Source organism: Vidua macroura, chromosome 3 (assembly GCF_024509145.1).
Source record: "Vidua macroura isolate BioBank_ID:100142 chromosome 3, ASM2450914v1, whole genome shotgun sequence".
NCBI lineage: Eukaryota > Metazoa > Chordata > Aves > Passeriformes > Viduidae > Vidua > Vidua macroura.
The window spans coordinates 81,636,837-81,708,925 of NC_071573.1; the positions used below are offsets into that span (position 1 = coordinate 81,636,837).

At 40.8% G+C, this 72,089-nt stretch overlaps 1 protein-coding gene across 2 annotated transcripts; it reads left to right on the forward strand.

Moving 5' to 3' along the window:
• The first annotated feature begins 5,506 nt into the window (after nt 1-5,506).
• TENT5A (terminal nucleotidyltransferase 5A) lies at nt 5,507-12,819 on the forward strand. 2 transcript variants are annotated; one of them, XM_053974055.1, is made up of 3 exons: nt 5,507-5,542; nt 6,373-6,880; nt 7,902-12,819. In XM_053974055.1, the coding sequence occupies exons 2-3, from the start codon at nt 6,458-6,460 to the stop codon at nt 8,679-8,681; spliced, it is 1,203 nt and encodes a 400-aa protein (XP_053830030.1). In that variant the 5' UTR covers nt 5,507-5,542; nt 6,373-6,457; the 3' UTR covers nt 8,682-12,819. The 2 variants fall into 2 exon arrangements, with proteins under 2 accessions (XP_053830030.1, XP_053830029.1); XM_053974054.1 differs by lacking the exon at nt 5,507-5,542 and adding an exon at nt 6,066-6,162.
• The last annotated feature ends 59,270 nt before the right edge of the window (nt 12,820-72,089 follow it).

Sequence of the window (72,089 nt, forward strand, 5' to 3'; positions counted from 1 at the left end):
TGTTGAATAATACTATTTCATTTAACACACTCTCAGCAGCATTGCAAAAAGTAACTGGCAGGCCCATCAGAAAATTCTGATCATTTGGCCTTCTTCAAACTGCACCTTTTCAAAACATCACAGTATTTAGTCCAAACATTGACTTTTTTCCCAGGATGAGTAAAACATCTTTCCAGTAAAATCTGGCAACAGGAAAATAAAACTAATAAAAGAGAAGTACTTTGAAAGCACAAAGATTTCTTTTATCTTTGCAAGATCATTTTCTAATATCTCTGATTTTCATTTTATTCAAAGAACCTTTGTATTGACTACTCCAGCAGTTGATAATTCTAGTACTGATTCCTAGTATTGATTATTCTATCATAAAATGTCAAACAGGGAAATAAATTTTGGAAATAAATCATTGTGAACTATAGAATATCAAGGTATCAGAACACTACTTTGTGCATGCATGCAGGAGAAAAACAAAGCCCTTGGAAAAAAAAATTAAATCAGATTTGAATACTTCTGTGAGAAAAAAAAATCCCAAAAAGCCAAACCAAAACAAAAACCCCCAAAAAACTAAACAACACCAATAACCAAAAAACTACCCCAACAAAAAAAAACAGGATGCTCCACCCCTAAAAAAAAAACCATAAAAAAACAAAAACAAAAACAAACAAACAAACAAAAAAAAAACCAAAAACAAAAAAAAACAAAAAACCCCAAAAAAACCCACAAGAAAACCCCTACAAGAACAGACTTTCAGCTGTGCTTCCACACCCATGCTCAAACTTTGCCCAGACTAGTTCTGAAGAATAATATGAATCAAACAAAATTTGGAGTGGATTGCAAGTGTGTCTGGTATAGACAAGACCTTAAGAGTTTATTTTGAAGATACTTTATTCTGTGCTATTTTCAATAACAATACTAGTCCTTTTGGTACTCAAAGGTATTTCCACCAAGTGTCCATTTACTGTTTTCATTAAACTGATTTTTGGATTGTGTATGTCTGGTGCAAGTGTGATGCTGGGCTCTGTTCGAATCTGATGACTTTGTGCTAGTTCCCAGGATTTCCCACCCAAGCCAAGTTCTCTGAACTTTTGTCCTGTTGGCTGATGGCTCCTTGAGCTCTGCCCACTCTCTGGTCTGGGGCAGCAAGCAGCAGAGAAGAGCCGTGGCACACTTAGCACTCCAAGTAGAGGGGAGTGGGATGGAACCAGCAGCTGCCCGGAGCACCTGCCAGCAGCTGCACATGGAGTGATGGGGAGGGAGGGAAAAGGGTACAGCAGCCTGCATTCTCCAGAAATTTGCTATCTGGAGCTGAGTTGATATATTCACGTGCTATCTGGGTGGAGAACAACTATGAATATTCTTCAGTCCTATAGCTGCTGTTTCCAGCGAGATAATTGTGTAGCAACACACTGAATAACATAAAGAACTTTTCCGGTGATTGCTGCCCAGCAATGTCTCTCCATCTCAAGAGAGAGCAAAATTTAGGTCAAGATCTCAATTGTAGTGTTTTAGTTGCCATTGGCCTCTGTATGAGGTAGGGTAAGCCAGCTGTGCTAAGGCACTTCTGAGCAGAGACTGAAAGAGCTGCTGTGCCAGGCCTGGGTGGGAAGCTGTATCCCTGTGCAACCGCCAGCATTCCCACTGCAGCCAGGGCTGCCGAGGGGCCCCAGGGCTCCCCTTGCACAGCCTGTTCACCCACACTCGACACACTGCACATTCAGCCACCTGGAAACTGTGGCTCTCGATGTCCATCTTGACACAGACTACTGTTTTTTTATTATTCTGAACATCTGTTTGCATTTTTGAAGTTGTCAAAAGGACGTAAGGAAAATCATCATGATGGTACCTGCTGTTTGTCTCTCCAATAAGAATAACTGCTCTTAATAGAAGGATTAGAAAAAAATAAAAGAAAGGAAGAATGACATTACCAAACTTTTCATTACACAATTGTGATAAAATTGTGTTGTATCTTTTTTTCTGAACTCCTTCTGAGGCTGTTTTTTTGACTTCTAGACTTCTTTGTTCGTGTCAAACCAATCCAGGCTGCTGCTTTTAATGCACAGTAATGATAGCAGCAGTGATGTTTGTCATTTTTTTAATAAAAAACAAACAGCTCTGTCTGAGTCAACACTAGTTTTTGGACTGAAGTAGTGTTTCTGCTCAGAAGTGAATCCCCTGACTGTCTGTAGGTAACACATGTTGGCAGAGCAGCTGTCACACAAACTCAATTCCTCTTTGAAAAAACTAAACTGGAAGTTTTGCTCTTGCTGGGCACCAAATGGGAGCCAATTCCTTGACTAGGCATAGATGAAGAATCACAGTTTCTGGCTCTTTTTTTTCTGCCAGAAAGAGCATGTTCCTGTTTTAGGCACCACGTCTTGGGCAGAAGGGAGGCAGAACAACATTACAGTCACAGTTGATGTAGTTCAGTCAATAAATTACTTAAATTCCTAAATTCAGCAGAGCTCACCTGGAGAGTACACTCTCTGCTACGTGGCCAAGCTGAATGAAGAGCTCACACTGAGGACTTTATTAGGCAAATACACACAAATACATACACAAGAAACACATTTATTGCTATTAATTTTCATTTGTTCTAGAGCAGGACTGAGAGTACGGGTGAGAATGAAGGGACTAATTGAAAAATTTTGTGCGAACATACAGAAAGACGTGAGTCACATCACACATCTTGCGTTCCTACTAATTGCTTGGGCAGCACAAACAACCTGAGTGAGTAATACAATCAAAATTCTGTCAAAGAATTACTGCTCACATTGACAATTTAAAAACCCCTACCATTTCTTTCCAAAAGTAAGTTTGTCATTAAAGGGACAGAGCGTGTTCATGAGCTGAATAAATGTTTTTATTAGCAGCAGCGTTATCACTATCAGTCATAATTAGAATAATCTCTGTAACTCATACAAATATTTCTGAATTTCTCATTATGTAATTCACCATAATTCAATTTCTTGCTACAATTCTTAATGATTTCCACTGATTTAAAGTGATGTAGGCTTTCATATTCAAGTAGGACAGAGGAGAAAAAAATCCAAAATGTATATATACCCTAGGTAAAGTACTGCACTGATGGAGTTCTAGTTCTCTTCTGTTTACACAGTTTATTTAAAAATATATATAAAATACCCTTTATCTAGTGTCCATTAATTAGGGGAAGAGAAGCGAAAAGGATTGCACATCAGTGAAAATAATTCCTAATCTATTCAAAGAGTGTAATGATTACCATCCTTTGCACATTTCTGAACTGAAAAAAACATAAATGCAGTGATTCTGACTGGAAATTATTTCCTCTCTTCTTTCAGGTGAGTGGGAGGTGATTTGCAGGTGCTTACACTGAGAAAGGGAGGTTGAGGTGAGGACAGGGCTTGGTTAACTCTTTTCCTTTAGCAAAACCCAGCAGTATAAAGGTCTTCCTTCTGAGACGCATTCACCTTGCCATTAGTAAATCAGTGTTTTCCACTATGAACTTATGTCCATTTTTCTTTACAAGTGGGTAAGTGATAGCAACTTTAAAGAGGTCAAAAGTCACACTTCATGGGGAAATGAAACAAGATCCAGATAAAATAGCATTGAATCCTACTGACCAGTGTAAATGCACTGGTACATTCTGCAGTATTCAAAATACTGTTAAAATTTCATTGCAACATGCTGAGAAACACAAATTAAATGAAATGTTGGTTACTCCCAGACAGGAAATTGTCTCAGTTTCTTGGAGCTGGCCTTGCTTAATATGGGATGAGCCTCCAAGTCTGATCTTTGTCCTTGCTCTAGAAATCAGTAATCCAGCTGATTACTGATAATGATAATTTGCTTATAAATAAGGTGGTAGTTACCCCTTTTGAAAGATTAAATCATGTGCCCTAGTGAACTGTGGTTCACCCGAGTAATGCCAGTCTGGGAATGGGGTTATGTTTTAACCTCTCCGAGCTGCCTAACTACACAGGGAGGGCAGTGACACCTCAGTGCTGCAGTCCCCGAGGTGGGACCGCTGTGAGCCCCTGCCCTCGGCTGTCACTGCCCTGCGGGGAGACGAGCAGTGCCTGTCACTGTCCTCTCGGGATGCGTGGTCAGTGTGAGGAGATGCTGCTCCTGCACCCAGCGGCAGTAGCCAGGGGCCCAGATTCCCAGCAGCCAGTTGCAGGCTCCCCTGCCAGCAGGCCGCTTAGTCTGAATATTTATTTTATATAAAGGAATAAGCTGGCAAACCCTATTCAATATGCTGGCAGACGTACAACGTTCTGCTTCGGCTGTTAAGCCGCAGTCCCTTGTACACGTTCGTATTTTAAAAGCTTTCTACTTCCTTTTTTTTTTTTTTTTTTTTTTTCCTATAACACACTGACACAGCAATACAAACACTTTTATCGCCCCCTGAGTGGCGCGGGGAGGGGGCGGCGGTGCCGCATGAAGAGGCACGAATGGAGGCACCCCCGCCGTGTCCGCTCCGGCGTGAGGAGCGGGCGCGCGCAGCTGAAGCCATCGGGAACGCGGGCAATGGATCAAAGGCCGAGCCGCCCCCGGGCCCCCCGCCCCGCCGGAGCCGGCAGGGGGAGCCCTTGCCCCGCGCTGCGCCGGCCGGGAGCGCCCCGACGGGGCGGGCGCAGCGCGGCGGGACCCCCGCCCGGGCTGTGGGCTGGGATGGGGAGTGCCGGGCTCGGGGGCTTCCCGAGCAGCCCCACACCTCTGACCCCATGCCGGGGCGGGGGAAGACGGGGGGCGCGCTAAAAATGGCGGAGGGGACGGTACACCCCGTCGGGCTGTGTCGCCCACCCCCCATTTTCGGCGAAGCGCTCGGTTGAGGGAGCTGCGCGTCACGTAGTCGCGCACCCCCATTAGCCCCTCCTGCCGCGCGTCACAAAGCTGCGAGCGGTGACGCAACACCGTCCATGACATCCCCCAACCCGTGTCCCCCAGCACTGCATCCTTCCGCGCAACCCGCTGTCTACATCGCGCTGGCGTGCGCGGGGTGCGCACCGGGGCGGTGGCGGTCCCGGGTGCTGCTGCGTGCATCGGGTGTCAGCGCTTAGTCTGTTTTAAATAGTGTGTGTATGTTTTAAATAGGATCTGTCTTGAAATAGTATCGATATACATATAGCATCTAAATGTATTTTAAATAATAAACTATATGTATGCGTATGTACGTAACAGGTGAAAAGCAGATGCATTCATCGTTATTTAAAAGAAAATGCAAATAAAATATATGGGTATGTTTATATAATATGCTTGTCTTCCACGTCATTTTTACGGCTCCGCGGTTATCCCAGTTGTACTCTATAAGCAGGATGCTCCTCTGGAAGGCACCGGCTCCTCCGTGGTCTTCGAGACGTCTTTTTCCTCCCCTCGCCGGCGAGGAGGGCGGGCGGGCACGGGGGAAGGGGCCGGGCCGGGGCCGGGAAGGCACAGCGTGATGCCGCTGCGCTGCCGCAGGCGGCTCTGGACATCTCGCTCGGGGGAGCCGAGCAGCGCGCACCACACGGCCCGGGATCCTCGGCATCTGCTTGGAGAGGGGCTCTTGCCAAATTCCGTCGCTCTGGTATGAAGTTTGGCTGAGCCTGGGATGACCGGGAATGTCGGGGGGGGGGGGGGGGGGGGGCGGGCGGGGGGTAAAAAGGCAGAGGAAAAAAAAGCCGGGAATGAATGGCAGCGCGGAGCTGGGCGCTCCTGAGCGCGCATCTAGGCACGGCAGGAGCGGGAGGGGCCGCGCCCGTTCGGGGCAGGGAGCGCTGCTGCACTTGTTGCCTCCCCGGAGCCGTGCGAGGGAGGCCGCGCTGCGCTGCGCGGCTCTCCCAGCCCGAGGCGGTGCGGGACGGCCGCTCTGGGCGCTCCGCCGGCGCGGAGGGGCGGGCGGGAGGGCGGCCCGCGGGTGCGCGGGGTGTGGGCGGGCCGGGGGCACCGCCGAGGCCGGCCATGCAGATAGAGGGGGCGGGACGCGGGCGCCGTGACTCGGAGCCCCGGAAGCGCGGAGAAGCCCCGTATAAAAACTACTGGGGACCTTTCCCGGCCAGAACTACGAAAGCTCCGGAGACGGCGGCAGCCTGCGGCGGCAGCGAGCGGGGCGGCCTCTTGGGCGGTGCGGGGCGGCCTCTCCGTCGGCGCGGGGCGGCCTCTGCCCCGGCGGGAGCGCGGAGAGCGGCGCAAGCAGCGGCGCTGCAGGTCGGGCGCCTTCCCTTATCCTGCAGCACCACCTGGCTCCGGGGGGCTTTTTCTCCCCCCACCCCCCGTTTTATTTATTTATTTATTTTTAAATCTAATCAGTAGGTGTGTCCTCCTGCTTCCCCCACTGAAAGGGACGGCCACAGGGGAACGGAGCTCGGGCGCCGGGTGCACGCAGCTGCTGACCGCTGGCTTTTCCTCTTTTGCCAGGCGCGGAGAGAGAGAGGCCCCGGGGGGCCGGCGGGGAGCCGGAGCGGTGCCTGGATCCAGCCCGGGGAGGCGGCGGCCGCTCACCATGGCAGACGATGAGAAGGCCGGCGGGAGTTCCGCGGACGGCGGCGAGAGCGCGCACTGCAACGTGCTGAGCTGGGAGCAAGTGCAGCGTCTGGACCGCATCCTCAGCGAAACCATCCCCATCCACGGCCGCGGTAACTTCCCCACGCTGGCCATGCAGCCTCGCCAGATCGTCAAGGTGGTGCGGAGCCGGCTGGAAGAGAAGGGCATCGGCCTGCGGGACGTGCGGCTGAACGGCTCGGCCGCCAGCCACGTCCTCCACCAGGACAGCGGCCTGGGCTACAAGGACTTGGACCTCATCTTCTGCGCCGACCTCAAAGGAGAAGCCGAATTTCAGACTGTGAAGGACGTGGTCTTGGACTGCCTCTTGGATTTCTTACCCGAGGGGGTGAATAAGGAGAAGATCACTCCTCTCACACTCAAGGTAAACCTGCCCTGTTCCCAGACGCCTGGAGCGGGCAGGTGTGAGCGCCTGCCTGCGGGGAGTGGGCACCTTCCCCCTGGGGATGGAGTGGTGCGCTCCGGGACGCAGCTCCCCCCCACACCTCCGCGACCCATGGGAACCCCGAGCGATTTATTCACCCCACGCTTAAAACCGAGGAGGAGTTTACAGTGGAGCGCCCTGACCGGGGCTCTTCAGGATTAATTAGCTTTTTGTCCCTCCCGGTTGATTTGCTGGGAGCGTTGTTTTACCTCGGGCGTGTGCCAGGCGTTGCACGCCTCTCTCCCAGCCCGGCTCGGCGGCAGCTCGGTGTGCCGGCCCCGGTTCCCGGGTGCACGGGGAGCGTAGATGGATTTAACATCTGCAAGAAGGAAACCCCGTCTGCAAGGCATTCTTCCAGCTGTGCTAAGTGCCCCAGCGGGGAGGCATATTCCCTCCTCTAGAAGACACTTTGCTTGAGTTGATTAGGCTGAATCCAAATCTTTTCAGATTTTTAGAGGGATTTATTTTTTTAATGTGGGACCGATTTATGGAACTTGCACTGGTAGGATTGAGGGGAATGAACATTTGTTAACTTGTTCTTTGGGAAGTAGAGGGAGAAGTGAAAACCAATAAATAAGATTTCTTTTTAGATTGTAGTAGTGACTTTCTGCATATGGGTGCATATTTGCAAAGATGCAAAGGCATATTTGGCAGATGCACCATGGACTTAGTCTGTAGATGTATTTAGAAGTGACTGAACAAAGTAGTGTTGCTATATGCTTCCCTTGCATGACAGTCCCTGCAGAACACCCTCCCCTGTCATACCCTTGCAGTGACAGCATTTTGAGCTCTCACATTAAGCACTTACTCTGTGGTTTGTATCTGCAGGCTCCATGAAATCTTTTATGAAATGCAGATATTGGGGGGGGGGGGTGTGCTTGGGAGGGGTGAGCAGACACAGTGAAGGAGAAATTTCTTGGATCTTTGTCTTGATTTGCTCATTTTGTCTTTCTGATTATAGGAGGCTTATGTGCAGAAAATGGTAAAAGTATGCAATGATTCAGACCGATGGAGTCTTATCTCCCTGTCCAACAACAGTGGCAAAAATGTGGAGCTGAAATTTGTGGACTCTCTGAGGCGGCAGTTTGAATTCAGTGTCGATTCCTTTCAAATCAAGCTGGACTCCCTGCTGCTTTTTTATGAGTGCTCAGAGAATCCGATGACTGAAACTTTTCACCCAACTATCATTGGTGAGAGCGTTTATGGGGATTTCCAGGAAGCCTTTGATCACCTCTGCAACAAGATAATTGCCACCAGAAACCCAGAAGAAATCAGAGGAGGTGGTCTTCTGAAGTACTGCAACCTTTTGGTAAGGGGCTTTAGGGCAGCCTCTGAATCTGAGATTAAATCCCTGCAGAGATACATGTGTTCGAGGTTTTTCATTGACTTCTCGGACATCGGCGAACAGCAGAGAAAGCTGGAGTCCTACTTGCAGAACCACTTTGTGGGATTAGAAGACCGCAAGTATGACTATCTCATGACCCTTCACGGTGTGGTGAATGAGAGCACAGTGTGCCTGATGGGACATGAGAGGAGACAGACTCTGAATCTCATCACCATGCTGGCCATCCGGGTCCTAGCTGAGCAAAATATCATCCCCAACGTGGCCAATGTCACCTGCTATTACCAGCCAGCCCCATACGTAGCAGATGCTAACTTCAGCAATTACTATATTGCCCAGGTTCAGACGGTGTTCCCTTGCCAGCAGCACACATACTCTACTTGGCTGCCCTGTAATTAAGAACTGAAATTAGTAGACCCCATGGAGAGAACTTTTTCTAAGATGTAGGAAGGGGTGACGGGTCCCTCTGAAATGGGGTGTTTTGTGCAATGATGATCTGCTCTAGTTTTTAAGCTTGGGACAAGCTTGTGATTCTTCTAATAATTAATGGGAGCATGATCAAGAGAGAACCCCAAAATAATTGGATCCTACCCCAGAGCACAAGAGGCCTGTCATTAAAAGCAACCAGCTTCCCCTGAAATAAGTGAGGGAGGAATGCTTGATGACAATATGGGTTGGCAATATCTGCTCCCATAGCTTTGGCATAGAGAAGGTGGGAAAGCCTTATTTTCTTTTATTTTTATTCTTATTCTAGAATGGGATCTGCAAAAGGGAGAATATGAAAGAAACAAAACAGACAAAAAAAAAAAACAACAAAAGAAAAAAAACTTCACAAAAAACAGTTCTACATATATTCAGGAGTTAAAAGTTAGAGGCATAAAGCAGAGATAAGCTGAATAAAGTTGTATATTGGAATTACTGCATTTGGGGCTTGCAGCAAGTGCCGTCTATGGATTGACCATGTAGAATGTATAGCTTGCTTGACTAGAATGCTTTACCAGAAACAGCTTGCTCCAAATGAACAGTAGTAGATTGGTACAGTTATAGAAACAGAAACACGTACGATGACAAAGTCCATTATTTCCAGCTGTGTGCATGCCTCACATTTTAGAAATGTGGGAATGCTGGAAAACCAGCTGTGGCAAGAAGTATATACTTAAGGACCAAAGATTTCACAAAAAAGTTATCCAAGCAAAGAAGATACAGTAGAGTATATATATATATATATATATATATAAATATATATATATGTAAAAGGAGATGTTCCTATATTTGTACACACCAATAGGAATCAAAAGTGCCTGATGCCTTCATAAAATTTGAAGTGAGAAAAAAAAAATATAGTTTTGTGGTTTAACCATGCATTCTGTTTTATCAGGGACACAAGGATAAAAAAAAAAAAGCAAACCAACCCATAAGCTTGTGAATAAGTGGTGGAGGAAATGCCCTATTTTTTTTCTTGGCAAATACCTGTATAGAGTTAATGTTTTGTCGGTGTGCTATTATCCTAGGTACGTGTGTGTATGTGTGTATATATGTTTGTGTGTGTATATATGTACATGTTATTGGTGTATATCTATATATATACACACACAATATATATTAATGTGGTCTAGGAAAATGTAGCAATTAAGGAATGTTTAAATAAAGTACTACTTGTTTTCCAGTTTGCAACAGGATCTCATAGGACAGTGGGCACCTTGCAGTGAAATTTTAACCCACACCTGAGAAATTTGGAGTAAATGAACCAGTCAGGATTAAGGTGGGATTCAGATAATGTCTTTGGTTGCAAGAACAAGGATTACAGTAATTCAGTGGGTTGCTTGTGAGCCATAATAATTCCACAGATGGAGAAACATATGACTAGCTGATTTTTTTAACTGTTTTGTACTGTAATGCCATTTTGACATTTAACCCACTAATGTTGTGACTGCATACCTCCATGATATGTAATTTCAGTGGAACGTGGATCAAAGATAGGTTTATTTAAACCCCCTGACAGCTAAAGAATATTGTATTAGTTGGTAATTTGAACACTAATTGTTAATATTTAAAGGAGTATTTTTAATAGAATGCATTATGCATTCCAGGACCACTAGAATTTAGCAAATGTGAAATGAGCCCTTTTTAAGAGTGTTGCACGATTGCTGAAAATTATATTTTATATATATATTATATATATATATATATATTTTTATGCAAATATTAAACATCTTTGATCTGGTTGTCACACTGCATTTACAATTTTAGTACTGTACTTTATTTAAATGGAATCACTTTACATTGGAACAATAGCTATTCACTTTCATTTCCTCTCCCGAAAGACCAGCAGGGGGGAAAAAACCAACCTCCTCCGCTGCTGTTTTCACTTCAGTGCCATCTCTGAAGGTGTTAAATTCTTTGTTGTGCTTTGAAAACCTAATGACTAAGTGACACTTGACTCTGATATTTTGCTTTTTCTTTCTGAGGGGGGAGAAAAAAAAAGGGAATTCAGGCTTTTGAAGGAAATCCGTCTGTGCCCTGCCCGGTCACAGGCACAGTCTGGCTCTGACGTCGGAGTCAGGGGCAGAGAGAGGGAGAGGACTCGTGTCCTGGCAGTGTATTTTCCCTATGGAGTGAGTAAGGTACATCTATTTTTGTCGCGCTTTGTACTTTTCACTCTGCAGGCACTTTAATAGGAGCCCGATTTGTTTACTAAAGCACCTTCCCTGCGAGTCCTTCAGGAAACTTAAAAGCTGGTCCCTTGCCATTGCTAGAACTGACGTGCAGACCTTGTCCCCACCTTCCCTTCCTTTGGTGCTGGCTTCTTGTCCCAGCGTGGTTCCCTCCAGCCCCCGGGAGCTCCGGGCTGGGCGCTCCTGGCCCACTGGCTCCCTGTACCTCCTGCTCCTGGTTTGCTAGCGGAAGCGAGGGGAGGGCTGGGGAAATAGGATCAGCTGGTAATGTGGTATGTCTTCTCTCCCACAACTATTTGTGGCAAATAAATGACTCATCCTCTCCTTAAAAGGGTTTGAGAACCTATAGCTGTGCCACAACCACAGAATGCTGATAATACATGATGCAGTGCTGTTTTTGCTTTGAAGGACCCTTTCTTTTTGCCATTGCTTGAAAGAAAGTTTTGAATTACTTCCTCTCAGCTCAAATCTAATTGTGAGTTGGTTTTTTTTTTTTTTGATTGACAGCAGCTAGTTACCTTGTAGTGCATACAGCAGGGCTCTGAGCTAAACTGCACCTTTTGGCATTTGCATTTTGATACATATATAATATGTTTTTATATATATTATATAGGTATTCCAGATCTGTTTTGCATATGTTAATGATGAAGTGGTGGAACTGGTGGAGCTTTGTTTTATTTGTGACTGGTGGCTTAAAATGTGCCTGATGTTAGAGGTGGGAAGAAGGCATGAGTTCAGGCCAAGAGTAAAATAAGAACCCTTTTTCAAAGCTGGGTTATTTCTGTGGTTTGCACACCTTTCCCTCCATAAAGTCTGACTTCTTTTTAACTGTTTTTTTCCCTCCTCTTCAGGACACTGGTACTTTTAAAGTTAATAACCGTGTTCTTGCTTTGTAGACTTGATCTGTCCCATCCAATCAGCTGTAAGGTTAGAGCTTGTGCTACAGAAGACAGTGTCCCTTTTAAAGAGCTGAACTGATTAAAGACATTGACCTGATTACAGTAAAACTGTTTGTGCCACCGCTGAATTTCCTGCTAACCAACAGGGCACTAAACTTGGTTAAATGTAACCATCCTGAAACAACCAAGAGCTTTTAAAATGGGATTTTTCTTCTTTTTTTTTTTTTTTTTTCCTTAGACATAACTGTCCTCTCAAATGCAAGAACATTTCTCCTAAAAATAGAAGGGCAATTAGAAGACCAAAAAGATGGTATTTTTCTAGTTTCTCGTATTGCACTTAAAATATTTTTTATCTTGCACAAAGGCCTTCACACAAATCCTCTAAAAACAGCTCTTACTAAATGCTTGGTTTGCATCACATCAGAAGCTCCTACCGGTTCAAAAAATGCGCTTTTTTTAAATTGAGATAATTAAGTGCGTTAGATAAAACTGCACAGAAAAGGAAAAATTGTATTTGCATATTCAGCTCCTATTTGAATATATTCTTTTGTATGGTTTTCTTTATGCAGAGAATTTCCCTTGCAAGAAGGAAAATCAGTGTACTGTTTTGCTGTTGTAATAGTGGTTTGCTAACAAAATAAATAGTAAAAAAAAAAAAAATGGCCTGCAAATTTCAAGACATCTTGGCTAAAGGCACTGCAGGCTCCTGCAGTCTGTAGGAGTCTGTGCAGATTTGCTTTCCCTCAAATTTCCTTACAACTGTTGCCTTCTGCAAGGCATCCTGTTGCAGCAAACTGCTCCTTGGATTGCTCTTTTGGAACATTTTGACTATAGGCTTTGTCACAGACAGAAAAAGAGCTGATGGAAAACAGACTCTAGAGGGAACAGATTGTGAATTTTGTTTACAGCATCCAATATTTGGATTTTTTTTGTAAATAAAAAGAAGTTATTTTTTTCTATTGATTTGTGTCTGCTGTCTTCCATGTCTGAAATAGCTCTGGCCTGCTCCTACTGAATACCAAGTTGGCTTTCATTAGAAGAGGACAAGGGCAGCACTTTTCTGAGAAGAGTAGCATTCGGCTGCTTTCCGATTGGAGCACAGAACATTTTGAAAAGCCCTGCCTTGTGCCAGCTGAGTTTGGCTGGCTGTGCTCAGCTGCAGAGGAACCTCCCCAGCCACTGCCAAAAATAAGCACTCCAGCACCAGTTGGGCTGTGCAAATGGTCTGAAACACGAAAAGGAAACAGTGCCATGGCAACCCCCCTGCCCTCACTGGGGCAGCCCTCACTGCCCTCCCAGTGTAGGTCACGGGACAGGGCCTTTGTGACAGCTGTGATGGGTGCACCACAAACCACCATGCTGGCAGGAATGTGGGGGTCCTGGTGTCCTTGAGGTACATTTGGTAGGGGCTGACATCCCCACCTTACAATTTTGGTTGGTCCTGGGGCAATGTGGTGTGCTGCTGCCTGCGTGTAAAGGTGGTGCCAGGTGTTAGCGGGTGGGGTGCTGCAGGTTGTGAAGCTTGGGGTGCTGCTGGAGAGAAGGGATGCACATGCCTGATTAATTCAGCTGCTGAATCAGTCCGCTTCTTCCTGCAGATTCAATGTTTACTCTTCTTCCCTGCCCTACAGTGCTGCCCTTGTCAGCAGAAGTATTTTCTGTTTTCTATGTTTACAGGAGAGATGCCTCAGTAATGAATGCTAATTTCCTCAAAAAGCACTTCAAGGGGATATAAAGTATTAATTTACAATGCTCATGGCAATACTTTTTCAGCCATGGTGCCTCAGACTGACCCAAATGTGAAAAATTTTGGCTAAGAATCTGCAGTATGTAGCTCTTACTAGTCTCATTCATATACTGCGCTGGTCTTGGAAGTCTCAGACTGGCTCAGTGGGAGTGTGAATATGCTTATTGTAATGATGAGTGAACCTGTATTCCTCTGTAAAAAAAAAACAAACAACCAATCAATCTGGTGGGATTGCTCGTTTTTCCAGGCACAGGAGCAGCCCCCTTGCTGAATGCCAGGTGCATTCTGCATAGTACCTCTTTTGAGATCAGCCTGGCCAGGAGGGGGGATGCACTCAGCATCCCTGCCCCATACAGCATCATCTTTCCTCCCATGTCATTGGCAGTAAAAGGAGGAGCCTTTCCTCCTGTTAACTTGCTCAGTTAGGGAATATTTCCGGCAGTTTGACAAAGGCAACTATCCAAAGACACAAATGAAAACTGGGGGATTGGAAATCATCTAAATCTAAGTGCCTTTGCTTGTATCTCAAAATCCAAGCCCAGATGAATGCTCTTACACTTGGGAGTGAGTTAATTCCCATTTCTCTGCTTAAATTTGGGGGGATTTTTTGGAGAGCAAGTTGAGTGTCTGGGGCGTTGTGAGTCCTCTTTCCCCAGCTGAGGAGGAGTGTGATGTGGATGCAGCCAGCTGAATGCTCACCTTAGGATGTTGTGATTTTCTGGAGGGAGGAAGCGGTCAGGACTGAAGAAGAGGGAGGGCAAAAGCGAAGTGGGACAGTGGAAATCACCTGAACAACAGCACCGTGGAAAGCTGGAGGACGCAATGATAGATTACATAGTAGGAAAGGAGAAATAGCTCAAGTCTTTAACTTGTGCTCACCCTGCTAAAATAAGTCAGATCAGAGAAGCTGTCACTTATCAAGATAAGTTACAGTCTGCGGTTTTCCTTGGCTGCAGCAGCACATATTTATTTTATTGCCATAAAAAAAATTACGCAGGAACCTCTTTACTCAGGAATGAAACTGAGTTTCTAGGTTTTATAGAATTATTAGGTTGGAAAGACCTTTAAGATCATCAACCTAAACCTCCCCTGGTGCAACTTGAGGCCATTTGCTCTTGCCTCTGCAGAGAGTTTTGTAGAAGTTCCATGCACCTTTTTCCCAAGTGTTTGTGTGGATCTAGTCATGCCCTCCTGAAGCTGTCACCAAGCAACCTCCTCCCTTTTTTTTTTATGTTTTTAGTGAAATTCAGTGCAGGTGGCTATATGAACTTAGATAAAGCACAGCTATATGCTGTTGCATTGGAGCTGGTGTACTTTTGCAGCAATGTCCTGAATATCCATAGATGTGTGTCAGAAGCAGCTCTGCAGTGGGGCTCTAGTCTGCATGCAAGGATCAAGAGCACAAAATCAAAATCTATACTCTATAGATGAGTCTGCATGCAAGGATCAAGAGCACAAAATCTATAATATTCACCGTTCAAAAGCCTGATTATTTCTCATGAACAGACTCATCTCCTACATACTTACATAGCCTCAGACTGTCCAGAGAATGTGCTTTGTGGATGCAAAATTTCACTATTTCATGTGGCTGTTGCACCAGGATATGAAATGACAATACTTGCCAGAAAACTTTCTTTTTTGCATTGTTTGGGAAAAAAAGCTACGTCCTAAATACCCACCTAAATATTGGGTGCACAACATAGGTAGTCCTCATGGTGAAAACATTCCTTAGATTTCCATAATGGCTTTGAGGGCATAAATTGCTGCTTTTCAAGAGGACATTGCTCTTAAACATACTTTTCCTTCTGTTGGACTTAGGGGTGAAAATGTTTTATGAGTGAACAACTCTCCTTAGTTTAATTTTCTTCTTGAAAATTGAGACATCCAGAACAGCTTGCCATTTTAAAAAATGAAACTTTCTTGTATTTAACCTACACAGGGTCTCTTCTCTGGAGTTCCTCCCTTGGGGGCTGTAGGACAGTGTCACTTCTAAAGTCACAGCTAAGGACAGTAGACAATGAATGTGCTTTTGAGACGTCCAGCTCATCCTCGTCGGTGTGTGTATGTGGTCACCTCTCTGCAGTTTGAATGAAGGTGATGAGGGGTACCTGGAGCAGGAAGACAGGCATTCCTGAGGGAGATCTACATGGCTCTGTGATAGTTTTCCTCTCAGGGAATGTGTTCCTCAGTGGATGTGTGCTTGAGGATTCACGTGTCTGCAGTAACTCCATGGCCATCGTTTTAACCGTGACTCCCTTTCTTGGGTTATTCCCTCAATCCAAGACATCTGTGGAGTTCCTGCAGCACATTCTGATGTGGAATAGTAATTGCAAGAAAACCTTTCTGTAATCACAAAACTTTCTGTAATCACAATCTTCATTTAACACTTTGAGGAAAAGATAAAGCTATACTCTTTTTTGGTTTTCTCACAGTTTCACTTCTGCATTGCTATTCTCTTCTTGCTTCCCTGCTGCCTTCTCATCCTGATTCTTGCAGAAGAAGGAGGGACCACCACCACATGCTTCTCTTCAGACTGTCAGTAATTCTGTTGGTCTCTAGTGTTTGATAGCCACTGATGTAAGGTTGGTGCTAGATAGGTCATTAGGTGAGGTTCAGCAAGAGGAGTGGAACATTTCTGTGCAACCAGGTGTCCTGGGTATCCTGTGAAATGCCCTTCAGAAATATTTCAAGCCATGCTGTCCACTAGCAGTTCTTCATGACTGGGGAATTATTCATACAGCCTTATACAGTTACTTGAATTTCTCAAGAAGTGCAGAATAACTGTTAAATTAATTCAAAATTTAGTAAAACAACAATTATGTTTAAATCAGGGGGAAAATGCACTAGAAGGCACTTATTAAAATGTCAGCATGCAAACTAGTAAGGGAAGCTCTTCGTCAGCTTGAAGTATTTTATCTGGGTTTCAGCAGGCTGTTTATACACTTTGCATTTGGGTTAAATTATCCACTGAAGAAGGGTTTGCATCTCTTGTTCCTCACCTCAGACTTTGTTGTTTGGGGGTCTGCTTTGCAATGGTGGTGTAAACTATGACTTGACTGATTTATGTAAGTGCTGTTTATAAGTAAAACCCTATAAATGTTAGCCAGTGGCAGAAGCGAAACCAAGAGTTTGAGCTTCCTTCTCACCAGCTGTGAACAGTTCTTTTGCATTTTTTATGGAAGTATAAAATTGAATAGTGCATCTTCTGTAGATGGAGCTTTCCAACATGCTTTTCATTTCTTCCCAACCCTCTGTCACCAATAATGTCAAATATTTAAGGCTGTATTTTCTAGTCTGGCAAAACCATTCCTGCCTGTTTTTGCTGAAGTCATGGACCCCTGTGGGGTCACACAGAGGCATTTGTGCTGTGTGCTAGATGCTTTGGAAGCAGCATCTCCTTTGCTGCAGCCATTATAGCTCTTTACATATGCCACACTTCATAAAGTTATTTAAGTCACAGAAGTTTCAAGAACTTGAAACTAATCACTTTTCCTCCAAGCCTAAACCCAGACAGCCCCAGATTTGTCACCAGAGTCTTACAGACACAACTTGCCATGTGCCATTCTCTGTCCCCAGGAAGAATATCAGTATCTGATGATTACAGCTATTGCTGTTGCTCTTATGAAGACAATGCATTTGGCAGCAGAAACTCTGCAGGGCTGCACTGATGGCCATCCCAACAGTAATCTACTACGAAGAGAGAAAAAACAGCTTCCAATTCTGGTAGGAACTCCTGTCTTTCTGAGAAGTGCACACACAGTATTGGTTCAATGCTGAACATGATACATTTGTTTTGTAGAGTTTTGTGGGTAGATATATTTGCCACAGATCACCTGTTGCATCACTTGCATCTTAGTTGTCATGGATGCATGTGACTGACGAATGTACATGGAAGTGCTCTTTAAACTCTGCTCTTTGACTGCTCAGAGGATATTCTCTATAGCAGAAAGGTACCCAGCAGATATTGTTCACTTGCTAAAAGCTCTATCTTTGGTGTCAAGATTATTTTCATTATGTTCTTCCCTGTGGGATAGAGATAGAAATGCCCTCCTACAGCAGTGGGAACATCCATGAGTGACAGGAAGCATCTGATGAAATTCCAGCAAAAGTATCAGACACCTAAGCAGAAACTGTGGGGGTCAATAGATTTTTCCTTTGGCTTTAGCCAGCCTTTGTATGCAGTGGTAGCAGCTGCCTCAGTGCTTGAGGAGGCATGTGGGGAACATATAATGCAGATTTAGTAGCTGAGCTTGACCTGAGCCTTACTTTCTACTTCTTTGTTGTCGAATGTTTGTTCTGCAGTAACAATCAAAGGGCATGACCAGGTTAGGACCCATTGTACCAGGCACTGTGCAAACACCCCTTTGCAAATCCTGTCCCTTAGAGCTCCTCTGTAGTGGAGATTTCAATGAGCTTATTTTTGCCTTTAACTGTCTCACAGTAAGTCAACTCATTTGCTTAAGGCAGGCTCTTGCTTTTTTAAGAAATGGAATATAACCTGCAAAAATTGTTCCCCAAGAGGCAATTTTCATGAAATATTATGGAATTCTGTGAATTTGTTCACCTACTGTCTGTCATGTCATAATCTCAGATTGCCTTCATGAATAACTGAACTCAGTTGCTCTCTTAAAAAGCTGTGTACTCAATGTGATATTTTTTTGTCAGAGACCTGAAATCAGTTCTATAGTCAATGCAGACACAGGTGCATTTCTCTTCCCTCCATCTGGAATTCCAATTACTTCAGGAGGTGAAATGAAACAACTGTGGAGTAGTGTGCAGTGACATTAAATGACTGCAGAGCCACAACCAGCAAACCTGCTGAAGAAACTGAGCCCACAACTGGAATCTCTTGAAACTGAGCTGTTGTAGATGTCGGCGAACCCAATGGGAAGAATGATGATGTCTGACTTACTTCAGAAGGCTGAATGATTTCTTTATTATAATTACGCTGTAATACATTAATATACTATATAAAAGAGGATACTAAAAACTACATGCTACTTTCTCTATCATATCTATCTACTCACAACTCGTGACCCTGTTCTCCAGAGTCCAGACACAGGTGGATCCGATTGGCCATCAGGCCCAAACAATCCACCATGGTCCAACCAAGCGATCACTCCAGGTAAACAATTCTCCAAACACATTCCACAAGAGGAAAACAAGGAGCAGAAATAGAAATTGTTTTCTCTTTCATTTCTTTCTGTGCACCTCAATGAAAAATCCTGAGAGAGAGAGAAATGTGCTCGCCACACTGAGCTTCCCCCAGATGAGTAGGTGTCCTGACTGGGCTTATTGCTTTTTATTTCTATAAAGGTGGTACCATTTATTTTCTTTTAGGCTGGCCACCTCAGACAAATGCATGAGGGTACAGGAATTTCCTTAACAAGCAAAGACTGATCACTTTGCAGGGCTGTCTGCACCAGTCAACTGGTGAATCCACATTCCCATAATACTCACTGTCATAAATCTACAATGTCCCAGGCTTAAACTGATTGAAGGGAATCATTATCCTGGAACATAGAGTTTCACTGAATGCATATTACTTCCTGAATATATAGAATTGCAGTGTTTGGAAAATTTGGAAGTGTTAAGCCGTTTGTGGGCAAAAGTTGCTAGAAAGAAAGTTTAGTTATGGAAGACCATTGTATATAATGAGCTGAAGTGAAGGGGAGCCTAATAGCAGTCCTTTCAGTAATTCAATAAAATATTTGAAACTCAGCTGTAACTCTGTGACTATGGCAGCTCCCAAGAGAGCCTTGGACTGTGGTCATGGCGTAGTCTGTGTTTTCATCATCATTCCCTGTTTTCAGGGAACACCCATCGCAAATTAGGTGAGCCCCCATATGGCTTAAACCCACAAAAGGCAAGAAACTCAGATTTAGGGCTGGAACTCCCTGCCCTCCCCACCCTGACAGGCTACTGCACTGTGTCATGCTGCCAGCTGGGAGAAGTGGTAGCCTGTGGGCAATCTCCTCCGTGCAGCTCTTATAGTAGCTGCCTAATAGGAGCTATTTCTAAATATATAATCCACCTCTTCCACCCCAAAGTTTAATGCCGTGCATTACCAAAAGTTTGGATCATGCCTCTGATGTTCTGATAAACATTAGTGGGCATTTTCCCTGAAAGCTTGGCATGAAATATAGGAACTTATTCAAATATGAACTGTATTTACTTTCTGAAAGGCATATGGTTTTCTAAACGAATCAGTTTGTTAGGTATCATTTAAATAACATGCCAAGAAAGACCAGAAGGATAAACTTTTTTTGAAATAGTATTTCAAATATTGCTCATTTTAGTTGTGCAACAGACAGAAATATTCTTGTTTGGAAAGGTTAGGCTATGACCTATTTACTTTGCACCAATAATTTTGGATCCAGCTTTTCCTAAACATGGTAAAAGCAAAAATTGGCAAATCTAAACAAAAAACCCCACTGATTTTTTGGGAAGCAGCTGCTTCAGTAATCAGAGGTATGGCCAGTCTACTATAGAGAATGTCCTTCTCTTACTGGTCCAAGGTGACTTTCCCAAAGACCAGGGACAGCTCATGGCTCAGACTTCCAACATAGTAGGAGACTAATGTCATTTCTACTCTCTTCTTTGGACAGAGAGCAAAAATCACAGGGGCTGGTGAAGGCCTTCTGTTCCCTTGAATTTGAAGGAGGCTTGCAATAGAAAGTACAGCTTTCTACTTTGTTCTTTGCTTCTCATCACCCCAGAGCTTTGTGGGCAGAATCCATCCTCAGTTTCCACAGCCCTTGCCAGGATGCTGCCAAGAAGAGCTTGGAATGAGTGTGGTCAGGCAAAGGGTCACCACGCAGTTGGCCTTGACCTGTGCAGTAGCCATGGTGTACACCTAATTTGTTGGATGTGAATCAGGAGGAAAGTGACTTATGATATCCTTTTTCAATAGATCTGGATTATGCCAATTTTCTTCTTACAAAGAAGAGCTGGCTTTTGATGGAGCTGTAGGAAAAAACTTGAGGGGAACCCAGGATATGGGATTTCCTACACTGCTTGTAATGGGACCTGAGCTGGCCAGGGTTTTCAGGCAGGCCTGTCTGGGCTCTTTCCTTATAATGAGCAAGCAAGAGACTCCAGTCTCATATGTGGCCCATTCAGCACTCCAGCAGCTGCCCCCATGGCAGGTCATGTTTCTCTCAGGCTGTCATGATTTTGGATATAGTGATCAGAGCAATTCAAATACACCTCCTCCCATCTTTGCACCCACTTAGGGACTTGAAATAAAAAAGAACACCCCCTGGTGTGCAGGGAAAGAGACCAAGGGAAATGGTGGTGGGCTGCCACGATGCAGAGCTGAGGGTCTCAGCTACCATGGAGAGCAGCCCTGGTTATGGCTGAGCCATGTTAGGAGTGGAGATGGTAAGTTGAGAGCTCAATCAGGAAAGCACTTTTTGGCTCTGGGACAAAACCTCAGAAGGCAGATGGGGACAGAAAATGCCTTAGGTTAGCATTGAAATGAAAATGAATAGAAGGGATAGAAGATGCAGAAAATTGATACTGAAACAGGGGATTTTAACATAATTAAACAATTCATTTTGTCTATCTTAGCTTCATTTGAGACATTTTATTCCATCTTAATCAGAACAGATAATTTTACTGTAATTTATTTTATTATTTTAAAATATGCTTTTTTTGCTATTTAAATAAAAAAGTAAATGTAGAAATAAAAAAAATGTGATTTCCAAACTATAATTATATGAATTCTTATGACATTTCACAGTCTAAATATTTATCTCAAATTGTGGGCAAAATTTATTTTGAAATAGCAAATTTTTTGACAGCAAGTGCATTTGTATATGTGTGCACACGTGGCAGTGAGAATACAAAGATTGGATAATGCCTTTAAGATTTTTGTTTCTGCTTTTAATTACATGATTTAAAGAGCAACTTAATTTCAGCTGCAGTTCAGTGACTTCTGTGCAAAACCAAGGCTTTTCACTGGTTGTCTCGTGCTCAAAAGAAGGAAGCATGTGGTAACAAAGCTTTCTACAGAGATACTTCCTCTGCTCATCACCAAAAACTGCAGAGCTAGCATATGTAGCCTTTCCCACCTCCAAAGGGAAGAGTCCCAGGAGGACTGTGAGTGAAAACTCTGTGTAAAGTTTCTTTGCTGTTCAGTCACTTTCAATTTACCTTGAAAGCCATAAAATACAATTCAGTTCATACATCTGGTGGCAAAGCTAGAGCAAGTGTATGTTCCTCATTAATATCTTTTGGCCTAAACTTCCTCCTTATTTAGTCCTCATATATTATTTCCATTTATTTCCTCATTAATCTCCAGTGGCCTTCCTTTTTGCAGTAGGATGCCTGCATGAAATGCTTTTCTTCCTTCTCTATTAAATCCAAGAGCTTTGACACTGAAATTTAATTTTATGTGTCAAGTTGATTTTTTCCCCAATGTATCTTTCATTCATAAACCTTTGGTTATCTATTTTTAAGAGAAAAACCCTCAAACAAATCTCAAAGAGGAAATATATACTTTCAGTAAATAATCTGGCACTGCTGCCAGAGAAAGTTAATTCTCTTACTGCTGTAAGAGAAAGTTAATTCTTGCAGCCATTTAATAATGTCTTCAGATTTTTTCTCTGACATTTATTAACTTCTCATGAAAGGCAGGGGGGGATTTCTTTCCCCAAAAGACACTTCCCATCTTTCTTTACAGACCTCCGAGTTTTGGCAATAATCCACAAAAGGATGTCTGCTGTCACAAAGACCACATCAGGGTTTTTAGCTTCCTAGCAAGAAATCATTGTGTCTGTGGAAGTGTTACCAAAGAAGTGGCAAAGATTTTGACCCCCTCCCTCATGATGCTGCAGACCTACTGTGGACCAGGTTTTTTTTCCCAGTGATGAGCCATGTGATTTGGAGAGTGTGCAGGAACCACATCAAACCCTGAAAGAAACTAGCATGACTGTTGGATAGCTCGGCTCCTCCCAGGGGTCACAGCCAGTTGTTGGGAACCTGCTGGAGCACAGCAGGGTGGTGGGGAGGCAAAGCAGCAAAGGGCCTTTATATAATCTGTTTCTACACCTGGGGGTGCTCGCTGTGCAGCTCCATGTAATCCCCTTAGCAGAGAAAATCATAGAGTCAAAGAATCATGGAATGGCCTGTGTTGGAAGGGACCTGAAAGACCATCTCATACAAGCCCTCTGCCATAGGCAGGGACATTTTTCACTTGACAAGGTGGCTCAGTGCTCCATCCAACCTGGTCTTCTACACTTCCAGGGATGGGACATCCACAGCTTCTCTGGGCAACCAGTTCCAGTGCCTCACCACCCTCACAATAAAAAATTTCTTCCCAAACTCTACTCTAAACCCACCCTTAGTTTGAAGCTGTTCCCCCTTGTCCTATCACTACATGCCTTTGTAAAATATTTATCTCCATCTTTCTTGTAGTCTCCCTTCAGGAACTAGAAGGCTGCAATTAGGTCACCCTAAAGTCTTCTTTCTCCAGGCTGAATAATCCAAATTTTCTCAGCCTTTCCTCATAGGAGAGGTGCCCTCTAATCACTGTGGTGGCCCTCCTCTGAACCTGCTCCAACAGGTCAATGTTCTTCCTGTGCTGGGGACCCCAGAGACTCCAGACGGGATCTCACCAGAGCAGAGCAGAGCAGAGCAGAGCAGAGCAGAGCAGAGCAAAGGGGCAGAATCCCCTCCCTCACCCTGCTGCCCATGCTGCTTTTGATGCAGCCCAGAATAAAATTGGCTTTCTGGGCTGCAAGTGCACATTTCTGGCTCATGTCCAGATTTTCATCCACTAGCATTCCCAAGTCTTTCTTGGCAGGGCTGCTCCTATCTGTCCATCCTCCAGCTTGTATTGATACTGGGGGTTGACCTGACCCAGGTGCTGCACCTTGCACTTGTTGAAGAACATGAGGTTCTTATGGGGTGGGAAGAGCCAGCAAGGATGTTCTGCAATGTCCCCATGCCCAAATGCAGGATCAGTTGTTCTTAAACTCTTCCTTACTGTGCACTCATAGCCAGAGCAAACAAATATCTGACATATTTTCTCATAACAAACCCTTCAAGCTGGATGGTAGAAAATTGGTTCATGTTAGCTCCTTTGCTCTTAGAATCCTCTGCCCTCCCTGGCTGGCAGCTGTAAGCAAATGTCCCATGCTGCCTTGCCAGGGCTAGGCAGAAGGAAATTGTGCTGGCTTTGGCTGAGATAATTTTCTTCAGAGTAGGCAATATGAACTATGTTTTGGACTTCTGCTGAAAACAGTATTGATAGCTCAGGGGTGTTTTTGTTATTGCTGAGCCGTGCTTGCGCAGCAAGGCCTTTTCTGCTTCTCACCCCACTCCACCAGAGAGGATGCTGGGGGTGCACAAGAAGTTTGGGAGGCAACACAGCCAGGACATCCGACCTCAGCTGACCAAGGAGCATTCTATACCATATGGTGCTGTGCTCAGCATATAAAGCTGGGGGAAGAAGGAAGGGGGAAAATGCTCAGAGTGACAACTTTAGTCTGCCCAAGTCCCTGCTATGTGTGATAGAGCCCTGCTTTCCTGGGGATGGCTGAACACCTGCCTTCCAATGGGAATGAATTCCTGGGTTTGCTTTTCTTGTGTGCATGGCTTTTACTTTCCCTATTAGACTGCCTTTATCTCAACTCATGAGTTTCCTCATTTTTACCCTTCAGATTTTCTCCCTAATCCAGCTAAGGAAAATGAGAAAGCAGCTACATGGGGCTGAGTTGCTGACCAGGGTTAAACAATGACAGCGATCCACTATGTTCCGAAGCTGTCAGGTAATTAGCATTTAATATCTCAGACTAGCAGGAAGCAAGGTGTGCTGAGGGATGGGTATAGGGAGGGAATGGGATCAGTAAATCTCATCAAGATCTGCCCAGGAGTTGAGAAATGGAAATATTTCTGTTTAAAATGTTTTCACAGCAGATGCAGAACGAAAGGATCAGCAAAGTGAGAACTTCAAGCCAGCAGGTCTGTTTGCCCCATGGAATTGCAGCACTTCTGAGCCCGTGGGCTGTCTCAGCACTGAATCTAGAAGAGGCTGGTTTAAGGAACAGGGATTTTGCTTAAGGCAGTGAGAAAAAGTAATGGGAGAAGTGACATTGGTGTTTTGGCAGAATTGTGGTTTCCTGCTGCCCCTGCCGTGTGGCTCTTGGTGTGCAGCTCCCTGGCATGGCTGCAGCAGTCACTGCATGGCTGTGCACCTCTGCAGGGCTGCAGCACCTCCCACCCTGAGCTCTTCTCCAGGAGAAGACAAAGAGATGATGTGAAATTTAAAAGCAGAGGATTAAGCAAGAGAGACAAGTTCTGGGAAAGGCTGCAGGCGTGAGGTTTGGACTGATAATATCAGGGTGACTCTTGTCTGGGTTTTTCTTCTTCTGATCTATGGCAGTGTGAGAATTGGCATATCAGCACTCAATCCTGAAGAATTGCTTCATGCATACAGCTATTGGAGATGGATACTGAGGATTTGCTGCCTGCATTGTATCCTGCTATTGAAATTGCTTTGCAATGTGCTCTACATTGCTTCCCCTGTATTGTACTGTACGCCTTTTCTTTAAAGAGTAGCTCCTTAGATATATCCAAAATCTAGGCTCCTCCAAAATGGTGCAATAAATTCCCATTCCTCCTCCCCTTTCCAACAGGTTGCACTTTTTGTTGTTCTTCTGCCTTTAAATAATTTTTTATAGTCTTCTCATTTTTTCCCATGCTGCCCAGCACAGCTGAATAACAAGCCCCTTTCCTCCAGTTCTTTGCCATGTCCTGCATAGTGTGTCCTGATGGTTTTGGTGTGCCTGGCAGCTTAATGTTCCTCTCCCATTTATGCTGGGTGGCTACTGTTGCTCCAAACAGAATTTGAGTTTTGGTTGGTTTTTTTTTTTTTTTCTTTTCCCCAGTTCTGCAGTGTTGTTTAGGGGATCTCTTGCTGAGAAAGGTCTGTAATGAAGAAAAATTATTACTAGCCCATGAAGAACAAAGTCCACTGAGGAGTGGCTGCAGTTTATGATGTGTTGCAGAGGCTCCTCTGCAACATGCTTTTCACATTCATTTTAACTTCCAGCTATATTGGCAGCCCCAGACATACAAGGGATTTTGTTTGCCTTCTTCTTAGATGCTTGAGTGGAGTTTGAAAGCATTTCTTGGGGTAGAATTAGTTCATTTCTGATATGTAAAATGCACAGTTTGTTGTTCCACTCAGACTTGGACCCCAAGAACCAAATAGCCAACTACCTGTTGAAAGATAACAGGTCTGTGGCGTCCCACGGCCCCACAGAACAGGACTAAAGGATGGAAACTGTTGGAAGGGCATCTTACTCATAAAATCTCTTTTCTAGATCTGGGCATTCTCTGCAGATGATGCTGTCTTTAGCAGGGAGAACAGAAAACAGGATGAGAGAATAGACAGGTTTTTATTGATACAAGCCTAATTTTGAGAGTGTGTTCTGATCACATGGCATCTGTAGTCTCGTCCCTTTTTAAAAAAGGCTTTATGGAGACTATTTCCAGTGTCCCCATTTCTTTGGCATGGTTAAAGGGTGACAGTGCAGATTTTACCTGAAGTGGCCCTGTTCCCAGTCACTCTTCTCCTGTTTGCCTCTGGGATCAGATTACCTTCTTGCTACTTTTAACTCCTCAGAGATTTGTTCTCATCTTTAGGCCTCGGCTGCAAACAGTGCAGGTTATACATAAATTGTAATGAGAACCACAGAAGTTTGCTCAGGGTAATACAAATGCAAAATTCAATAGGTCATGAGACACCAAAAACCCTCACAAAAAACCTTTGAGAGTTGCCCACTTGTCTGGAGTTTCTACCAATAAAGGATGTCTAAAATCCCCTATTCCTTTTCAAGCTGACTACTCAGTAAAAACTATTAACACTTTGCTGTACTTCACATCAGGAAGCTGGAGAGCCAGACTTTGTCACATCTGGAACTTCATGTGCTGCCCAGCAAATTCTTTTCTTCACAGTGAAAACTGAGCTGAAAATTTCCTTTAGACATCTGAGTCTGTTGGAGAGTATGATATCATCCTGAGGTCTTCATGGAAAACTGATAATGGCAGCAGGTGGCATTACATAAGAAAATGTGAAAAACTGAGCATCACTAAAATCTGTAAATAAAAGTAGTGAGAAATCTGAAAGATAATAAGCTCAAAGCTGAAAGTTACATAGAGGCCTATATTTGATTCTATAAATTGAATCATACAAGGTTATAGAATTGCCTAGAAATAACAAGTAGCATGTTGATGAGAAAATAGAATATCACTAAAAGCAATCTCTATTTTTCATAACAGAAAGAGTACTTAATAATCAGAATAGAAAATCTGACCAATGATTTACCATTGGTTTCCATGGGACCTGGAGCTGTTTCTTGTTCTATAATTGAAGCAAAAACCATTGAGGTAACAGCACACTGCTCTCAGCTTCCTCTGCTTCCTCACCACTTGTGATGGGTGTTCAGCATTCCAGGGCAGGGTTACTTGCAGTAATCCTGGTAATCTCAGCTCCTCCAAGATGCCCACAGTTTATTCTAAGATTAAAAAAAAAAAAAAAAAAAAAGTAATCTGTGAGCAGCCCTGCATTCCAGTATGGTGCACAATTGTTTCTCTTTAGTTGTCACAATAGCTTTGTGTTCCTCTAGCCCCCCCCCCCCCCCCCGAGAAAAATACATTTAATTTCTACACTCTTGCTAACCAGGAGTTGGAAAAAGCTTATTTCACCCAAAACCCTACTGGACTCTATTGGTTTTGACTGTTGGTTACTCTAGGTAGGATTGCTGGTTGAACTCCTGCTCTTACTCACAGTGTTCATGCATATAAAGCATATACTCCCTTATGTAAGATCACAACATTTGGCATTTCTTCTGACACTGTAAGGAAATAAAATCAAAGAACCATGTGATTCTGTGGACTTTCTCCTGGTGATTTATTTGGTGAGATATTGACCATCACCTGCCTCATGGATGGATATGAGAATGTTTGGACTAACTTGCCATCTCAAAATCTGGATCTTTAGCTAGGGTTTATCTAAATATCTGAATCATGTCAAAAAAAGGTTTGTGTTATTTCTCTTTCCTTGTGATCTCAATGAACTTAAAATCCTGCTATGAAGAAAGGAAAAGAAAAGCAATCAGATTTTATATGTTTCCCTAGGATAGTGCCTTTAAACAGTAGCATTTCTAGGCTAAATTTTCCAGCCATGTACTCCACTGAAGTACCTTAAGTTCCACATTCTGAGAAACTGAAATAAAAAGCTGAAGACTGCTCATATAGACATTATTTTTACCCGTGAAGTCACTGATTTTTCCACATTAATGACAGGATAAAAGATATCGGGCTTCAATTCAGATTATGACAGTATTTAATGTCTTTTCCACATACAACTTCAAACTAGGAGAAGACTTCCTCTCTTGTTTTCATGGGAATTTTTTGAATTCCAGTATGTATATTTTTCCAGCTGTAGTATTTTATGTGAAATTGGAAATTGCCAATTGAAATATCACCTTTCCCATGGAAAAGTTGCTCATACTAAATCTTAGCAACATAAATTTATTTGAAGTACTCAGGTTAGATGGTCTCTATGCATAAAGCAGTGTCCTGAAATCTGAAATCATACTCCATAGGAGTCAACACCTGGATCTTGGCTTGTTTCCCCATGGAGAAATCCACCACGACACAGTTGAAGGACAGAGAGGACTGTGTTACATCCTTAGTCTAAGGTCACTTGAGGTAAACCTTTCCTTTGTAAATCTATCTTCTGACAAAAAACCAGCTCTGTTGAAGCATCCACCTGGTTTTCTTGGGAAGTACTGAATAAAAGCAGCTACTGCTGTATTCATGGCCTTGACTTTTTATCTTCAGTCTGGAAATTGCATCTGGGGAAGCAGTTAACCAGGGAAAATCATGGCCTATGATTTTCTATACACTACACTATATACTATACAGACTATATGCACTAACTTTCCTGTTAAAGAGTTTGTTACTACCTACAAAAAATAACCTAGCACTTTCCCTACTCCAGTCAATCTGTGAGTTTCTTAATATGTTGCCTCTCCTGTGCTTCTGTCATGGGGTTGTCTCCTTCTCCAGCTGCTCTTGTCCCACAACAGTAGCTCAGCCTTCCTTCTCTTGCCTGGAGCCTCTGGCTAGGCTGGCCAAGAAGTGATGCTTCTTCCCACTTGCTAGGCTGCCTGTCTGGTCCAGCCTTGGCTCCCTGCAGCTTTGAATTCTGGCAGGTTTCAGGGGCTAGCTGGCACAGCCCATGGTGACATGGGGTATTGTCCCTAGCAGCAGGAGTCTCAGGCCAAAAGCAGTTCAGCTTCCAAGTGGCTTGCTGCAGAGATCCAGTCTCTCACAAGGGTGAAACTGGAGTGTGTGCACTGCACTGCCACCACGGGAGCTGTACTTCTACAAAAAACAGTGGCAGCCAGGCTGAGTGGAACCATTTGTCACCTCCTAAGCTAAGCAGTGAAGGATGCAGTGCAGAGATGCTGCTGTATAAAACTTATGGTTTTAAGCATTGTTTTGATGCTGGTAAACATTGAAAGATAATGTGTGCAGTGAAGTTGAAGAACAATCTTGGTTTAATGAGAACTGCTCTGAGGGTTTGGTGACTGCTCAGGAGCAGTGCTGTTTTCCTTCATGTTCAGGCTGAGATGTTTGGTTGCATTCAGCACAGCAGATGCTCTCAGATGGACTCTGCCTTCATCTGAGAGTCAATAACTTCAAGAAGTTGAGGGCTTTGCAGTTTGGGTGTCTTGACACTAAAAGGCATTGCCAAAGAAGAACACATTGAGAAACTCTAGTGACAAAGGTAGGAAAAATAATGTCAGATTTACTGTTTTATGGCTGTTCCAGCACACAGTTTTCATCTATGACTTCTCCAGATGGAAAATATTTCTTGCTTATTCAGTGCAGCATGTCTATGCATATGTTGCATATCCATGTATGCATACATGCATATACGTATATATGCAGCAGCTTTTATTCTCACTGACCACATCTCTAATTGTTTAAGCTTCACATTTTGTAAGCAGGCACAGCACAGACTCCCCAAATGCTCTTTTGCTTTTTCCTGAAGCTCTGCTGATTGTGCACAGAGAGCAGAGAAATCTGACAGAATTTTGTCACCACCACCTGTAGCTGCTGTATGCAGCATTAAATTGAGTTAGTAATCTGTACCTGTCAGTCTTCATTCTGATTGCTACATGCACACACAAAAATTCCTGAACAGAAAGGTATAGATAAGTCTTTGAAGACTGTACATCACCTGTTTTTCTCACACTCAGTTTCATTGCTAAAGAGCTTTTTACCATTTAAGTTAAAATTTCACCAGTTGCCCTTTGCAAGGATGATCAACTTTTCTTTCCCCTTCTCCTTGTGCCCACATAAGAAAAAGAAATACCCAAATGAGAACTTCAATTTGCCCATAAAATTGACTAGTCGTATTTCATTTAATAATCTTTGTGCTGTTGCTGGTCTCTGTTTAAATATTTTGGAATTTTACATGATCAGCAACTTGGACAAGATCTAATGGACTCTGAAAGGATTATATTAAATGCTAAGAATAAGATAATGTGCCATTTAAATAAACAAATACAATTTTAGGGGCCTTTTGCTATGACATAAAGCATCTTTGACTATTTTGGAAAGAAAAGCAATTCCTAAATATAAGACTTTAAAAACAGATAATATAAAACTCCAAAATAAACTCACCCTTCCTTTTAGAAACTGTATCTCTCTTCACTCAAGCTAGACAATTTTGTAAGTCATCTTCATTTTTGGAAAAAGACATCCTAGAATGGCTGGCAAATCTGGTGATCCAATGGAAAGAATTTCTGGATGTTCAGCCAGTCTGATCCATGTTTTGACATTTTGTGCAAGAGAATAAGAACTGGTTTTCCCCCCATTACTACAGGCTGCTATTACAATCATTTCATGCAGATCTGGTTACATGCTCGCAGAAGAGTCATCAATGTATTGGAAGAAATGAATAAGAAGGAGTATTTCTGTTTATGCAAAACTTCTGGAGGGGCATTGCAGGTTATTTTCATGGTACAGCTTGCCATAGATCCAAGCTAGCAACACAACACTGTGCAGCAAAACCCTCAGTGATGGCTGTAACTGTAAGCCTGGAAAGCCAAATAAGACCAGTTGTATCTACCTTGTCCCTATAAGACCAGAGAAGTACATCCCCACACTAAACAGCTGTGGGAATGGTGGATGTGGGGAATGGTCTAACTAAAAAGTAGAAAGATACCACATGCCCTCCAAGAGACATTTCAGAAACTCCCATTTTCAGGTGAGATTTTAAGAGGTGTTGGGTGTGAGATGTAGTGTGGGAAGAGGGTTTCATTTAAACAGTGTTTCATTGTGTTCTCACCTCTGGAAATAGACACATTTTGGGATTCTTTTCAGAAGCCTTCGTTCCAGCAAGACCTATGATTCAATGTTAACCTGCAAATTGTGGCACCATCATGGTTACTGACTCTCCTTCTGATGTCTTCTCTGATAGTTTCTGACTTACCTTTCTGAAAGATCTATGAGCTGGCTGCAGCACACTGTGAAAAAAAATCTAATCATGCACTTTATAAACTGCACAGTGTCTTGGGGAAAAATAACCACATTCTCCTGACTTTTCTCCTCCAGCCTTTTGAGGTCTAATTATATGAGATGGAGATAGCTGATCCTGTCAGCCTCAAGACAGATTCAGTCACAACTGGGGTGTCACACCCAGGCCACAAAAAACAACTTGACCATTTTGACAGACAAAGGTGATGAAGAGAAATAGATGAAGAAACTGAAGACATTCCTTGATCCCCGTCTCCTTCTGGTAGCTGATGGAAAATCCATGATGCTGAGACCTTTGGCAGGTTGGATACCTTTGGTGTACCACCCCCCAACCCCCCAGCCACATTGTCACTGCCCAATGAAGGTGCAAACCTTTGCATGTTCAATCTCCAGTACATTGTGTGGTCTTCCTGCTCTGTGCTTGCAGCTTTCTCCTCAAGATTAAAATGCTGACTCTCCACTTCTGACTTGTGTTCCACTTGACCTCCTAAAAACTCTAGTTAAAGGTTTTTCTTCCAGGTCATGCACGTTGGATTTTATTTTAGAAAACAATGTCAGGGTAATGATCAATCCCAAACCTCAAGACCAACCCCAAATGAGTCCTGTCTTACTACTGAGCGTAGTTCTTGCTCCAGCACTCCAACCAAAGTCTCAGCTTTTGTCAGTCTACCCGACTGCAGCCACTCCATGGGTATGTTATCCTTCCTTCCCCTACACTGCTTGAATCAGCCCTTGTCAGGCTCTGGCAGGCTGCAGGTGTATCTTTGCTGAGGGAGAGAAGCTGTGTCTGCCTGCCCAAGCTCTGGGAGAAGAGGCCCAGGGGAGGTGGGCATTGTGAGAGTGGGCATGTGGTGCTGTACTGTTTGTATTCCACAAGTTTATTCTTATCCACAAGTACAGCTCTGGGGTACAGCTGAACAGCCCCAGGAGCTGTGCTCTGCACTCCCATCTGCAGCATGTGTGTGCAGACACCGCTCTGCATTACGTTGATTTGTAACTACAACAAGCATTTTAAAAAGCGCCTTTCCTTTCCTTTTCCTTTCCTTTTCCTTTCCTTTTCCTTTCCTTTTCCTTTCCTTTTCCTTTCCTTTTCCTTTCCTTTCCTTTCCATTTTTTAATGTGTATTAGGTGCAATTGCCAGCTAAGTAATGGCCCCACTGAGCATGGTAAAAAAATACCACCCTCAGAGGGTGCCAGAACAGCCAGTGCCTGTCAGCTACTGCTCTTCACTAGGTTGGCATGCACAAAAATAGAAATGACAGTCATGTCATACTTGCATGCAGTGGCCTTGGATTTCCTCCACCAGCCCACATATTCAGGAAGTTCTTAGGTTATGGTAATATAATTATTCTAATATTGATTTTATTTGGCATAGATATATTAGAAACACAAGTAGCTCCAATTTCTTCCCTAGTTAGAAGTCTCTTTATTGTATGATCAACAAACATAAGGGAAAATTACAGTTTGATACAGACTTCAGTTAAAACTAAGGATCTAGGCAATCTAGGAAATGCAAATTGTGCAGGGACCCTGGAAGCAGGACTGTGTATACAGCCAAACTGAAATGGAAACAGAGCAGAAGTGAGGCTTAGCAAGTAACTCAGTAAAGATGAGTAAGGGAAGATGTTTTAAAAACTTGTGGAATACAAACAGTATAGTAGGGAAATACCAGAAGAAGGAAGACCACAATAAATGAGACAGTTCTGTCTGTCTGTCTGTGGATGTGTCAAGCAAAGGAAACATCATTGGTCTTTTACTTACAGGGAATAGCATTTTGGTACAGGAGAAAGGTTGAATGAAATTGAAAAGGCAGGACATAATAAAAACAGATTTTCGTTGCTCCAGCCCATTGATGTTGACTCAAATTCAGGTATGGTCCACTGGCTTTTGTTAAAGGTTCCAGTTCTTCATAAAGAAATCCAACAAGATGTACTTCTCCAGCAATAATTCTTTCCTGGACGAGTGAGATGCTTAGTCAGAGCACAACTGTTTTTGTTTCTCTTGGCCTCCATAGCCATAGGTTGTATAGTGCCATCAGTGAATCAGAAAGCTCAAAGATACAGTTTGGAGTTACTATCTGTGCTGTTCAATGTATATAATACTATAATTGGTTTGATTTTTAAAAAAAAAAAAATTATTACACTTTCTGTAGTCTCTCTGGTGTGACTAAGATAACTAAATATATTGAATGGGAGTTTGTACATCTATGCTGAGATGTGTTGCAATATCCTGAAAAAGTCCCCTTCTGCAGGGCACAGCCTGCCTCATGAACCCACAGAACACTGCTCAGAAGAGATGATTGCCTAAGGGTAGGACAGGGCCTGTGCCAAAGAGGAAGAAGCTGGTCCAGAGAGTTCTTGCATAGTGCAATGGGGCTGGGGCTGGTCCCACAGCAGCAGACAGCAGTGGGAAAGAAGCTGGAGTGCAGGATCCTGAGAACATGGCCAGCAAATCCTGCCCAGGGGACCAACAGCAGACCCTCCGCAGCCAAACCCAACAGACCCTGAGACTGCAGATTGCCTTGACAACAGATGGATATACATGTTTGCTCTCAGTCTGAAGTCTGGTCACAGTCTTGTCAAATCCCCAAAAATGCTGCCTTCTGCCAGCAAGCATTACTACTGTTTTATCTGGATGGAACCAAGAGTATCAGACTTTCATCCAGACACTGGGGGCCACTCTGGATTTACACTGGAATAACACCAATGTTACTGAGGTCAGACTCTGGCAGTGGGGGAACAGAAACAGAAATAGCTCCATATCATGCAAAGGAGACAAAGAAATTTGTCATGAACGGTGACGGATAATCTAAGGTTCATGAGAATAGACAGACTCAAAATATATTTTATATTTTTTTAAAGACTTCTGTGACCTATATAATTTAATACACAAAATATGTATTTATTTGTGTTCATTATTTGGGCTTATATATAATGAAAAGAGGAATCCCAAGCTTTCAAGATTAAAAACTTGTATAAATCAAGCATGCATATTAGGTGTTTTTTGGAAAAATGCTTCAACACCAATGTCTGTCTTCTACTTCCTGGAAGGTCTACATGGTATAAAGATAGTAGGGTCCAGCTAATAAAAAATATGTATATCAGAGAAGTACCCACAGATTTATAACTCAGGGCCTGCATAATTCAAGTCAGGACAAGAAATACATTATTTCTGCAAGGTAAATGCAAATAAAACTACATGTTGGCAAAGATTTCTAATTTAACCCTAGGCCTTTCAGAGTAAGACATCTTCCCCCCAACCCAAGCAGAAATTAGAAATGAAGGTAAAAATAGGGCTTAAAGTTTATTTTAAGATAGAAAAATAGCACATAGAAGGATAAGTGAAAGCTCTCAAATGCAGAGAGACAGTTTTTGAAATTAATCCAAAAATAAGAACAGATTAGATTGTATTCCTCTGCCAAAGAGACAAGTTCATTTGTTCTGGACAAAAGACTCAATTCATTAAAAATTACTTAGGTGGATACTGATATTTTTGATATTTCACCCTCTATGCCAGAGTCAAGATGGTGACTGTCTACCTGATTTAAAATTAAAGAAGGCACTTTTGTGGCATAGAAGCTAAATGAGAAAGCTAAAATAAAACATAAAGCCAATAGCCCTTTATATTGAATTAGAATTCTTCAGCCAGGTATCTGGGGAATGCCAGTAACAATGTTTGAGTGGGAATGGGTCTGGGCCAGAAGTGGCTTTTTCTTCTGCCCTCTTGTGATTGCAAATCAATGTTCTTTGAATCATAAGCAAAAGAGAATCATGAGAATGAGAGGCCCATGCCTGCTTTGAAAAAAACTGTCTTCCAGAAAAGCCCTCATGACAGAGTTGATCAGCATGGATAGGATGGGAAGTTATTGCATCGGAACAGGAGCAGTATGAAGAACATCCTCACTGTGCCACCTCTGCAGGCCTCATCTCCATTCACTCATGGACTGCTCTGTTGGCTCTGCCAGCAAAGCTGTCTGCAAGGCTGAGTTCATCTGTGGCATGCAGGTGGAAGCAGAACGGAGGTCAGTGAGCAGCAAGTAGTGCAGGATGTTGTTCTGGGGACACCACTGTAGATCGAGGTCACTCATGCTCATGCCAAAAAAGCTCTTTGTAAATGCACACCTCTGATATCTCCCATCTTTTCTGACGGCCAACAATTGTGTCAGGTGTGCCAAACCATGTCTTCCTTCCTCTTTTGCACTCATGTCAACAATTGGAAGGAATATTAGGAGTTTTTCCACCTAACACCTTTATGAGTTATCTGGAGGAGAATGACACTTGGCAAAACCCATGATTCATAGAGGTTGATTTGATTAAGATGCAGACTGCAAGCTTCGTGTATACCAGCCACTCCTCTGCCTTTGTCTTTGGGTTTCTCCGGACTCAGAGTGGTTTTTAAGCAAGATCCTCAATAGAAATGCCATCATGAGTCCAAATTGAAGGTATTAAAAAATAGCACTCGGTTGTGACCTCAATGTAGGTTCACAAACTTTTCAAAGGTCTGTTTTTTCACCATGTTCTTTACATGTTGGAATTTGTTGGGGATATGAAAGAGTTGTACTAAACAGGCTTGAAAGTCCCTGCCCAGCTACACATGACCAGTTCCCTGTCCTAAACAGAGATTTTCAAAACACACCTAGAGAAAAAGTCTTCTCATAAAAAGCAGAAGGCAAAAGTAGCATCATTGAGAAGTGTCACACATGCTTCCCTGAAGTGTAAGTCATATCCATAGCTATAATAGAAATAATAGAAAATAAATAAGATCATCGTGAAGGTAAGCTTAATCAAATCAACAAACAGAATATGCTGTGTCTCCTGTTCATTTTTGCAAACCCTGAGAATCAGTGCTACCACTTTTTTAGGATGTTTAATGACATTCAGAAGTAATTTTGCACTTTTCTTTCCTCTGACTTCCATTTCTTCCTTTTTTAGCTCATACTAATCTATTAACGTAAAATGACTTTCAGAAGCATTCCTACAACATGTGGTGTCTTGTGCTAGCCCTTTAAATTTAGTGACAACACCTTCAAAACAGCTAATTATAGTCTACTCCCATCACCTTTTACAGCTGACTGCCCTCCTTACTCTTATGTCCTCCCCACCTTCTTCCAGGATCTCTGGGGTTGAAGCTTGTCCTTATATGCCTTTCTGCAATAGCAGCCTGTAATGTGTGTTTTGGTTGCTAATGCTGTGTCCATTTAGGAAGATATATATATATATGCATATATATATATATATATATATATATATGCATATATATATATATATATGCATATATATGCATATATATATATATGCATATATATGCATATATATGCATATATATATATAGTGACTACAGGTGCACAACTACAGGTGCAAAGGTGTGAGCATTAAAAGCCTTTCCTCAGCTTGTCATGATGTGAGGTGAATTAACTACTGAGCTCTGTATGCTGACCATGTCATTCACATGTAGGCAGAGAAGTATAAATAGCCTAAGAGGAAAATGTGAGTAAGTTGAAGTGGAGCTGCCAGTAAAGGTTTGTGTAGGCATGGAGTAAAGGTAGAGGTTTTCTTCAGATGTGTGGGGGATAGCAGCTCAAGGTTAATGCAGAAGACCTACAGAGTCTGTAAGGTTTTGAGGTGTATGCTCTTGCAGACTATGGAAAAATATAACCTGTCTTGTCAGCTGAACAGCTTGAGGAGGGCAGTGAAAGATAAGAAATAATCACATGAAGAAAATAATTTTGTAAGCAATTGAAATTCTGCTGAAGTGACTGTTTCAAGAAAAAAAAAAGAGAAAAAAATTTCTCTAAATGTATTGAGCAGATCAGTGATTGGAAAACTACCAATATGGTGAAAAGAACACCTCTGGTGGGCAAGAAGCTAAGGAATGAGGAAAAAAATCTGTCTTCTTTTCCAGTCAGTGTTCTTAGATTTCTCTAATGAGAAGTATATATATATTTGCTGATTCAGATTGTCTATGAAATAATAAGAATAGCTTTTGGTTGCTAGAATAAATTCCTGATGAGACGTTGGCTGCAGGATCTGGGGCTCAATGAGAATCCCTGCTCAGCGATGCAGAGGTTTATGCACTACAGCCATCAAAATGGGTGATCTGGCTGGTAAAAGACATGCATGATCACAAGTAAAACTTCAAGCCCTAATATGCCAAGTAGAGATCCTTCTTGGTTTCCTCAGGGTTAGTCTCTCACCTTGCAGAAATCCATCACCGCTTCACAGGATCAGACTAAGTGTTCTGCTGGTAGGTAAAACTATAACTGAAAATGCAGTTCCTGTTTGATGAAAAATAAATACCATCCTGCTGAGAGCAGCTACAGCCTTGGAGTCAGCAGCACTTGGAAAGGATGAATTACCCTTATAGCTCTCTTGAAATATCAAGCAATTTAGGAGCTCCTGGGGATTAATTTAGAACGGAAGCTGCTCTGAGGCACTGGCACTTTCTGAATCGGCTCTACCTGTTACACCAAAACTCAACCAGTGCCATTAATTTTATGTCTGGAAAATATTTTTCTGGCTGTTCATGTGATCTGCAAGGTTGGTTTGTGCCTAAGTAGATGAAAGAGCTGGACTGAGGTATTCAGAAGAAAAAATGGATTGCATTAAGTAAACTGTGCCCAAAATTTTTGTGTTCTCTCCATTAATTGCTAAGTAATAATAACATCTGTGGTAAGGATGTATTATTTTACCCAGTTTCCAGTTGCAGAGCTCAAACTTTTTCCTAATTCTCAGTGCTAGCTACTGCCATTTGGATTATTAGATAGTGTGCTGAAAAATGAATTCTCAAGTACTATGGATCTGTATTTCATAGCATGACAACAAAAGTCAAGACTGGTTTTATTGTAGATGCCAACAGAAAGATGTCTACATGAAAGCTTTTGCCTCTTAGATTCATAGTCTATGGGGGTGAGGAGCATTCATCAAGTCCAGTCCAAGTCTCCAGTGTATTCATTGGGTTAGACTGATGACTTTGGTTGTTGCTGCTTTTTTTTTTTTTCTTTTTCTTTTTTTTTTTCCCCTCCCCTTTCTTATTTTATTTGTTTCCCCTTCTGTTGAACCAGACCGCTGTGCTGGGTCAGAGGTTTTCTGTTTATCACAGGTGGTGCTGCTTCCAGAGATTTTGATAATTCAGGGGTGCTAGAAAGATAAAGACCAGCAAGTTTGTAAAGTTTCTATCTGGTCTCTCAAGAGAGGTCAGTAACAGAATCAGATGAAATATGTGGAGTGCAGGTTGCAAAACAACCTTGTGCAATCTAGAGATGCTTTTGTAAATGGAGGAATACTAGGCTTTTTTTTTTTAGGAAGATTTGTCCCAGTATAGAATTCAGGGCATGAAGTTCAGTTCCCATGTGAGCTGGTGTATGGACATGTCTAATCCAGGAGGTTGGAACAGACAATTAGAATACTCTGTCTTGGCTGAGGGGTATGTCAAGATGTAACTTAAAGGGATGGCTGAAAAGCTGAGAGAAAATGAGCCTGCTGGGACATCCGAGTCTAAAAGAATGATCAGATGTTAAATTTCAGCTTCATTACTATTTTGAGGCAGAGATAAGTTTAGATACCTGGAAGTTGTGCAGTGATCCAGCTGGCTATCACTTCAAGCTTTTCATGCAGCTGGCATCATGTAGAGCTGAGTTTATTCTAGATAAAGTGAGATTATTAATACTCAATAGTGAATGCTGTTCCATATTTTTTTAACACCTCTTCTCCCACAGGTATGTTTTAAACACATAACTTTCACTTTTGTGTTTTCCTTCTGACTGGATTTCTTTAAATTAATCTTGTTGCTGGTCACACTAAAGTTAAAGATTTTTCACTACTCTTTCCTCTGTGTCTAACCTAGTGCTGTTTAGATATTTAAATTTTGTGCTTTGGTTTAGTTATCAAGACACACAGTTCTTTTCTCAAGCTTTCTTCAGTTTTTCAAAAATAACATTATTTATTTATATTTGCCAAGCCAGTGAGGTGTGGTAAGACAGGGAAGATTGAGTCTGTCTTACTCTCTTAAAAGCAAAATTTAAAATTGTTTTGTAAGTGAATTCTTTCAAACCAGGCCTCTGTCTCTGTGCTCAGAAACAGTAGGTGTTAAAAGATATTTTTACTTCCATTTTACATCGAAATAATTTCAATGAAGAAACTACAGAGACATATTTATTATTTTGTTGCCTTTTTATCTCATTTTAAGTCCGTAGTGGTTAGATACTTCTGTGCATAGAATACATTCCCATTTTTCACTAGATTGGTATGTATGAACTGGTGAGAAAGTTGGGAAATTCTCCTTTTCTTTGTGTATGGAGATACTATTTTGCATGTAACATTTTTTCTCCTCTGGGAAAAGCTTTTCTCATCTCTGTGCATTTTAATTCCTTCATATTTCTTAAGCTGATGCTATTGGCAGTCAAATGCAGAGAAGAAAAAACAAATATCTAGAGTGGGAGTAAGAACTTAGCTTGATGCAATTGACTTTCCTTTTCCTGACTTCCATACTGAATCCTAAAGGAAGCTATTACTAGAAAAGTAGGGAAGGGGAGGGATGTCTTAAAAAAAATTGTTATTAGATATAGGAGCTGAACCCACATAATACAATTCTGAGATCTTTTAGTGCTCTTTTAGTAGATTTCTGTAAACTTAAATAAAAATTTTGACAATATCTGTAAATGAGTGATTACTGACACAGCACTGGCTAAGAGGCAGCAAACCAAGTATGGATGGAGGCTATATTAATTTTCACTGCCAGTGAACTTCTTTCTGAAATTTGACATGTCTATTATTCCAGATCTGTGACACTCCTTACAGCAAAAGCTAGGATTCTATAAGCAGTACTATTTAAATCAAGATTATTTTTGCTTTTTTGTATTTGCTCCAAGATTGGAGAATGGGGCCGGGGGTGGGGGGGGTGGGGAACAGCTTCTAGAAACTCAAATGCCAAGCTGGTGATTATTCTTTTTCTCCTTGAAATGGATGCCAAATTCTTCCATCACGCAAGATTTCTGTACTGCTTTTTCTACACCACTGCTTGCAGTTCATATATGTTATGGCTGAGATCCAGGTGACTTCAGTAAAAGCAGGACCAAGAGGGAGAGGGTGGAGTGAAAGGTTACGAGTTCACCAAGAAGCAATTCAAATGAAATTGAATCATAGCATCTTAAAGTAGTTATTTAGCATAAACATGTAGTCTTAAATTAATCACCCTAATTGCCAGGCTGCAGTTTTATTCCCTGCCTTGATGGGTACTTCTATGTCTTAAAATTTGTTATGAAAATCCCTTGAGAAATTTCATCTGAATAGTGTCACTGTGAGAGCTTGGTGGAAAATAAGGGGAAAGACTATGTTCAAGCCATAGAGGATCTTGCAGTGGGGTCCTGGAAGAGAGGACAAAATACACAGTTTATCTCCCTTGAGTATTTTCTGCACCATCTCCCTGTCTAATATCTAGGCACATGGTGTGATTCATGGGGCTGTCCTGTGCAGGGCCAGGACCTGGACTTTGTTGATCCTTCTGAGTCCCTTTCAAATCAGGATATTCTATAATTACAGTTTTCATAGAGGTCAGTTTGTTGTCTATCCATGTCTTTCACAAGAGGCAATGTCACACAGGGTTCCTGCATCTACCATCTGCTGCCTTCCTCCATCCTCCATGGGTAGATTGAGTGCCTTTGCAAAATTAACCCAAACAGAATTTTAAACATAAGACAAATCAAAAGTTGCACCACTGAAAAAAGATAAGAGGAAAATCTGGACTTGTAAATTTCATACACGGGTTGGATAGCATTAAACATTATATCTGTTTCTGAAAGCATATGAACAAGCCTCTTTTTTTAGTAGTATTTTAAATAATAAGTGTTATGATTTTCCTGTTTTATCCCTTGTTAAAATGCAAGGAACTCTGACTTGCATTTGCAATGAACAAGCTGGCCCTGCCAAGCTCTTGCTGTTCACAGCCTTCGTTGTGGGTCAATGGGTTGTACTGCAGCAGCACCTCTTGCCATGGGCTATGTCTACTGCTCACAGGAGTGGAGTGTTTTCCCTCAGGGGCAAATTGCTTCACTTGTCTTTTGTTCATTTGCACAGCAACTTTCTCCCCCTAGCCTACTCCCTCCTCCCTAACGAAACTGCAGGGAAAACTTAAAAGAATATCTCTGTGTGTTTCGTAATGCTTTCTTGTTTTGCTGACTGGGATCATATCCAGATACCATGTCATAGGTACAAATTAGACCTTCTGATACAGCAGTGTGCCCAGGTGGCCAAGAAGGCCAAAGACATCCTGGCTTGCATCAGAAACAATGTGGCCAGAAAGACCAGGAGAGGGATTGTTCCTGTATATTCACCAGTGCTGAGGACGTGCCCATGAGCTGTGTCCAGCTCTGGGTGCCACACTGCAGGAAAGACAAGAGAGAGATGTTGGAGCCTGTCCAGAGAAGGGCAGCATAATTGTTGAGGGCTCTGGAGCACAAGTCTTAGGAGGGGTGTCTGATGGAACTGGGGGGAGCTTATCACTCTGTACAACTCCCTGAAAGGAGGGTGTAGCTCTTTCTTCTCCCAGACAGCAAGAGATAGAACAAGAGGAAATGGTCTCAAGTTGCACCAGGGGAGATTTAGATTGGATATTAGGAAAAATCCCTTCACTGAAAGGGTTGGGAAGCATTGGAACAGACTGCCCAGGGAAGTGGAGGAGTTACCATCCCTGGAGGTATTTGAAAGGTGCCACATAGGTGTGGCACCTGGGGACATGTTTTAGTGGAGGACTTGGTCTTAGGTCAAGAGGTCTTGCCCAACTAATGATTCTATGATTCTGCGAAGTGAGACCCCAACATCTTTATGACTGTTGAGAAAGTCAAGCATTGACATGTTCAACAGGAGAGCTGAGCTGCTCATTGCTGGTTTTAACTTTGAAGCTGTGGCAGGCAAGTTGAATGTGCCTTATGAACCTGCAGCTGCTTTCCTACTGGTGTAGCTGGCTGTCACACTTGGCCATCATGCACTGACTGCCTGAAGAAAGCTGTTGTTTTTGTTTGTTTTTTTCCTGAAAACTTTGGCCAGCTAAAACTGTAATGTTGAACAGTGTTTATTTCTGGAAGCAATACAGCAAGTGCAAGGTGCAAACCTTTGAGGGACAGACTGATTTGGAGGTGGATAAATCTATATGTCTGTATGGCTCAGTGCTGGGATGCTGTGGCCTGTTCAAGCATTGTCAGTGTGACTGTAATGTTCATGGACAATGACATTGCAGACACTGAAAGCTGTGGCCATATCCCATGGACATGATCTAGGGCAGGTTTTAGAAAGGGGTAGAAAGCTCAAAAAATATGTCCAAGTCAATTATGGTCAGGATCAATTACAGGACTGATTATGGCTGGGATGATGGGAGAAGAAGAGGAGGGTTGGTAAGTCTTGTGTGGTATTTTCTGATCAATAAATATATACCATGCTATTAAGATGTGAAAGGTTTGATATTAACCGTGGGACAGAGACAGGCAGTGAAAAATTAATTATGATTTGAAGAGAAAGTGGGATCCTGCCCAATTTGACTTGCTGTAGGCTGAAATCAATTGTTCTTCTCCAAACCCTATCCTTCCCAGCCTCCCCTGAAATGTTATGTAACAGCCAAACTTCAGTACCAGAAGTAAGGAATTTACTTCTGGCAGTGCCAGGTGTGAGCAGATGTCAGTGTGTGCTGCCTGTATGACTTGATGCTGGAGGTTTTCACAGAAATGTTTATTCTGAAGCACATCATAGTAAAAGCACAACGTTTGTTCAAGTAAAATATGCAGGCACTTCTACCAAGAAGGAATCAATCTTAGAAATCTGTGAAGATACTTAATCTCTCTCTTTTTCCCCAATATTCTTGCCTAGAGGTTGCTTTAGTCTCTGCATGTTTGCACAAATGTGTAGGTCAGTATCTCAAAATGCACTGTAGTTTTGAGTTCTGTGTGCAGCTCTTGGTATAAAGAGGATCTTTGAGTTAAAGTAGACAGGTAATACATACCATTTCTTCTGCTCTTGTAATTGGCTTTTCATCAAAATGTAATTAAGAGCCTACTAAGAGTAATTTAGTAAAACTCTTTCTGCTTTGGAGCAAAACCAAGTCACAATGGGACTGTCAGTCTTTACTACTACAGAGCTTCAAACCTTATTAAAATCTTAGGCAAATTCTACTGAGGTTAACTTAGAGGGTCTGATACATGAGGATCTCTGTTATCAGTTTACTTCTTATTAATTAATTGTATTTAATATTCTAAACATTATATATTTAAAATATTATATATGTCAACAGCAATTTGTAAAAAAGACAATAGATTTTAGCGTTATTCTTCCAATAGAAATATCTGGATGCATTCCTTAATCATAAATTAGAGACAAAAAAATTAGAGTATTTTTATCAATTTTCAAAAAAACAATATTCCAGATGATGATAAACATATACATGAAATGGATTCTGATACTATATTTGAAGACTATTTTTTTAAATTATTTGGACTCATCTGTTATTTCACTTTTTTATTACCAGGCCTAATAATTTCTTGTAATCTGAACATGCAGTTACTTATTAGTTCCTATTTCCACACCAGTCAATAGAATAGTTATTTTGTCAAGAAGGTTGCTGTGAGATGCTTGACCTTATGTAATTTAAATATTAAATTGATTAGTATGCTAGGATTTTCATTGGTAATGCTAACCCCAAACAGACATTTTTTTATTTATTTTTCAACTGTTTTTTTTTTTTTAATATCTTCCAGTGTTATTATTTCTTTTGTTCTGACTCTTAGTGAGGAAAAAGTAAATGAATCTCTTTTTCTCAAGTAAGCATTTAGGGAATCCCATAGTACATTTGGCAAGATTTTAGGGGATTTGTTTTTATCTATGGGTTTCTTGATCTCTTCGCTTATAAACTCACCAGATTTGAAGTCTTAAATCCTTGGAAAGGAGTTTTGCCAGAAAGTTTCAATATTAATAGTGAAACAGGCTGTGGGGCAAATTTATGAGTTGTGCTGGTACCAGCAACTATTATCTGTGCTGTTGGAAATGAGAAAATTAGGAGCATATCCTTCCTAGAGAATTACTCTGGAAACAATGATATGCTTGACCTCTGCCAGACTCCAGCAATGCCAAAGATCTGATTAGGTGAAGCCAGTTTCAGATTTTGATACCTACCTAGTGGGGTTTGTTTTTTCAGAGGTTAAACGCCTTGTGGTTTCTGGTGGCTTTGCACTGCAAACAAGGAGTCTTGTCCTGGTGTTTGTATGACACCCAGTTAAGGCTGGGATGTAACAGTGAATGCCTCCATGTGTTGATACTTTCTTGATCTGTCATTCCTGCTGGTTGCATGTCTAGACCCTCACTCTGTAGATGGCAGCAGGGGTTGGAGTTCAGTGCATTTCCACTTGTCAAAGCTTGCATAAGGGGAGACATCTTTTCTTTTACAATAAGGAAAGTTTTGCAGTTTGAATCTAGTTTGACCTGGCAAAAGAGAAAAGACATTTCTTCTCAGCAGTTGTAACTTGAACAGTGTAGGCAAACAAAAAAACCCCTCAGAGTAAACCCCACAGTGTTGGAGGCAGATGGATGGGGAATGTGACAGTTGGGTCTGGAGATTCACTCAGGACTGCAGTGCTCCTTGATCCTCACTAATTCTGTTGACTGGAGTTCACAGCCAGGTGTCTCGTGCCTCTAGAAGATTTTGCTTCTCTAGAAGTCCCTTGAGCTCCCTTGGTTAGGCAGCTCAGCCAGGACATACAGCTTTTGAAAGGTTTGGTTTCTAGGATTAGATATGCACTTTCCATAGGACAAGTAAAACCAAAGCCAAAAACCTCAACATTTAAGGAAGCAGAGTTTGGCATTACCCTTTTCCACTGTAACCCCTATGAAGCAGAGCCTACCACTTGTATTGCATTGCAGCCTTCTGGTGGAGTGACCCTCAAGTCCAGGGCTGATTGCTTAAAAAAAGGGTCAGAAAATGCATCAGCCATCAAAAGCATAGCCAGATTTGGGAAGGTCTGCTTAAAACCAGGTGTTATGGGCCTGAATCTCTTCAGGTTAGCAGAACTTGATGCCAGTGTTTCCATTTCATGCCTGGATAAGGCTCTTACCACTTGTTTGTCATCTCTACTTCCCCCAATCGTGGTTTTGTATCAACTGGGATAACTCAAGTTGCAGGTGGATGATAATTTATATGGGCCTGGTTTTGGCTCCAAGGAGTTCAGATGTTGTTGAAACATCTGCAGTTTTCCTCCTGGATGTATAGGTAGTGCTGTCCATGTCAAAGCATTTGTGAATATCCTTCAGACCGCATAGAGATCCGGTGTGCTTTTGCACAGACTAGGGAACATGTTTTAAGTACTACAATAAGCACTTTTTTTTTAGCTTGTCTGAATATTTCCCCCTGGGACATGTTTAGCTTTCCAAAAGTGGTCAGAGAAGATCCCTTCTGTATAAGATGACAACTTTTATGTGATGCCCCTGGTATTCATTCATTGCTTCCAATAACATGCAGGTGCTGTTTCAGGCACATCTAATTCTGTATTTGTCAGTAGTGAAAGTTTGCCTTACTAAAGCTGGGGGAAAAAAAGGTAAAATATACATATATACTTTAAACCAAGAGCTTTGGTTATGTTGGAGGAGGGGTTTGTGTTTTGTTTTGTTCAAGAAATTTTTTTACCAAGCAGGATGACTTTCCATGCACTCTGAGGCTGATGTTTTGTTCAAGGACTTTACAGGCTTTTCTGGAACTCTGAGCTGAAAGGTGCTGGTAGCAAAGCTGTTGTTTATTCCTTAGGAAGACTGCAGTTTTATCTTTGTTTTTGTTTGCTGGGACAATAAAAATTCTGCATAAGTGCCCTAGGCCATGCAGGCATAATCCATGAGCCAGGACATACAAGCTGACTTACGTATTTCCTAGAATCCACACTGGTTTGTCAGCAATGTGCACAGATCACTAAGTTTCTGACTAAGCTGTAGCAGCATTTAGGTATGAAGTATGAAAGCAGAAGCCCAGGGATGTGATGCAAGCAGTGAATCTACCGGTAAGATAAATTAAACTAATTACTGTACTGCTCGAGTGTTCTGCTATCCAGGATACAATAAGCCTTTGTGGTATTTGTGCTACCTACATAAATCCTGGCACAGTCAGGGAAAACATACAGGCAGTTTAAAAATAGCATATGGCAATTTATGGTGAGAGCATCTTCTTGTTTGTTATTTAAAAGGGTGTTGTTGAGATTAAAAAAATGTACATTCTTCAAACCTTTATGTTACTTCAGTTTCTCTGACTTACTGCTTTCTCCTTGCAATGTTTCCAGGAGTTTCAACCAATGTACTTTCACTTCTAAAGATGAAGTGCAACATTGTCATGCCTATGCAGGTTTTACTGAGGAAAAGAAATAAAATTTTGGAAGCAAGAATTGGAATAAAAAAGTGTAACTGAATAATACTTCATAATAAATAACACCCCTGAAAAACAGGAATAATTGTTGCTGTGGTAGGGACATACCTCTGTAGCCTGTTGGAAATCCAGCAAAGCTATGACATCTTTGTGAACTTCCTTGAGAAAAGCTTTCAAGCACAGGTTAATTCTGTGCCTTTTCCAATTCACGCCTGAATTACTTCATGCAATGGGATTGTTTTGTATACAGCTCAACAAATGACTAGATTTTAGCCCTTTCTATGAGAGCCTAACAATGTGACTTGATGTCTGCCAATGTCAGAATGATATAACAATTCAGGAAAATTTAAATTACCAACAAGTTACACATGTTGTGCTAGCAAAGAGTTAGCTATCAGAGAGGCAGAGTGACCAAGCATAATACTCTTTATTGCCCAGTTTTGTAGTTGGGTTGTTGCTTGTTTGGGGTTTTTTTAACATATTTTGTGAATCCCAACTTTCTTATTTGATATAATTTTCCTCATTGCTTTCTCTGTCTGACAATGAATGGAGTAGTCTTGCTTCATAGCATGAAATTGGACGATGGGAACAGTGGATTCATTTACCAGGATAATTAAATAATGGGACAACTTCCTTTCAATAAAAGAATTTTCACAAATACAGACAGTCAGATTAGCCTATCTGCCCTCAAGTTGGGGGCATGCTCTCCTGGTAGTGTGTGCTACAGGAGCATTAGTTTGCACTCAGACTCAGCTGGGGTGTGAACAGTGCTTATTTCTGGAAGCAATACACAAGTGCAAGGTGCAAACCTTTGGGGACAGACTAATTTGGAGGTGGATAAATCTATATGTCTGTATGGCTCAGTGCTGGGATGCTGTGGCCTGTTCAAGCATTGTCAGTGTGACTGCAATGTTCATGGGCAATGACATTGCAGACACTGAAAGTTTTACCATCTCTCTGATGGTAAAATGGTCTCAGGGTATAGACTGTAACAGAGCCAGAACCTCCATATAGGGTCATATAGCACAGTCAGAAGCAGAAATGTTCCCTTGCTTTAAGTGGCTATAGATATTGGAAGAGAGCTGTATCATTCACCATTATATTTACTGTCCCTTTGCATAATTTCTTCTTCATTTTCTTCTGTAAAGAATGTTGCCAGGCCTTAGCAGTACGTGTAGTTCCATGCACTAATTTATGAGGGCAATAGTGAAAGCAAGAGCTGAGATATATCCTTTATTCATTATAGACTTCAGCACACTTAGGATAGAGCTCAAAGCAACAGGGAGAACTCAGGAGGAAGAACTGTGAGCTATGGACCACAAAACTGCAGACTATAAGTACCTATGGAGCTGAACTCATGCTGTTAATAAGGATACCTCTCAGACTTTGGGTTGTGTTGTAGCTTGCTGTTATAATTTCTTTTTGCTCTTTGAGACTTGAGAATCCATTTTCCTTAGTAACAGATTTTATGCAGCTGGGTGAGCCTAGGCTGTGCTGTGGCCCCATATGGTTCAGAGGTCATTCCATAAATCAGATGTGGAGAAAAAAATTAAGTTTAGGTAGTGCAGATATGAAAATCAGAGGAGTTGTTTTTTTTTTTTTTCCCCAACAGCTTTTGAATGCTTAAGAATGAGTAGGAGAAAGCAGAGGCAGAGAATTTTTCTGCATCTGTCTCTCTTTCCACTGACATCAGGAAAGATTTGTCCTTGAGACGCCATCCTGTTGTGGAACAAATGTCACTAGTTCAGGATCAGGTTGGTGCCAACTCACTGTTCAACTTAGCTGAACAGGATACTTTTTTTTTTTTTAACGTGTGTCTGTGTAGGGCATTTATCATAAAGCTTTTGTGGCTTCCTTCCTTGAAACTTATTTTAGCCCATGACTCAGGTGCTATAAACCCTGGCACTGGTTGCACAGCTCCTGCTGCACCAGCCTGTATTTAAATTGTATAATGAATAGCTTGCTGATGTTGTGGGAAACTGATTGTCCCATCCAGTTCACAAGTGCAAAAAGTAGGGGAAGCAAGCAACAAAGATGAAATTTTTGCTATGCTTCTCTGATTGTACACTGTGATTTAGGAATGGTGCTGCAGCTATCTTCCTTGAAAGAAGAATGGTGCTTGGCTGGCCTAACAGACACTGTGTTTTGCACCTGTGGTAGGAAGCAGGTCTCCTGAGAGGATCCTAGCCCATCAGAGGGCAAAAAATGTGTGCAAATACAAAGATCTAGGAGACGTGATGATATGTGTTTCTTTCCATTTATTTATTCTCTGTAGGTGATTTCTGCTCTTTATAGAACAAAATCTCAGAGGCCCAGGAGGACAATTGTACTGGGGCCATAGCTTTAAAACAGACTGATGTAGAATTGGGCCTTTACAGCATCCTGCTGCTCTCTCTTCTCTGGCACTTTCCAAGACAGTGACATGAAGGATAAAGCTCATCTGGCTGATGAGAGAAGGTGTAGCTCATGGTAGCTCATGTACCGTGTCCCTGGAGGAGAAACCATCCGAGGTCATCCACAGCTCTGAGCCCTGTGTGCTGACAGGGGGAGTTCCCTCGTATTTAAACATGTGTTTTCCCAGGAAAATTTAGGGTGTGAAGAAAGGAATTGTATTATTCTCCAAGAGTTAATGGAGCTAAACCTTATGTTCCAGGCTTTCTCCTCTTGAGACATGACAAGCAGCACGTTTTATTTGTGGTTCACCTTGCAGTTCACTGAGGGCTCATGGCAGCTGCAGGAGGAAGTGGGGACTGCGGTCACGTGTGACTTCTGAGTAAGCTAGGTTTAGTGGCCATAACCCAAGCATAGGAGTCATGCTCTTTATAGCAGAGTTTAGAGATGTACTGGAGGTGGTATTTTGCCCCTGAATATCTTACATAATGACTTCATTTGAGTGACTTGGTGTTGACTGCTGATGTACTGCTGCTGTGATATTACCTAAACATTTTACCTCACAGGGCTGTTGCTTGCTACAGGTGACTATTTTACTTAATGCCCAGACTTTTGAATTATTTCTCCATTTTAAAGCTGGAGGACAGCATGCACAAGATTTTTTTTTTTCCTGTAGATATGTTTGTTTCTTTGTCTTTTTGTTTGGTAGTCATTGCTGAGGGGATGTCTTAACATTATGCTGCTCTGCTAGTGCATGATTTGCTGATTGATTCTTTGGGAAACTGCAAGCTCAACTTGCCATATCATTTGCACAGCTAACAGTCACAGTCTAAAAATAAGCAGGTTTTCTGATAGATTGAGGTCACCCTTTACAGTGGTTGCCTCTTTCCACCTGGATCAAAAGTGCTGGCAGAGATGTTCCAAGTAAAAATTAACAGTAATTGAGAAACAAAATTTCCATTTCAGCACAGCAGCTAAAGTTACTAAAACAGACATACAGAACTCATTAGCAAAATAAAAGGCCTTGACATAATTTGTCACAAGACAGTGAAATTGCTCTGCATTGATCTGTGCCAGCGTGGGCTCAGTGGTGAGGGAGTGCTGCCAGTGCACCTGAGTTTGCTTCTTGCTGTTGTGCCCCTGGAAGTATTCCTGCTGCCAGATGCTCTTGCAGAGATGTGCTGAATTTGTTCACCCTGCAGTCCCCAGCTCTTTTACCTCTGTAAAGGTAAAACAGGTAAAGGCTGTTTAACCCCTTGTTTTTTCTGGTAGTCCTAGATCTGCAGGGCAAGATATTGTCTGCCACTGTTCTCTACCAGAGGCCCTGAAGATATTGGCAAAATCTAGTGGAACAATGAATGAGTTTAGTCCAATTAATCAATTTACACAAATAAGAGGTTTTCTTCCTCCTCCTCCTTCCCTGCCCTCCCCCTTTTTATTTTTTTTTTAATTCTGCATAGTGCCCTGTTAACAGCTTGGTTTACTGACTCAGGCTTGAATAACTTTGGATAACCCCTAACATTTGGCTGCCACTAACAAATCATGAAATATGTTGCAGGCTTATCTTAACCACCAAGAGAAAGCATTTCTCTCTTACATTGTATAATTTTCCATTTATTTGGACTCCATAGTAGTAGCAACAAGCTCTTTTGCTACTCTTCTGTTTATTTTTCCTTTCCTTGATAAGAGCAATATTGTATAAGGCAATGAGCTCCTGATGGTAAGTTGAGGGTGGATGTTGTCCTTTCTCTTTGAATGGTGTCTTCTGTTTCACATCTAACAATGAGAAGTATGGAAATCAGTATTATTAAATAATCTGAAAGTCAGCATGAAGGAATGGAATGCAGAGGAGACTGAATGGCAATAAAAGCAAGGCAGACAGAAATGCAACAGCAGCAATAGCAAAGAAACTTGTACTCTGTATTGCCTGATGCCAAATGTGTCTTCTGTGCAAGCAACAATAAAGTCTGAGGCTTGTCAGTGTTCACCACTCATAGTCACATCTTTCCATTAATGAGATTTCCTTTATTTAATTTATAGTACTGGAAAAATTTTAGTTTTCTGCCTTCAAAATTTTCTGTTGCTGAGACACTCCTTTGCTGTAAGTTAGGAAGCTTGACTGATTGTATGGGTTTTAGTCATTATTTCAAATATTGAAGTTATGATTTTAATTTAAAAAATTAAAAATTTTACTTTGTGTGTAGGGCTGTTTTATGGAGTTGTGCATGTATAAGAAATCTTATGGTTTCAGAATACAAAACTAGAGTAATACAAAACTTTCTAATCAGAAAGTGCTTCCTCTGAGGTGTGTAGGGAATCAATTATGCAAAAATAAATAAATCTAGGTCATCATCACTTTTGAAAGTAATTGTTCAATAATTGCTGGCACACATGACTTAACTTTGATATCCCGGCAACTTTAATGGGAAAGTGAACATTTCTACCCACTGTGGGAACTTTAAAATGTACATAATACTTGTAACATATAAGCAGTTTTTTAAAAAGTATAAATTATCATTTCCCAGAACTACTATAGAATTTCTCTTGAATGCATTATAGAATTACCACTCTGAGCAGAACCTGCTTATTTGACTTTGCTCAGCTTTTGCTACACTGAATCTGGACTATGGGACGATAGGAATTTGACAGATGAAAAAAAAGAGCTAACAGAAAGCAAATTCTAATAACTTTTTGGGGTGGGTTCCCCCTTTAATTTCAGAGCAATTTCATATCTAGAGTTGCTTATCATTTCAGATGATTTCCAATATAATAAATTCATGAATTTAGCAACTGATGGATATAGGAGATCTTCTTACTTTCGTGTCTTCAGTGGACAGTTTACAATTTCTGCATTATTAAGTTTTGCTAAAACTTGACACTGGTAAAACTGTGTTCTACACAGACTCTTGCAGGTGTATTTTTCATTTCCTCCATACTCCTGGAGGAGTAAGGAGGAAATGAAAATGAAATACTCCACTATTCATGGTTGCTTTTAGTCCCTGTAACAGTAAAATGTAATTTGAAGAAAAACTTATCTTTTTCAGACATCTACACAAGCATCTATGTACCCTCCTTTACGAATGCATATTCTTCTGTCATTTGAATTCAGTGGGCAGATTGGTTGTGTAGAATTTCTCAGTTTAAAAATACTGCATTAACTCTGCTGCCAGATGTTTCATTTCTGCTTCATGTTGCAAGCAGTTAATGTATAACTGACGACATCTAAGATGGGCTGATAAAAAAGGAAGAAGATAGAATGATTGGAAAACCTATTATCACTCCTTTCAATGATATTCTGTTGAGTTTTGACCTTATTAGAGCTTTCATAACCTGTAACATATGTGCAGGAAAGCAGAAAAAAGAGGATTGGGACACACAGAACGCATGTAGGCTGGAACTACCAAAATCCAAACTTTGTAATCACTGAGAGTAAAGCCAGCTAGAAAATCCATAGCTGAGCAAAGGTGGCAGAGAAGATCTGTGAGACCTAGAGGGGATGGAGAATAGGATTTAGGGTATAGGAAGAAACTCAGGAAGGTGGGATTGTGGTGGGATGAAAGAGAGCCCTCTTATTGACATCACAACCTCATCATATCCCACAGCAGAGCAGGGCAGTCAGGCTGATCTGGCCTCTGTGAGCCATCCTTCCCTTTAGGTGACAGCAGACCTCCCTGCTGACCCTTAACAACAGAGGTGCTTCAATTTGGAGAGATGACTGGGATTTAATGTGGCTGAGAAAACTGAATAGCACCCCTAGCTGCTGTCATCTCCCAAAGCTGAGAGTATCCTGAGTTCAGATCAACACTGGGGAATATTTTCCATTTGGGGTAGAAGTAAAATGCTGGGAATCATAAAGTAATTTGAATTTTCAACTTTCAAACTTTGTATTTTCTTTCTACTAAAAAATAATGCTGAAGAAAATTGAAGGAGCCGTTCCAGGAATCCTTTTAGGATTTCTTCTCTCTGGAAGATACAGCCAAAGTGGTAAGTTACACTGCTTGCACACCTGAAGGAAATAAAGGCAACTAGTGATATGGGGTGAGGAAGAAGAGTGCTAAATTCTCTGCTGCAGAATGCAAGTAGCAGAAATGTTCTGAGGAAACAGACTAATTATCATGCCAGTGATTCGTATTTAATATATTTCACTGACTTTTACTAGGAATAAGGAAGGCTACTAAGGAACACATTCCAGGATGAGTAACTATTCAAAAGTAGGTCAGCCAAGTTTACATTTTGTGCTTTGACTGGTGCAGAAAACAACTGGTGTGATGATCTCTTAATAGAAACACAAATTCCTCATTCTGAGACCTAAAGCCACATCAGTCTTCTTTTTGGGGACTTACATAGAACAGTGACCAATTTTTGAAAGTGCAGTATTTTTATTTATATGTAAATATTCTTTTTCACAAAAGAAATTCCAGTTGAGACCTTTTAAAAAAAATCAGAGCAACAAAATATTATGGATTGCATATGGGATGAATAGCTTATTTAGGGCTATTCAGGCTTCCAGTCATGCAGTGAGGGGGATTCTTACATCTTACATGATCGTTTTTCAGTCTCTGATTCCTACTTTGCTTGTATACACCTTCTATTTTGATTGAGTTTTTGTTTCCAAACTATAATTTTGTTAGCATCCTGATGACTGTATTTAAATGTCATTGTCATCAAGGAAGCCAAGAAAAGCTGATTTCCATGTATTCTTCTTGCTTGAAAAATTCTCTCAGTGGGGCCTTGTCTTTAGTTTGTCATTAGGTCAATCACATACTCATTTTACAACTTTGAGACTTTATTTATAAGAAGCTACCAGCAGCAATCAAAGGTGTGAATGAGAGTTTGTATCTTTGTATTGAAATGAGACTGGAAATACAAAGTGAAGACCAAATGCAAATGACTGGAGCATGAGAGCTGCTCATTCAGTTAAATACCCTACATGGACCAGCTGCCAACATCTTGTCCCTTTTATTATATTAACACCAATTAAAGTGCTCTTTTCTTACAACTCTGACTGATGAAGTCAAAAGACATTTAATTTTTGGCAAAGAAGGGTCTGGGTTCAATTTATATTGTTGAAAGTTCTCTCTTTCTGTGAGCAGGCTACTAGTAAAAGGCAAAAATAGTATTTGTAAACAAAACAGTCAAATGCTTGGACTTCTTTAAAGAACTTGCATCAGAAGTCATGAACATACAAAGGAGACATGGCTAATACATCTTATGTGGTTTTCTTAATGCTGTTGACAAACTGCTGAAAATTAAAGAGTCTAAGTTCCTGCAATACAAGAGATAATGCCCTTACAAGGATAAAAATGTTTTAAAAACTGGAAAACTATGAAAAATTCAGAGTTTTATTGGTTATTTCAGGTCTGTGTTGTGGGAAATACAGTGCTTACCATCTTAGTAACTGGTTTGAGTAGTAGTGAAGCATCAAAATTTGCTGATGACTCCCAAGGATTTAGAATCTTAAGTGCTGGGTGAAGAGAGTCACAGAAGTACTTGCTGATACCAGAGAATGAAATAGAAGCTGAAGTTTGATCCAGTCAAATTTAAAACAAAGGGGATGAAAAAATTATCTAAATCCTGAGTGTTCTCTCTTGCCTCTAAGGCTGATCTGTTTTGGTGCCTGGGAATAGGATTTGGGCCAAAAATAGGCTACAGAAACATTACTTCACTGCTTCTCAGGGAGGCCTGGGGAAAAGCAAACAAAGGCTAGTAGACTTAAAGTGAAAGTACAAAATGTTCTATAAATCAGTGTTTCTTCTAATTAGGAAATACTTTTTTTTTTTTTTTTTTTTTTTTTTTTTTTTTTTTTTTAAATATATGTTTAATATTGTTTGGTTCAAAACTATTTGTCATGGCTGGAAAAGCAAGAGGGAAGCAAGGGTGGCCAGGTCTGGATCCCAGGACTTCATCCTGGAGGGAAATGACAAAAGGCCATAGAGGTATAAGCATGTCACATTGTGTCACATAAGCACTATGAGGAGGATGCTCTGGGAACAAGAGTTCAGGGACTTGCTCACTAGAGTAGTTAGGGAGCACTGAATGAGCTTTACAGGTGAGGGAATAATTCACCAAGTGAGCAATAACTCTGCCAAATTCCTTACCATGGGGCATTGTAGATATCATTTTATGTCGCAAATTTGATCAAGGTAATTTATGGAAGAAAATCCATCTTAGTACTTTAAATTTAAAGAAAGTAGTACGATTTCAGGAAGCTTTTGTGCCTGAAAGCACCAAAGACTGGAAGGCAGTTTTGGGAGTGTAATGTACTTCTGGCCTCATCAGGGTCTTCCTCAGCTATCTGCTGTTTGTCCCAGTTAATCATAGGGCCCTTGGCCCTGCCCTGGTATATTTGTAAGTAAAGGTGATGAGCAACAATTTTGGGGTTTTTTTGGGGGTTTGGGTTTTTTTTTTTTTTTTGGTTTTTGTTTTTGCTTAAAGATTTGCATGTTTGTAGCTTTCATCATATTTTTTGATATAGCAGGACGACAAGATATTTGCCAATATGCCTTACTCTTACAACCAAAAGCATATGTATTTCTCTTTGTCAACCAGAATGTACTTCACCAGATCCAGATGTCTCAGAAAAAGTGAAGCAGCTGAAAGGTTTTTTAGTGGTGTTTATCTCTTCATAAAATAAGGCTTCCCTTCAAAAGGAAAAAAAAAATAAAATGGAGTAAGGCAATTGTTTTCCTATTATTTTACAGATGTTTCCCAGGAGATTCTTTTAATGTACTCTGATCATTCACTCCTTTTGTGTCCGAGAAATATAATTTTATTTTATTCTTCAGGATCTTGGGAAATGGGGTGAGAAGAGTGGTAAGCTAATGTTATGAACCTGGTGTTCTGGCTCCTAAATTTCTTTTTCTGCTTCACTAGTCTGAAAAGCTGTTGATAGCAAAAGGAGCTAAAGGAGATTGTGGAACAGAAGGAAATGCTCTGTGAAGCAACATGAAACCTCTCTATAAAGAACAATCTCTTCGTTCTTCTGGAGATAGCTCACATGAAAAATCTGCATGAGGACTGTGACCTATTGACTAAAAAAATTAGTAAGCTTGTTTGAAAGTGCAAACATCCCCAGTAATTCTCATTAAAACAGCTGGGTTTAGGCTAGTTTTATTTCCCCCCGACTCGTGTGCTGTCATATGGAAGGGGAATAACAGATGACTGTGAATGAAGTGGTGGCTTGGACCTTTCTGTGAACTGGAAAAAATGGGAATACATGCAATTTTGGGTATATAACACTGATTATCCATGCACAAAGGAGCAATGTAAATTAATATCCTACCCTAATAATAACTCACAGGAGTGAATAGCTTTTCAGGGGGCAAGTCTTTTTATTCTACTGAGGAAAGCCAGAAAGCCTTTATGGCTGTTAAAGAAAAAGGGACGGGGGGGGGGGGGGGGGGGGAAGGGTTGTTCTATTGTTTTTTTTTTCTAGAATTCTTGGGCGCTTTTTTTGCCATCAAATATGTCTTTAGTATTTTAATTAGTGCAAAATTAATATTTCTGTAGAAACTACTGAGGAGCTGACAACACCAGCTTATGTTCAAATAAGGGTCAAATTAGTTGCTTTTCACAAGATCCACAGTCTGATATGATTTTCTGGAATGTCCTTACTATGAGAGAGATGATAAAAGGCAAAAGGCCAGAATTTCTCCATGTGATCTCACAGTAAATACATAGAGATTCAAGTTCTGACTTGGAGTGAGATTAACTCCCACCAAAGTGTAATCTAGCCAATAAATAATTTGTGTGAGGACTGGGGAGCAGTGATTTTGTCTTCCAGAAGCTTACATAAAATGGCCAGGCTTGTGGTGAACATTGACAATAAAACCTTCTCAGTTTAATGTATACCTCCTATTGGAATGGATTGTACTTGTTTTACTGATTTTGAACAGCCATAAAGCAGGATGTTTAAATCTCTTAAGTCGGTTCAAATTAATTACTAACAATCACATTTTCATGTGACACAAAGAGAAAAACGCAATGTTCAGAAAACACATTCTTTAATATAAAGTGCGCTGTACTAACATGCTTGGGATACACTTGTAAGATACCTTACATGAATACAAGGGATACATGCTTCAGAGTTTGTTTGGAATAAGAAACCAGAAATGTGTTTCTGTGTTAAAAGTAGATAGTGACAATTAAAACATGTATGTTGCCTGCTCATTAGTTCACGAGCCCAAAAGTATATCTGCCATCTACCTGACTTTAAACTGGTCCTTTCTGCATCCCTTTGTTCTTCTACCTGGTAGTTCCCCCTGCTGCTGGCTGCTGAAATATCCAGCTTCTGCGTTTCTGGGGATTATTGATTACATTCATTCTAATGATTTCCAGTCTTCAGAAAAAATCACAAACGTGCACCTCAGTGACAGATTGTTAAAACAGATTTTCAGTTGATTCAGTTGAGATGTGTATCCAGATGTTCAGATAATGAGTGACTTGGGAGCACTTATCTGCAGCTTAAAATTTCACCATGTTAGTCTTTGTGTGTTACCTCATGAACATTACAAATGCACAGCTCATTAATGCTGATAGGTTTGCTCTAAAGCTCAAAAATTTCAAATTCACTACAGTTCTGAAAAACCAAGGCAAACTCCATGTTTGTATTCAATGCATGAACCTGGTAGATGTTTGGGATTTATTTTTCTGTCAAAGATTCAGTATCCAACTGCTGTCAGATACAAATTATTTAATATAGGAAAATATTCCCTGCCAAACTCTGGCAAAGTTCCTATTATATACCCAAATCCTCTATCCAGGATGAATCGGTTTTTTTGTTTGTTTGTTTGTTTTTGTTTGTTTGTTTGTTTGTTTTTAATTTGATGGATTTGAATGTTATTGTTACCACTGATGAACATCCAGTTCAATTGCCTAAGGTGTTTCTGTATAAAAATAGTCTCTCTATTCTACCCCTCAAAATGTGTAATCTGAATGAAAAGACATTTACCACATAAACCCCCATTTTTTCTATTTTAATGTAACTTTTTAAATTCTAAAATTAGAAGATGATAATTTTTAATTTGAGAACTGAATTTTAATATTCTGGAAGTTTCTAAAAAATAGTTTACTAAGTATTTTAAAAAGCATAAAACTCCTTCACCTTGTTCTTTTGCACAGTAGATTTATTATCCTAATTTTTAGAATTGATATCCTGGTGAAAGTGGCATGTTAAAAGACTTGAAAAAATGAAAGTATTTGTAAAATATTAATTTTATAACTCTTACTCTTCTGGAGGAAAATAAGACTATTTCTTTACTGATTCCTTGGAATTCTAAAAGTTCACCACCAGCTAATGTAATATGTGTCAGGTGTCTTTTTGTCAAACAAATCAGTGTTATTACTGACCATTATTTTGTAGGATTTTTTTTTTTTTTTGATAGTGTGAAGAAGCAAAAGATATCATAAGTCCATTTTTAAGGGAGAGGAATTAATGACTTTTTGAGACACCTTAAAATAATTCAAAGGAATATTGACTTTCTAGGACAGTTCCACTTTCCAGGATTGTCTCTGAAGTTGCCTTTGGCAGTACACTTCAATGTGATGAAAAATGTCTTTTACGCAAATATTGTCATCCAAAAAGGTTGAGCAGAGGGAAGTGTAGGCATTAGGAGTGTGCACAGCTGTCAGTTGCAGAGGCAAGAGGGGGCAAGAGCCTTTGCTGTACACAATAAATATTTAAAATGCTTTTTATGTTATTCTGTAGCCCAAACAATGCATGGTGGCAGCGCTCCCATTGTGCCGCACTAACGCAGCTGCAAAGTGAGCCACTTTAAACTCAAGAGAAGGCTGCTTGGGGAGAAGAGTGCTTTCATGTTCATATATGAGAGGAATTTTTTATAGTGAGAACAGCCTCTGGAACAACCTCCCCAGATGTGGTAGAGCCCCTTTTGCCAGAGATTTTCAATATACTATTGAGCAGGTACTAGATAATTTCATCTAGGCACACTTTTCCACAGAAGGTTGATGAAGTAATCTTTCAAGGTCCTTTACAACCTGGACTATTCTAAGGTTCCACAATTCTCCAGCACAAGTTTTTCTCTGCTAAATGCAGAGGTAAGAACAGACATTGATTTCCTGGTACTGGTGACTGTGCCAGAAGTGTGGGAAGTATTTTTGGAAAAGTCAAAGAGTGTTTACTATTGTTGGTCAGATGTATTTCTTCTGTATCTTTATCAAAGCCCATTGGATTCCCCAGACTTAGTAATATAAATAGGCAGGAAAAGGAATGTGTAATGCTCTAATTAAAATAATGTTCTTCTCAAACAACAATATTTAAATTATCTTATGTAAATAACATATGAACATAGAGGAAATATAGATTTACCCTGACTTAACTGGTTGCCAATTGCAGAAGAGTAATTAATCGCATGCATGGTTTTAGCCCCTGGCAAATAGAAGTAAAAAGCTTAACTTCACATTTTATTTCATTTCACATTTATGATAGGTGGTGTGTGTACTTGACTCATTACCATCTGTCAGCTGATGCACAATAATTTGTTAAGAGATGATATATGTTCATGTGATTCAAAGCAATCATCATGGCTTAATATATTGCTTTTTATCACTTTGGTATCTGACTGTGAATGCCCCTAGTTTGCTATGGCTGTGTAAGATTGTGCTGTGTAGATTAGCAAAAATCTCATAGTAAAGGGATTGTCTAAAGCTGTTATAAACTCTCCATTCTTGGTGGTCTTTTAAAAATAGGATAAATAAACATCTGTCAGGGATGATGTGAGATGAGCTGATCCTGCCTGTGGACAGGGAATGGACTAGACCTCTTGAGACATCTTCCAGGCCAAGGAATCTATGATTTTAGTTTAACTCAATGAAATGCCACAGAGGGATTTGTGCTAATTTAATTAAGTTGGCTTTTAAACAAGTTAACAGATGTTTACATTTATAGATGTAACCTTTTAACATCTAGACTGTGCATTCTATTCCATTACTTCACTGTGCTTTTAATTAGAAAACTTTTCCCTAAATGTTACTGCAACATGTATAAGTCCATGATACGATTGTGTGTCATTCATGTGACTTTTATTCTGTCCATCATAAGCATATTTGTAGTAGGGTTTTTTTATTTACTTGGAGTCATGTGCTATTTTTCCCACTTTGATTATACTCTTTGGTCTTCCTCCATAGGTTTAGCAGCCTGCATTTTGGAATCAGAGGAATTTTACCCTCCTGAATATTTTTTTCTCTTTTTCCCCTCCAGAAACTTGAACTTGTCAGTTAAATTTGGTTTTGTTTTGTGGGGTTTTGATTTGGTTTGGTTTGTTTGTTTGGTTTTTTTTTAACTGTGACTTCCCAAATTTCATCACTTAGGCTGAATCATTATCAGTACTGATAAAGAAGAAATATATTTTCATGGGCAGCATTCTTGGTGGTACATACCAGAAATTTTAAACTGTTTTCAGATGCATCTGAAGGATCTAGATGCAGACTGCTTGCAAATAACTAAAAGTTTCAAATCATACTCTTCATCTCTTATGAGTTTATTGTAGATAAAAGAATACGTATCCTGATTTTTATTTTTGGTTAGATCAAGGACATTTTGAGGCATGGACTTTTGAATATGTTTATATGCTTTTCAAGATTGTGGGGGGTTTTTGTTTGTTTTTGTTTGTTTGTTTGTTTGCTTTTTGTTTGTTTGAATTAAAAAAAACTTCTGGAAATTTTAAGTGGAATTTCTTGAATTTCTTTATTTTGTCCTAAATTACAGATTTATTTCTCACTTCTCAGGAATTATTTAGATTCATAGGGAGGATCACTGAATCTAGGGAAGTGTAAGATTAATTGAATTTCTGCTCCACCCAACATATATCTATTTATATGGCCCTTAAAGTATGAATAACAGTCATATAGCACCAGTAGCATTAGGAGGTTGCTCTCAACATAGAGGGAATTCTATGAAAATTTAATGCAATTTTCCATAATCAACTACATAAGGCATTTAAGACTTTGGGTGCTTGGATTTATTCATGCCCTCAGGGGAGGCATGGATGTTGATTTTGCATTAGCTCATGTTATTTGCTGACAAACACTGACACTTGGTATCCAGTAGCCATCTGCAAGGGCCATCCTTCCTGCTCTGTTTTGTTTATTCCTTATGCTGACTTATGGATATTTTCTTTGTTTGCTTCATTTTCAGTCTCAGTTGAGTCAGTGACATGTCTTTCTCATGTACTCAGTGTTAAACTAATGGTTAAAATATTTTTCTATCAAATTGACAGGAGTTGTTGCTTGGGGTTGTTTTGCTTTATTTTGTTTAGTTTTATTTTGTTCTGGCTTTGAGCACTTTCTGGTGCTTGCAGTTACTGGGGTCTCTGGTTCTTGCTGGTGTTGTCCCAGCCAGCCCATCATCTTTTCCTGGTAGAAGCAGTCTGAAAACATCAGCCTAAGTGCTGCAGCTATAATGATGCAGCTCTAGGCACCCTCTTGATCTCTAGACATTTTCACCAAAGTAATTGCCTGCTATTGTAGGAATCTTTCCCCTTTCTGTGACATAATTGCTTTTCTTAAGGTTTCTTATTTTGTATGTGAAAGGCTTTAAGCTTATTATAGGGTGGATGGTGTTTGTTTTTGGTGGAGTTGTAGTATGGTCTAAATTCTGGTGTGTGGTTACATTCTGTGCTGGGGAACTAGATTTGATAGCCCTGATCAGATTAGTGGGAGACATGATCTCATTATTGTTATTTGTAGTGCTGCAGCACCTTCCCTAATGGCACTGCAAAAGAAACAAATGGTCCCAGTTGTGAACTAAAGAATTATAAAACATAGAAATTAAAAGTTCATGTAATCCTGATTAAACAGAACCAACTGTTCCCTAATTCCTCTGTGTTGTATAGTGCTAGGCAATATAGTGTTTTCCAAACACTAAACATTTAAATAAGCTATAGTGTTAATTCAATTTTAGTACTCTTCTATTTCACTCTGTTCCCTAAATACTTTGGTCTTTGATCCTTTTCTGTTGTCCTCCATTGTGAGTGAAGAGAGCAAAGACTTCTGTGATTAGGCTTTTTCTTGTGAAATTTCCTCTTTTGTCAGCCTTTTATCCCTGACCTCACAGGGCAGTCACTAAGAGATCTCTGAGCCCAAGTAGAACTCAACTAATTTAATGGCCAGCTGTAAACAGGGACATGCAAGAACTGTATTTTGATGAAACTTTTGATTTGACACTGCTTCTGCATCCCTGTTTATTTATTTATTTATCATAATCCTGCATTGGCCATTCCTTTCTGCCTCAGGCTTGACTGTTCTGTTGTACTGGAATTGTTAGTTAATCTCTTTCATTCCAAAGAGAATTCAGCTCATTAAAACAGCAAGAAAGATTTTCAGTAGAGGATTACAGGCTCAGGAGCTGTCTGGGGGTGTATGTATACTGTGCATATGTGTATGTCTGTTGGTGAGAAAGAGGGAAGAGGAAGTGACCAAAATAAGGAAGCTCCCTTATGTCTTCTCACATAGAAAGTGGTATGGTTTTATGCTTTGTTTTATTTCTTCAGTTACCACTTCTCAGAGTCTCTGTCTCTCAGGGAATGGCAAAACCAGTGTTAACACTCTGACTCAAAAAGTCAAATTGTTTTAAAGTTTCACTCCAATTTCAGCAACTGGTTGAACCTTTCTAAACTTCTAGTCATGACATTAATAATAATAAACTGGAAATGTTTTACAGTCGTAATGACTAACCAGGTCCATGTTTTCTACTTCTTTCCACAGAATCACTGAAAGAGATCTGGAAATGGGTAGTTTCAAACACTGCTGTTTTTAACAGTAATTTGTTCTAATATTTCATTTTTTTTAAATTTAAAAGGTTTCCTTTTTAATGAACATTGCCTCCTCCCACAACATGCCTTTTTTATTTTAGCCAGTTAGGTTAGTTGAACAGAAGTAGGATGTGGGAATAGATTAGTGTTTTCAATTAGCTGTAATTGATTAAGCTTGCTGTAGGAGGTCTGTACTGGAACTAAAGTTGGAATAATTTCTCCTTCCACTTCTACCATTGCTTCTATGCAAAAATGGTATAGCTATAAATCTGAGGATGTCAAGCATCCATCTTGCTTTGTATTTGCTTGCAACACATACTGATGGGTCCTTTTGAAAACTCAAGTAGGCAGTGATGACTTTGCATGGAATTTGAATATCTCCAAACAGATAAGCATGAAAAATTCTGTTAGTGGAAGGAATAGGCAATGAATGCTGAGAAGATTTTATATAGATCATACTGAGGCCAGTATATTGTTGTGCCTAAGTCTTGTAGACAGACATGTCCAACCTGTGATGTAGGCTCTGCCATGTCCCTAGACAATCCTAATCCTGGTGATTGTGGAGGCATGCATAACTCATGGATAGAGCCATTGAGTAAGTCATCTCCCAGGACATGCTGTTGCAAATCCAAATCAGAGAGCTGAGGTTATATACAAAACATCTATGCAATGCCTGAAAAAATGGATATACGCATACACAGCAAATAAATACTTCTTTTAACTAGCATATGGAAAGAAACCTGAGTGGATTTTTTTTTTTTTTAATTTGGTCGGCCTTTTAATTGTTACTGTTAACTTATGGGATCATCTTAAAGGAATATTTGTCTGAATGGTCCCCTTCTGAAGTGGGGATACACAGAGCATAAATGTGTTGCATGTGGGACACTCTCTTTGCTACAAGTTTACAGCATAGGAAGGAAACATGGAAACAGCTGGTCTGGTGACAGCGCTTAAAATTATTCTTTTCATATATTGATTTGCATATGGTCTGTCTTGTTGAGAAGAAAATGGAAATCCCAAGAGGATGCATAGTAGGCTTATAAGAAGAGGGGAAAAACCCCTCTGAGGGTATAACTAGAGTGATAGACCTAAGGGCAGTAGGGTAGGAAGTAGGGCAGGAGGCAGGAGGTTAGGAAGAGGTGCTGCAAGGAGACGGGGAAAAAAAAAAGAATAACTGTAAAAGCTCCGTAAGCTCCCAAGGACTCAGAAGAGAAACATGTGAGAAGGTAATGACAGTGAGGGCACCAGAGAGCAGCCCTAATTGCTCAGTCTGTGCTATAAGAGTCCATCTGGGGGTCTTCTCTCTCTCCAGAGTGTTCTGGTATGTTGGGGAGCCCTGGCTGGGCTGCCTGCCCACACTCTCACGCGGCTTCTGCATCCACATCTCCTTGTGGCATCCCTTCCCCAGCTCCTTCCACAGAGCTGCTCTTTGTCATTATGTTTCTACATTTCCATGAGAGATACGGACAGCACAGTACCATCTGTTCTTGGAGCACAAGTCTTATGAGGAGCAGCTGAGGAGACCGTGTTGTTTATGCTGGAGAAAAGGAGGCTCAGGGAAGACCTTATCACTACAGCTGCCTGAAAGGAGGTTGTTGCAAGGTGGAGGTGAACCTCTACTTCCATGTAACAAGTGACAGGATGAGATGTAATGGACTCAACTTGCACCGAGGGAGGCTTAGATTAGATTTTAGGGAATCTAAATTAATGTCTTCACCAAAAGAATTCTAAAGCATTGGAACAGGCTGCCCAGGGAAAAGGCGGGCTCACCATCCGTGGAAGTGTTCAAAACACACGTGGTTATGGCACTTGAGGACATGTTTAGTGGTGAACATGGTGGTGGCGGTGCTGCGTTGACAAAAGGACTTGGTGATCTTAGAGGTATTTTCCAATCTTTATGGTTCTATGGTCCAGATGTGTGGAGTGGGTAAATGGACAACCAGTGAGCTGTGGCCTTGGAGACTGCCAGATCAGGCTTACAGGGCATGACTGCATATAGAGGGATACACAATGTGTGTCTCCTGGGTTTGCCTTCGGGACTAGGAATTATATCTTACACCATGAGTGTAATGCTTTGCTTATGTAATGCAAACTTGTTCATGCAGTGGTTGAAAAAGTGGCAGTAGTCAAATTAAAAAACACTTCTAAGCAAAAATTAGCATCAATCCCAGTATCTTTATGAAATGTTTCTGTGAGATCCAGTGAATTACTTGATTTCCTTGCAGTTTCTTTTGTTCTTCTGGTGTTTTTTGCAGACAGCCTTTTTCACTCAGCTCCAGTGACTGAGCATTGCATTTGTTATCCTTCTTTGGAGCAGTCATTCACACCATTGGAGCAGATGCGAACTCTGGTTTGGATGCCAGTCCAGCTGGGTCCCATCAGCCTTTTCTACTCTGATGGACATGTATTACGGCTTAAAATTTATTCAAATCTTTTCTCAGTTATGCATTGTAGTGTCTAGAGGGTCTATCACAGAAAGACAGGTACACTGACCTGAAATAAAATATGACTCATGGCACTATAGTTTGCACTAAGCTGCTGGGCCAAGACAGGCTTTTGAAATGCTGCACTTATTTACTTGCATTGAAGGTGGTCTTACTGAAATAAAATTTACTTAGATATCATCAGGCTACATTGTAGAGCAACCATTTCTGTATGTGTGGGTAGAGCAATCATCCTTGGATCTGGTTAGAAGGAAAAGACATGAGAGCGTTCCTGACTCTTTTGAGATGTTGAGAGAAATATATGGCTGAGGTATACTCAAAAAACCTTTAAAAAGAAACCCACACAAAGAAACACCAAAATCCAACAGTTGTGATTGTTCTTCTCATCCTTCAGTTAGAACTTGGATTTATTTGGAATACAAAAAGCTGGAAATCTTGCCATGCAATCTTGCTTTTAGTTTCATCCCACCCAAAATGGGACAATGGAATTATATATATAATCACACTAAGTTTTATCTGCAATTGACGGAAGATATTTCAGAATTACTCAAAAGGAAGATAGTATCCACTGACCAAAAGTAGAGTACTTAGTGCTTTAGGCAAGTGTCTGAAATTAGAAATGATGAATCCAGACCTTGAGACATCAAAAGGCATTTCAAAGTAAATCTTTCAATCGCTGTTTTCTACCAGAAAAATAAAAAGTTTATTAAAAATGGTAACAACAATAATTAAAAAGTGATAAAGATTTTAACCTATAGTAATCCAATAAAGACTGCAATTTGGTCTTAAGTTATCTTCAATTTGAAGAGAGACTTGGAAACAAAGCCAAACCCACAGTTTCTCTGGCTTCCAGACTCTGCCTCTTTGCTGCCATGCAGAGAAGAAAAACAAGCCTGCTCCTATGCAACTCATGTAAATGAAGGATTTCTGGTTTGTAGCTGGCAAGCAGATGCTGACTTTATTGAAACAAAATAGCATGTCTTTGTTTTTTGATTTCCATTTGCCACTTAAGAGGGTTCTCAGCTGAAAATTAGAAACTTCTTGCAGCTTGAGGAGTCCTCACCCTGAATTCAATGGGTAACAGTAATTCAATGGGTAATGGTAATCAATGGCAAGGCTTTGATTTCTGATTAGCCATCTGTTTGGCTTTTTGGGTTTTTTTTTAGGTGTTTTTTTTTTTTTTTTTTTGCGTTGCCATATTTTGGGTGTTTGACTTTGTGTTCTTAATGTTTTTTCTGCGGTTCAGAATGTGTTAATAAATTTCTTATCCACTGAGAAGCTATTGAAAATATTATTCTGAAATTATTGAATAAAAAAATTAGCAATTGCTTGCTCACAAATTTTAACCAGAAGAATTTCTGGTATAAAAATGTTTTAATCCTCTCAGTAGGAAGTTCCTTTTTAGCGTATTGATAAAAAAAAATTTCTTAACCTGTATTCTCTTTAGTAATTATTCCAAAACCAGTGTTTGATAAATACTGCAATGTTGGAATTAGTTCAGGTACACGAGCTTGATTTTGATTTTAATTTTTGGGTACATTTTGATACCATATGAGATATGTGATGATAACAATATATCTAAAATTCCATTCGTTCCCTAAATTTTTTACTACATCCATGTATCCATAGGAATTTGTGCATAAATGTGTAGATATAGATATGTGTTTTGAAAATACGAATGTATTAATATAGATATTTCATATTAAATTTCTTTGTATGTGTGTATATAGATATTTCTGGAATTTTTTTTTTTTATTTGGGCAATGTCAAGTATCTAAATATCCATAGCTGGGTTCATTCAGCTGCTCTGCACTGATGACTGTTTTCTCTTCCTGTTTTCCTTTTCTGACCATCCCTGGCAGATATGTTTTAAAGAGGAAGATCACAGGTCCTCCTTCTTATCCTCCATGTTTGGAAACAAAATGGTCTTCTGAACAGAGAGAGGCTCTCTGTAACTTGGAGTACCAGTCCATAAATGAACACTATTTGTGTAGAAATTGCAGGGTTTCCTGCAAAGGCAGACAATGCTGTAAAAATGAGAGCAAATAATTTCATCCTAGTCTGAGAAATCCTAAAGTTGTGGTGAGTTTGTGCATAGCTGACTGTTTGAGATAGCCTGAGGAGTTACTGCTTCTTTGTTTCTCTGCCCCCCTTGTCTCAGCTCTACCCTGTACAGTTCCCTTCAGTGCATGGATGTGGATGAGATCATAGCTAGTTCTGCTTTTCTGTTTCCCTTTCTCTCTTGTCTATGTTTACAATAAAGTGCCTGTATTGAAACTGCAATGAATATGCAGAGTGAAGGAGGAACTTCTTTTGGTGCAATTCTTTTTCTTGGAGAAGTTTTTCAGATAAAGTTGAGCAAGACCCTGAAGGAATTTTTTTTTAACCGGTATTGAAAAAGATAGATGAAGGTTTCTCAATGCATGTTGTCCTGGTTTCAGCTGGGATATAATTTATTTTCTCCTTCATTGGTTCAGAGCTGTGTTTTGGATTCAGTAAGATAATAATGTTAACAACACATTGATGTGGAGGACTCCCACAGAAACAAGTAAGGCCTAGGGATCACAGGGAATGACTCTACTATTTCCCTGCTGATGCAGTAAACAACTGGCTGCAAACTGGGGAGAGGCAGAAGGATGGGGGAAAGGTTTCCTCTTCTATAAATATTCTACAAATACCAGGGAATTTCATGGTCCAGCAAGGCTCCCCACTGCTTCATAGCATAGATTGTGTCCTCTGAGAGGGCTTGTCTTGCAACATGCACTGGTGAAGACTCCAGCTTTCCCTTCATCCAAAGCATTACACTAGTATGTCTTTCTGTGGTGGCTCGTGTATGTTGAGACAAATATTAGGAAACCTTTAGTGCACTTTAGCAGCTGGAAATGAAGAGGTTCAGCATCACATAATCAAGCAGCTATTTGTGGATGACAGGCAAGTGCTCCACAGACCACATGGCTGGAACTTCCCGATTAATGCCTTTCCCAAAAGCTATGCAGTCCATCCTAACTGCTCCTGTCACCCCAGGGTCTGAATGCTTGCTCCAGCTCATCACAATTATTACATGCAGCTGAAGCAGAAATGGCTCTAGGTAAAATTACCTGGCAATTTCCATTATAAAATACTGTTTTCAATGACTTATAGCTTCTCCAAAGTTTAATCTATTTTTAACTTTCCACAGTAAATGCTTTATTCTTGTGGGAGGAGGGGCAGGAAGGGGCAAGAGAGGAAGGAATAATAGCGGGTAAGGAGAATAAATGGATAGGCTTAAAAACCCTGAAGGATGGTGTCTATTTTTCTCTTCTAGAAATATGTGCGTTTTTACCTGCTCGTTTGGGAGCAAGGACAGTGGAGAGTGTTTGTGGCACTGAAGGTGGTTCCTGTGGCTCTTCCTCTGTAAATGCCCCCATGGTTATGCATTTAGAAACCTGTTTGCAGATGGTCAGACGTGGGACAGCTGGCAGTTAATTTTTCCGATGACAAGGATGTGTGTGCTCCCACCCCTTGCCAGCACCAATGTCCTGCCAGCCGAGCCAGGCTCTGAACCTGTCCCTTCCTGAGTGGCATGGGACACATTGGGCTGGGAGTTGCCATGGTGTTGGCCCAGGACCTGGGACTCTGGATGCAAGGGTGCAAGCCTGAAAGAGAAGATGGAGATCAGCCTGTTGGGGAAGGCACCTTGTGGGTGGCTGCTGGCATTGAGAAGGAAGAAGAAGGCGGCAGTGGGACAGGAGGAGAAACAGGATGTTGGAAACAGGACGGATGAAAGCCTTGTGCTGAATGGTGCCGTTATACAGCTTCTTTTACAGGAGTAACACACACACTTGTGTGCACTGTTACCCAGTTCTGAGCTGCAGGAGTGCTAATTGGTTCTGCCATTTATTTCCAGGGGTGTCCAGTGCTAGGAGGGTGAATTTGGGCTGTGTCATGAAGGCAGCCGTTCCCTGCTGAATCCCTTCCTTCTTCATGGCCAATAATATTGAAGGACAGAGGATTGCTGAAGAAAGAAGATGTCTGTCATGATTTTGTGACTTGGTTTTGAGTTGTAACCTATACATCTATCTTGCTAATTTTCAATTTCTTCTTTTTTTTTTTTTAACTTATTTGACTAATAACTTTTTACCATAAAATACATACTATGCTGATGAACTCCATGGAATTAAAACATTATGAAACTTACTCTGCCTTCAGAACAGATTTTTGATAACACCATGTAAATAAACCATGAGATTATATTTTTAGATGTTTGATCTGTTTTCATTAAGTGTGGTTTTTTTTTTTTCTTTTTTTGTTGAGAACAGTCCATCCTGTGCACTAAATGGTCAGAGACTCTCTGGGGGAGTAATAAATGCATGATATTTGAATGAAACTTTGTCTTGGCATGTAGCAGAAAGAAGAAAAATGTAAGGTTTTCTGTGCAAACTCATGTGGAAACTTCTTAAATTTTGAAATTTTAACTTTGCTACGCTAGTACTGTATTCAATTAAAATTGGTTTTATTTGTTATTTAAGCTAATATGGAATTTTCTCTCTGACTCTTTTCACACGTGCATGCTCAAACGTATATGTGTTTATGTAAAGTGTAGTTATTTATTATACATAGAGATGTGTGAGAGATGTATATTGAGCCAGAACTCTCTCATTCCTTAGCTGCCCCATGAGACTTTAAAAATTATGGTTTCCTGTTTACTTGTTAATTCATCATTATAAAATCCAAATGCTATTAGTATTCTCAGTGCTCCTGGTGAGTATCTGGAGTTTTAAACAAATCCTTTATTTTCATAAAATGAGAACAAGACTTTATTTAGATCAATTTGATGTTTTTTTAAACACAGAGAATGCACAATGTTTTTAAAAACAATTCTCCCATCATCTGAATTGCAATTACAGGGGATACTTCAAGAACACAGTATTTAAGCTGTTCTTGTTTTCCTCCTATTTTCAAATCCTATGTTTAAGAGCAGATGCATGTCTCACTTAAGTGTTACTACTGATTGATTCTGCAAGGTGACAGGGCAGGCAGTGAGCTATGCTGAGCAAAGGAGAAAAGGAGGGTTTACCACAACCAAGGGTTGCCTTGGTGTGGTAAAACTTAAAAAGGATGTTATCTTTCTGCCACCCAGTGCACTTTCCCAGCTGAGTCCAGCTGTCAGATCTGCCAAGTCAGTTTTCTCCTAAGTTCACTGAAGATTTGAGATAGTAATAGTGATGAAATTAGATGTGGGCATTTAGACTGTGTTCTCTTGGGATCTTCAGAAAAGTGCAAGTTTGGACGGCTTGACCTTGTTGTAATTCACACAGAGCTTGTTCTGGAAACTGTGGTTTTCTGCCATTGGAACACACACAGCTCCTCTCCTGGAGGAGCCTCTGGCCATTCCCAGACATTGTTTATGGCAAAAGTTCAGGAGGATGTGAGCCAACTCTCTTAGCTATTTGTACCATTTATCTCCCTGTCCCTCACCCAATCTTGACTTTTTCCATGGTTATGAGAAGAAAAGATTTTATAGACATCTTTACAGCACAGTCTCTCCACTGATGTCACAAGCAAGCATAATCTTTTCAATACAATGTGATAACTGAGTCCTAAGAGGGATTTCAAGTATGTGGTGGGTGACCTGCTTAGCATGTTTCCTCTCTACCTCTTTGATTTCCTCTCTCTGTACTGCACTCAGACTGTAATGGTTATTCAGCTGAAGCATGCACATTGGAGTGGGTATTGATCCCTGCTCCACTTGCAGAGTTTGGCTGGCTATCCCTCCTCTGAAGCTCTCTTACCATTAAAAAGATTGTGTTTGACTGAGGCTTAGACAATCAATCATTTATTTCGAGCTACAAAGTCCTTGTCTTTTTTCAAAGCTTCCCATGTAGATAATGGTTATTCTTCAAAATGCTTTTTTACCTTTGGGAAGCTGAAGACATGCCATTTTAATTGCATTTTGCATTTTGGGAAATTTTTAACTGATTGGTCAGTGCTAATGTCTGTAAACATTTGACAATATAATTTTTCCCCACCTACAAAGCTTGTTCATTGTCATGACTCTCTACCATTCCCTTTACCTTCAGGTTTTATGCCCAAAATTTAGTATCTAGAGATGTTACTGGGCAACAAGGTATTGCTGTTCACTAGATGCTCTTCATGTATTTGCTGCAAGAGGAAGCTGGATCTCTGCTAATCCATTTGAATGCTTCTTTTGACGTTAACCACACTGTACTTCTTGATGAAAGAAAGAATTTCAGGGATCCAGCTGGAATTCTTCTTTTCTCTTTTGGTCAATGCCAAGTTCTCAGCTGCACATCATGTTCCTGCGTATGAGCTGAAAGATAAGAAGGAACTTTGAGAAATTGAATCTCTCCTATTGTGGTACCTGGAGGCCAATTATTACTTTAGGTAGCTATGCAATCTATCATTTACAGATTGTGTATTCCTGTCTTTGGCTGACACTGCTGCTTTCGTGGTGGTTGTCCAAATTGGATCAGGCATGAAGCATCTTGATTCCTTCTTAGGAATCACTCCACAATTTGTACTAATGCTTTTCCTGTGGGCCAATTGCCCATAGACAGATAATGGATACATTTGTAAAAATTTGTTAATATGGTGAGATAATCCTTTAATTGTGGGAAATAGTAGCCAAACAACTTGAAAGATTTGAAGAAACTCTTCTATTAAATGTTTTAAATTTATGCATAGATCAAAGACTGAAAATAACATGACGAGTTTAAGTATGCTGATAAGGAATACCAGGTAATAATGGCATAGTAAATAAAATAATAAAAAAGAAATTCCTAAAACTGTTTTAAAAATAACCCACAAAACAATAAATCTCTAAATAAAAAGAAAAAGAACATACCCTTTATACTTTTCTATGAAATTGAAATCCAGAATTTTTGATGGTTAAACAGTAAGAATCCTTTTATACTGGGTGCCAAAGGTTTGCATTGAAAA

Bases quoted from the DNA above. Each gene is read 5' to 3' on its own strand.
- TENT5A (XM_053974055.1), top strand. From the start codon at position 6,458: ATGGCAGACGATGAGAAGGCCGGCGGGAGTTCCGCGGACGGCGGCGAG. The intron at 6,881-7,901 runs GTAAACCTGCCC...TTCTGATTATAG, and splicing joins TCACTCCTCTCACACTCAAG to GAGGCTTATGTGCAGAAAAT.